Source organism: Copidosoma floridanum, unplaced genomic scaffold (genome assembly GCF_036245765.1).
Source record: "Copidosoma floridanum isolate Cflo_tuat_1 unplaced genomic scaffold, Cflo_Japanese_pri ptg000013l, whole genome shotgun sequence".
NCBI classification, from domain to species: Eukaryota; Metazoa; Arthropoda; class Insecta; order Hymenoptera; family Encyrtidae; genus Copidosoma; species Copidosoma floridanum.
In genome coordinates this window covers 24,457,017-24,520,436 of record NW_028321890.1, presented here as the reverse complement: position 1 = coordinate 24,520,436, position 63,420 = coordinate 24,457,017, and the positions used below count along the sequence as shown (strand labels likewise).

Below are 63,420 nucleotides of genomic sequence, written 5' to 3'. Positions count from 1 at the left end.
CGACTAGAGGACGAAGCGTCCGCCACACAGAGCGCCCACGCTGTCTCTCCCGAGAGTTTTCTCTCTTTCTGGCTTTGCAGGTAGACGTGTGCGTCGGCTCGCCGGTGTGGCTTTTATCGTGCGTCTCTTTCGAAACGCGATAGTTTTTCCCGCGACTGGCGCCTGTTTGACCGCGTGTCTTACAAAAACAGCTTTCGAGCTTGCGGCCGATCACCCGGTCCGCATGTGCATAAAAGGCGTAAAAAAAAAAGAGTTGACGCGTACACAATGTATTATAATAATTTCGAGGGAGGATCGGGAAAGGTGTGCGGAGACGGTCATCAGCTGGCGCAGCTGACGTGCATAATGGGGAAAAGAGAGAGCCGAGAAATTACGCAAAAGCACGTAGATCCTATATATACAGCCACACGACGACGTTGCGCTAGTCTTCCTTGCCCCAGAGGTCCACCTACACGTACAACAATCGTTCACATACATGTGGACCATCGGGTGTACGGACACGGAGCTCCTTCCTCCTGTTACCCACCTTTTATTTAGAAAGTAGGTATACGACGGACTGAGGCTACGCCCGCCTGCGTATACACGCGTATACTTATGCACACGTCTGACTCTCGATATGATTATTTTGAGCCACTTGGAAAGCTCACGGAGTAGTCTGTCATTATTTCGAGCTCGCGTTTCTATACGCTGAAGAAAAAAAAAAAAAAGTCAAGAGGAGGAAAAATTTATTGTGTATTACAACGGGTTGTGAATGTGTTGTCCACATTTGTATACGTCCCGGCGCTTGTCGGCCCATGAGAGTCGCGAATGCGCGGTTTCTCGTCTCTTCTCGTGTCTAGTCGAGTGGGAGTACTTTTATTAGAGTCATGATTCTCTCACGCCGGCCCTCCTCCTCCTCCTCCTCCTTCAACTCCATACTGGCGCGTCTTTTTCTTATTTTTTCTTTGAGACTTGAATTTATTTTACGAGGAAAAAAACAGCTTTTCTTATACTCACGGGGAATCGTAATTTATCCTATTTTTTATCGGTTCAATGGGTTTTTTTTACTTCTGCCGGTGTTGTGATCAAGTTTTTCTGTATTGAGATTACAATTATTGAAATGTCATGATGTGAGATGACAATTCAAAATGAGAAGCCAGTGCGCGGGTAAAACTATACCCGAGTACCGACAAGTATCGGTAGAGTAGAAATTACACAGCGAGTCGAATCCCTGTCGCTTATTGATTATCACCAGTAAATTCTACACTTTTCAATATTTATCACATGTTTTTGCGTATTGATGTTAATCCTTATACACTGTAAATCTAAGCGTTTTAAATTACACGTTCAAAGTATGCAGTTGCAATTTTTATTTTTTATAAAGCACATTGTGGTGGCGTATATAAAAATTTGAAGAGCAACTAAATCTATGGTGCACCAAGTGGTTACTTAACTAGTTCCATTAAATTTGACAATTTTTAATGAGAAAAATCAATGTAGGATAGCTGTGGAGTGAAAAAACTTGGCTGTCACAGATTTAATACGATCACAAGTGTGTAAAATCTGTGACAGAAATGTTTTACTCTCTACAGCCGTCTTATATCATAACCGTTAATGAAAAAAATGTTTTAATTTGATAGAATAGATGAAACAGCTTACGAAACATCGATTTGGTTGTTCTTAAAAAGATTATCAAGACTATTATAATACATTTTACAAAAACAGAAATTTCGATTACATACTTGGATTTTACAGTGTATCTGCGAAAATTCTTATAAACAATGAATGGCAAAGTTTATTTATTTATTAACTACACAAAAATCGGTAAAATTTGACAATTTATACCTCCAATGTTGGCAGTGTACAAACTGGCCCGCATGAAAGCGCGACTGTTGAAAATTGCACCTTACGTAAAATCACGTATTAAGGTGCATTACCACGAGTGTGACTTTAACTTTTTATTTTCTTTTCTTTTTCTTTTCGCGTGGAGACTTTCGAAACGCAAACAAAGATTTATAACGCAAAGTTGCACAAAAATGTTAAATTGTTCAGTGTTTAATAGATGATCGTATTATATGAATTACAAAATCAGCCGCGTACGTATCTGTGCTTATGACGACAACAATAACGGCCTTTCACGGTACAACATACATGTATAGCTGCCCCTCATGTGAACGATCGCATTTAAAGATTTCATTTTACATAAATTGAACTATGCGTTACGTAACACCACGTACTCTCTTGAATAAATATTAGAGGGGGGGGGGTAGAAATGTGAAAACAGTATGTTGGTACACACTGTGTGTATTATATACACTTGAGGCTTAAGGGGGAAAAAATTAAACCCAATTGCGTGTGTGTACCATGCATATAATACTGTTTATCTTAATACTACGGCAATTTGAGAGTTGAGCTAATGAAAATGTTTGAAAAAAAAAAAAAAAAAAAAAAAAAAGAACAACAACAGATAATACAATACAACAGTAAGTAAAAAGGTAAGCGAGGCAAATATTTAGTGGATATTCGCGTGCGTAAAAATATGCGCCGACGTATTGAAATTCAAGCGCAACAGGTGCTCCTGTCTTCCCCTCTTTTATCCTCTCTCTCTCTGTACCTACTAATGATCGCAAAATTATAAAAACCCGAGCGAGAAATCGACTGCTTGTTGCGCACTTTGCCGTGCCCCGATACTCGCTTCCACTACAAATAATAATTATGCTTTTCAGTACCGCACCAAAAGCCACTTTGAACGAGAGATTCCCCCAGCTCCATGTGTATGAGTTTTTACTGTGTTCTTTATTTTTGCGTCTGGAAAAATCGGATAAACGCGAATAGGTACCGTCTTATTTAAAGGGAAAAATCAAAACTTAATACATTATTAACCCACATATCGACCAGTAAATTAGCTTTTTGTTTATAATCCATTAGTAAACGCCTGAGCATTGAAATCATGAAAAAATATTTTTTTTTACCAAATTTCACGTGATTGCCTACGAATGTTTATTAAGATAATCGATAGTAATTTCACGTATAATTTTACGAATAACATGAAATTCTTTATACTCTTTACGAGCTGTGGATTTGTACTATCTGAGCCTCAGAAATCATACACTTTGCAAGTGATTCACACAACTTTCTGGATCTCGATTTCAAAGATAACTCCGTATATAGCATCACATTAGCCTAACCCATTGAAAAAAAAAAAAAAAAAAAAAAAAAAAAAAAACTCGATCAGGTGTAATCAATCAAAATTAATACGACGATTAAGGCAGCTCATCACCGAGGACACCCCATCCAGCTCATTTTTCTTTTGTGCCGAGGTATCGCATAGCACGTGGCAAACAAACGAGAGAATACTTTAATAGTCCTGTTCAAAAGGGAGTTTTCAACTGATGCGCGTTAACTCCCAGTTTCCATCCTCTCAACGACTTAACAACAGGTACTAACGTGACCACTATCTATTTTCCCTCCTCCTTTCTCTCTCTCTCTTTCTAGCACGGCGTGGTGACAAAGTGACGACCGAAAATTGGACGGACACCAGGTAAGATCGGAGGCACAAAAACAGGGGAGGTATGAGACTCTGCTACTTCACCGAAAACAATTATTAACACGTCGACGTGCAGTTACTGCTGGATACTGCACTCGAGGGCCCCCTGGTACAATACACCTCGTATAGTCGGGGCCCTTGACGACTCGGGCAATAAATGCGAGAGGGAAGAAAAGAAGGCCCATGACGAAGGAGAGGGCGAGCTGGCGGGTCCCCGTGGCCTTCCGCGCTGTTGAAAGTGTCAGCGTAAATATGCCTAATGGAATCCGAGGGCCTTTGTGCCGCTGCAACTGCACGACACGTCCCTCTCTCTCTCTCTCTCTCTCTCTTGTTGGTACACCTACTTTAAACCGAAACGCAACCATGAGTACCTGTATACGAAACGAGAGGTGGTCCAGGGGGTACGATATGTATCGACGGGTTTATATACAGCGTAAGCGAGCGAGAAGGGAAAGAAAAAAAAATATGAGGCTCCAAAAAGCCGGCATTTGTCGTCGCGCGTCTTTTCTGTGTATATATGTGTGGGCACACGTTTTGCTGTCGTTGTTGTGTTTGTGCGTGTGCCTCTACTCTCTCTCCCCCCTGGAGCGATGTTCTCGCTTCAGAGGTGGTCAAACAGATAAGTAACCAAGTCGGGGAGAGTAGAGAGAGAGAGAGAGAGAGATAGAACACGCGAAAGAAAGCTGCTGATGCTGGAAGGAATATTATATACTTATACACTCTGGCGGCCCAAGGAGTTTTCCCCGTTACAGAAATCGTTGCTCCGTCCGGCTCTATATTATGTACACGCGCGTGATCTATTGTACTAGTGTATGATAATGTTGTATGTACTGCCTGCTGGGATATTATATTGTTGGCAAGTGTGTGTATTATTACGCGCGTGTGAATATGATATAATGGAGCGTGATACGAGAATTTTATTGAATTATGTTTTTTCTTCTTCATTTTTGTGATAATGCTGTTTAGTTGATTTCTGAGGTATTTTTAGAGAATTTTTTTTTTTATTCATTCACTAAATCATTGCAATACGCGGGATTATGAAGTTCGGAGAATTAATTGATTTGTATGGATTTTCTGTATAAAATAAGCATTTAGCACCGAGTTTTGTAAGAATCCCGGCTCTTACATGATTGTCAACTATTTACACTAATGAACAGTAAGGTCAAACAGAAAAAAAAACTACGTCGAAATTCCAAAAAAATGTAAGTCTATCATGGGGATTTTCCGACCTAGTATTAATTACAGTAGCCCCTAGTAAAATTAAATTTACTCATAAATCGCTAGGTGCACAAAGTTGGAGGGTAGGGCTGGCGCTGGTTGTCACTTTAACCCACAGTTCGATGGGCTAGAGGGTAGAATCGCCAGTGACCCCCGTCTGAACTAATATTTTCCCACAAGATCTAACATGGGCTGTAAGAGATCGAATGAGGGCAGCACGTGACTAGCACCTGGTCAATAGATCCCTAACTTGACTACAGTCGTGCAGATTTCAGTTGAAACATAGCGTTCGCGCCAACACAAGTAGCACGCGAGAATCTTATTTGGGGAATCACCAATTCCTCTAAAAATAATATGGTACCAACTATAAGTTAGTTAAATATGACGACCTATTGTTGAATTGTACTGCCTTGAGCAATAAATTTCTAGTAAAAGAGTAATAAAACGTTGGTCCTTTCAAAGTAAAATGGTGAAATGCTCGTCATTGTTCTGTCTTGAAAAGTATTAGACGTTGTAAACTAACCCATTGCAAATGAAAAATTTAACTTTTAGTTGCCAATATATTTTTTCAAACCAAATTTTTGCGACAATTCATGCGTTGCTGTCCATTTATATCTTAAAATTCCATCTTGAATTTTGCAATTCTGAGTTCAGGTTCCTAATCAATGACCTTGAAAATTTTCGAGTCATCAATTTTGAGATTATTCAACGTTTTGAAATTTCGTCCAGGTTTTTTGTCTCAATTTAATGCCAACGTGAAATGTGGGAGTTGGTAGGCGCGAGCCTAAAAGAGCGTATAAGCTACACACGGATTGTACTTAATACTTACTTGACGAAAAAGAAAAATAGAGGCGTCATGCGTATGTATATATAACCTTTTGTAGCATGCACTAAATAGGGAGAGAGTGTACAACAGCAAAAGGGGGGGGGGGGTGAGAGCTTTAGACGTTGCAGTACGAGCCCAACAAAGGGGAAACGATTAAATTGTATAAGGGGGAAGGTTAAGGGGCCAATAGATGCTGTGTCTGTGTATTGATTTTGCTAGTGTAGCTTTTGTTGCTACCATCCGTCAAAGAATTATCCGGCCCCCATTGTCTGTCTATACGTGCGTTCTACATGTTTCTCTTTTGCTTTAAAGAGGCGCTCTTACTTTCATAATTTATATGCTTGCCCTGAAACATAAAACTTCCACGGCAAACGCACTTATGTCACCTCAATCTTCCTTGGTTTGTTTCTGCAAATTTGATTTCAAGCTACGACAAGTGGATCATGGAAAACAATGCCCACAGGACTCGCGCGTGAATTGTTTGCCACTTGTCCCTGCTCTTGTAATTTATTGTTTTCCCCTACGTGCCAACGTTAAAAGATTCTTCCTGGGGAAGTTTTGTTTGGACAAGTAATTTTTCCGCCAGCACTTGCGTTCGAATAGTACTTTGCGGACAAAGCGTCATCGATCATCGTTTAAAGGTATCTTTTCTTGTTTTTTTTGTTTCTGGGGATGAAAATTTAGGTGACGCAACGGATCGTAGTCCGGAGTCACCGGCAAAAAATACTTACCGTTTGTTTTCCACTCTTCGATTTTTACGGGGGCAGTTCACGAGCAGTCAATCAAAATCAATACTCTCGAAAATACGCCACATACACGGAGATTTCCGTGTCAATACTCGCAGAATAAAAAATTCGGGTATATCCCGGAGTTGCAAAACTTGTAAACGTAAATTGAAATTAAATTGTCATTAAGGACGCGCGCAGAATTAAATCGCGTATACATACATCCCGGCTCATTTCCCATGCCGAGTTCGTCCCGCGAAGAGATCACGCCAGATTTGCCCGCGAATCGCAAGGGGCTGGCACCACACAGCCGGGCTTATATCCTTTGATCTGGGTGAAAATTAAAAATGTACCCATCCAGCTTACGAAGGCTTACGCGTATACAAACTATACACCCGTCCCCTGTGCCTCACCAACTGGGTTTTCGATGCGAGCCCACAATGGGAACTTTGTAATCTCTGTACACACCAACACCACTCTCTTTCCATCTTTTTTTTCGAAAAAAAAAAAAAAAAAACATCCACGAAAGGGTGAAAAATCGATTTTTCCATTGATTTCGCCTTGAGGAACAAAAAAAAAAAAAAAATAAAATAAAGAAGTGCGTCCCCTTGCTCCAGCAGTTCTCTCTCTCTCTCTCTCTCTTTTATTCTCCAATCTCTTTCTCACACTCAACTAGTTGGTCGGTGTATCAGTGGACTCGTGGTCGATGGATCTTGGGAGGAAAAGGGAGAAACACTGAAAGACGAAGAAGAAGAAGAAGAAGAAGCAAAAGAATGTGTGAGCGCATATACACGCGCGCATCAGGTACGAGCATCTTGCAAGGAGAGCGAGGAGGACGTGTGTGTGTGGGTATACGAGGAGGGCGAGGGAGAAAATGCGAGGAAATAGCGTGAGAAAGGGAGACGCGAGGATGAGGCTCGTGAAAAGGGAAAGAAAGGGATACCTGCACCCAGCGTCCCGGGGGGGTATGAGGAGGAAGGAAGGGAGGGAGGGGACAGTTTGGAGCTGGCATCGTCAAATCACAGGCAAACACACGAGCACGAACAACGTGCACGAGAGAGCGAGAGAATCAGCGAACAAGTGAGAGAGGGAGGTCGCGAGAGAGAGAGAGAGAGAGGTAAATGGACTGTTGAACAACTTTTCCTCTTTCTTCTCCATCTCCTCCTTCTTCTGCAACTCTCTGCTGCTGCTCCTTCTTATTCGAGGCCAGAGAGCAGTTAGCAGTGGGCATCAGAAGGAGTGCGAGCGAGAGAAGAGTCGACGATCCAGTATAGGTAAAAGAAGAAGAGGAGGGTAGGTATATATATGTTTGAATACACGCGCCCAAAGAGAGCAAGAGAGAGAGGGAGGGAGTGTGGTTTTATTATCTGACTCGATGCTCGCCTACTCGGGGATGCTGCTGCTGGTACTGCGGCTTGATTTATCGCCCACCGTTGCCATGGAAACCTCAGCGTGACCGGCTTGCGCGACACCCTCATATCCCCGAGAGTAACTATCCCTCTCTTTCTCTGCTCTGCGTCCTCTTCTTCCGTCTCCCTCTCTCTCCCTTCATCCTGGAATTCCCTCTCTGTCTATCACATCCATTTCAACCCCCTCGACAATCCTACTCCCTCCCTCTTGTACTCAGGCTCGGAAATCGAGCGCCGCTCTCTCTCTCTTTCGCACAATCGCATTTCACCTACCCAATTTCTCAGTCCCTCTCTCGCACCGTATACTAATAGGAATGCTTCCTCTCTCTCTCCCTCCTTCTCACTCAACGATCGTGTCGTAGGTGTGTTACTACTCTCTTGCATACACAAATAATATATACATGTATGTATGTATGTATGTATACAAACATATCCTCCATGTCCCATCCGTTCTCTCTCTCTCTCTCAACTTCCGTCCTTCTCTCTCTCTCTCTCTCTCTTTCGCATGCCCCACCACAGCAGGATCGGGTACTCTTGTATACGCGTATAAATATGTAGCCTTCGCCCCTTCCTATACATCCTTTCCGTTCTCCTCGTCGTTTTTCCCCGCGGACTCTCTTTCCGAGCTTTCTCACTAGCTCTCCGCTGGCGCGAAGGATACGGCCTTTCGGGACTCTCTTTCTCAGACCGGAGACCAAAGTAGTCGCTAGTACACTGGTCTCTCTCTCTCTCTCTCTCTCTCTCTCATTCCATCTATCACACGGTTTCTCCCTTTTTTCCCCTCTCCTCCCCGACTTCTCTGCTTATGGGTTCTTGCCTTCGTTTCCTTCCCAGCGCTAAGCAGTTCCTGCCTGCGCCTCCACCATACTGCCACTGCTCCAAAATGGCCGCAACGGCGGGAGCACCGCCACCGACACCGCCACCAGACCACCATCTGGCTACTATCGAGAAATCCATGATTGCCGTATACGCGCGCACCGGCTTCCACGCGCTCCTCGCGTGTCTTTTATCTTCTGTCTCTCCCTCTCTATGTACGTATCTTTTTTTCGTGCTGTGTGTGTGTGTGTGTTGTTACGCGGGGGTGCACGCACGAGTGTGTATGAGACAATGTGTGCATATATAAATGCGTACGTGTGTATTTATGTTTCCATCGGTGCATGGTATACCTATATCCCGGATTGTTCGATTATTTCGGATGAGTTTTGGTGCGAGCTGTTCTATATCTCGCCTCCTCCCGTTCTCTTGGGCTCTTGTATCGATTACTCGGTGTGCTCATCAAACGCGTGGGCTTTGTTATGAATTTCCCGTGTACAAGTGTTACAAGTCGATTGTTCCTCTTTTTTGTCGCTCATAATGCATCGCTAACGAGCTACTTTCTGATGCCATGTATGGCAGATTCTTCCCAATTCAATTAGGAATCGTTTGAAGCGACGATCGCCGTACAACCCGTGCAATTAGTTGTTATACTTACATCTATGTACGAATGAACCCCGACGTCCTTATAATTTTGGGCGATCAAGTAATTACAATTGACAATCCGCGTTTTATTATTAAGCTTTTGGGGAGAAAATTATTTGATGCTATCGCTAATTTAATCACATTAAAATAATATTTACCTTCAAGAGCTAACGTGATGAATGGGGTTACCAGCACCACGGCTCATTTATTTTGCGCCGGCTGACAGCTGAAAAATTACAAGTGCTTTATAATTATTATGCACTTAAGCGCGTCAAGAGATCCATACGTGAGAAAATCGCCATAAATCAGTTGGTGCTAGTGATTTAAGTCCATGTTTTTTCAGGAATGCCAACAAACGAGATCTGTTTTACCCTGTGAGCTAGCTCGATCACCCCTTGAGAATGCCAATTATGCCTTAACGAGCTGAATCTCATACCACTATTATGAAAATGTACTATAGAAATGTTGTTTATTTTAATTCTTTTTTATTTGACATTATCCACCATGAATTGCATATCTCTACGCCTAAGTTATTATTGCTAGCAAAAGGTATATGCATGTAAAGTGCACATACGACAAATAGTGCTAAATAGGTCAGCTTCTGTTCCGTACCCGTTACGTAAAAGTTCAAATGAAATCCGAAGCGACACCGATCTCATGTACACGTGAAGCGCAGTTTGCTTGGTACCGCTAGATGGTCAGTGACGTTTATAAAATGTCTTTGCCATCCTGGTTGCACTTGGGATTTCTTGAGACGTATAATTTTTGTACGAGCTTGTAAATTAGTTGATGACTCTGATTAATCAACAAACTCTGTATTTACGTAAACTAATAGATGATATCAGTCCAAACAAAATAAATCTGTTAAGGCTGTATGTCCATATAAACACCTATGGTTGAATCAATGGTTCCCAAAAGCACAATGAGTTGCTCAAGTTAGGATAATTGTTTGTTTTAACTTATGTGTCCAACTTAATTCGTAGGAACGTTGATCAAAATGAGACTACCTCACAATAATCGTATTTTATTATAATAAAGCAGTTTAATTTACAAAACAATACATATACTCATTCAAAATTTACTTCAACTTATTCTCAATCAGAGTGACAGAAAAATGACTCGTTTCAAACTATAGGTGTACAAGTGTTATAAATTTTTATGTAACATAAGCTGATACTAAGTTTTTTCAGCGAATTCAATAAATACAAATGAAAATTATTCTTAGTAAGTTACTGTAATAAGTATAGTAGGTATAGTAAATGAAAATTATAAAGATAAAGATAATTAAAAAAGTAAAGATAATAAAGAAGTAAATAATCTTAAATTCAAACTAATTTACAGTTAATTGTTACTGATACAAAGAAACTTACTGACATAAATATAAAAGTCATAATAAAAGATAAGATTAGATAAAAATTCGATCGAAAGTAACAAATAACATTGATAAGGAACTTACAAGTTTAAAAATAGAAAGACTAATTAAGAGACGATTAAAAAGTAAATTAGAGATTTAGATAGAAAAACAGAGAGTAAATGATGCAAATGTAGGACAAAAATGTAAATAAAATCATTTTATCAGACAGTTAACAGTAAATCAACAAAATAAAGAGACAGATATAAAGACACATGTTGAAAGAGAATCAAAAAAATCTTGTATAAAAATAATAAATAACTAGTGTTTAGCCAGTAAAAGAAGTTTATACAAAAACACAGTGAGATACGAATCCACCTATAAATAAATATACGCGTAGTTAAAAAGACTTGTGATTAAAAAAAAAATAATATCACTAAGATACTATTAATTAAGGACTCATATATACTTCTATTGTTAACCAAATGACTCTTATCAGTTTAAACTCGATACAAAAAAAAGTCACAAATTTATCTATTCTACGTCAAAATCTTTTATTCTCTGAGTTGCGAGTCAGACTAGTAAACAATACGACAAACAAAACAAAATAGTACAAGATTCTGGGATGGATAGAAAATGAACTAGAAAAATACCTGTGAAAGATAATATTCTGTAACCAATTTGAACCTTTTGCATAGAAATTTCTAGGGGTTGATACCCATGCATTAAAATCTGTATGAAATGTATGTTTCTATGTAAATTTTTTAATTCATGTTCTTTGATATCAAATAATTATAATTATTTAATAAAAGTTCCAAATCAATAAATAACAATCATATCTCCTAGATTTTACTTTAACTTGAACTCAAGCCTACTAACTTCAAAACAATCAAACATAAGATTCTTGTCTGATCCCCGAAAACTTTCCTTGTAAAATATGAAAAGGGGGGAAAAAGTACAAAAAACACATTATTATACAGTATTAGTGAGACTAGACTAGAGACACACATACATAAATAGATATATTGACAAAATTATAGTCCGAGACACATGTAAAAATACACTAAAAAACATGTAAAGTAATGATGGACTTCTAAGAGCACAGAGGTAAAAAAAAAGAAAGCTGTAGAGCCAAGAATAATTTTATAGTATTTAGGTACTCCTCAAAGTCATTTTTTAAAGATTTGGTACAGGTTTGTATTTTAAACTTTTTATTGCAATAAATAAGAAGACAATGTTCAGTATTATTGTAATGTATGTTCAAGTTATATTAACAGACCCATATGAGGAGAATTTTCTTTTAGTGTACAATTACTGGAAAAAAGCTTAAAAATTAATTAACTTAATCTCTTCTCATAAATAATTAAGGTCAATGTAAAAAAACTCGTTTTGATTTAATCTTCAAATTCCTTTGAAAACTTCTACTAATCTAAGTGTACAGTAATCAGTCAGAATAACTAAATTGTAATTTGTATACAAAAGTGGAGTGTATGAACACAGTTGTAATATTAAGACGAAAACCAAATCAAATGCAACATGAAAGGACAGATTTTTTAAATTTCTACTTGCGTACATTTTTTATATTTTAAAAAAAGTCTTGCAAAAGACAACGCACGGAACATCTTGAGGTAGGTTTCCATGAATAATCATGTAAAAGTACACTTTCTTCAACATCTGCCATCAATATTAGGACAACGAGTGTGTGATTTAAATTTTTGTCGTTGCTAATGCACGTTTAATTTTGCAATAGAAGAAAGGAAATATTTGGCTCAAGTAGAGTTAGAGTTTTCTCCTACAGATCGTATTTCATCATTCAACTATCGACTTACATACGAGACCGTTTCAACATCAGTATGAATAAAATTGTTTGTGATTCCGTGTAACTTTTGATATTTCACAACACTACAATTTTATATGCAGCCACGCAAAACTTGTTGTTGATAGTGGAATTTGCAATTGTCTGCAAAGTTTGCACGAAATTATTTCATTTTTATTGCGTCATAAGATCTTATTTAGTCATCATACTTAAGCTTACTAGAAATTACAAAAAATATTTTTTTACTTTTGTGTAATATGCATTGGCTAATTTTACGATGATTAAGAGAAATTAATCTAACCTCTAGATATTTCATCAGAGCACAATAATTAATAGAGTCAACTTGCTTCCTAGGAAAAAATTTTTGTGTTTCTTGAATATTTTCCCCGATTCCTTGAATAAGTTATCTTGTTTTTCGATAAATTTTAAGATTCATTGATTGACATGTGAGTTTGAGAAGATTTGTGTTTGTACGCTGATAAAAAAAAATTAGGAACAATAAATTTATAAGGAAAAAAAATTTCTTATTAGATAATATCATAGAATTTGATATACTATTTCATGAAGTGTTGGTTTACTTAGTATAGTTAGACGTATACCAATGCTGTATTGATCCTAAGAAAATATTATCAATGCATTGTTATACTTTGAAGAGGCAACTAGGTGATAAAGAAAACGAACAACAAACCAGACAAAACAGAAAATATTTGAAAGCCAAACCGCTTAAGCTAGTTTCGGTGTCTCGAGTATCTTTTCAAAGTAAACTCTCTCGAGAATAAAGAAACAACAAACGCCCCGATAATCACGAGCTAGTGAACGTGAACTTCAATAACCTCTGCCGCACGTATTGTAATTAGATTAGCGAAAAACATGAGCAACGGCAGTTTCCTTTCCCGAAAGGAAAAAAAAAAAAAAAAAAAAAAAACTGGCATAATTAGACTCATAGGCGCACGCTTAAATAAACAAGCACGCGGTGTGCGTGACGGCAACCATTACGAGTATCGAGTTTTTCAAAGGTACACATGCGCTCGTACGTACACCAAAGAAGGAAAATAACAATAATTTTCACTGGGAATCGGGCGAGCTTGTAAGCACCCGGGGGCTTCGAAAAATTAACGATCGCGGTTAAGAATAAATCGTGATATCTCGCGATCAATCATTTTCCCCCGCCCTTCATCTCTCGCTCGCTCATCCCTTGTCATTCATTTTTTTTTCTCTCTCCATCACGCTTATTAAATCACTGTTTACTCGCGTAAGAACGGATTAAGGGTGTATATTCCAATGAGGTGCGAGCGAGCGAATTCCAAGCGAGTGACAAGCTACACTTGTCGCCGCCGAAATTAATCATCGATTCGGATTTCGAAGCTTCTTCGGGAGCGAGACGAGAAGTTTTCCTCGTGGAATATTTTAGTCGATGAGGTTGGGGGAGGGGGAAAGGGAGCATCGGACGTTGAAGCGCACACTTATTCGGGGCGCGTATTTTCTGTTTAATTTTAGGGTTAGAATATAAGCTTCGCGGAATCGATAAATGATTCAGGCTGGTGCACTGCTCCGGTTGTTGTTGCTGTGCTGCCTTGCGAGTCGTGGGCTGGATTATTTTACGAATTTCCTAAAGAGAAAGTACCATAGCCTCTATAGTTGGATACCGATCAGTTAATGTCTTGGATGATCTAACTACCAGTTTTTCTGTCGGCTGTAAAAATCTCTCCGATTCTTGCCTTTTGATTTCCGATGGAATTTTCCCAACGTTGCATTTTACCTTTACTGGGACAATAAAAAATGCATATGATCAAAAATTACGTATGTTAAAACAAAAAGGTTGAAAAATTTTGTTTGCTTATGTAAATACATGGTTAACTAAATCATAACGTGATGATCGAAGCTACGGCAAATCGGAACTATATTTTATCATTAACTGGCTGATTGCAATCTTTCACATTTGTTATCATAGAAACGACATTGCTCTCGTAAAATATTCTCATAATTTTCAATAAATAACATTCTCGTTGCGCGTAATTTTCCATATGCGCTCATTACCAGCACTTTAATTGGAGTACGGACACTTGAACCATAAAATATTTTCCTTACACCTCATAAGAGATCGAGCAAAACTGGTTTCTTTTTTTCTCTCGAACAAACATGGTGACGCGTTTAAATAAATGATTCGAAATTTTCTCCTCTTTCTAGCCACACGGTATGATTTATAAATCATAAATGCCGCAGTGCAGCCGAAAGATTAATCATTATTAAATTTTTCCATTATTACAACTAGCTCCCAACAGCATGACAAATGATTCCACAAAATTGATAGAGCAAAAAAAGAAAATCACAATCCTCGTCGTATCGGTTATTTAAAAAAAAAAAAAAAAAAAAAAAAAAAAAAAAAAAAAAAAAAAAAAAAAAACTCGAGCCATATACAGAGGCAACGCTCTCGTCAACAATTTCTATCATACGCGCATATACGTGTGGCCTGTCCATCCATATATTGGCGATCGGCGCTTATGTGCAAATGCATACAGGAGCAGCACTCGCGTTGCATTTTTACGCAATGCGTCCAATAGCTGCTGCTGCCGCACGAGCTGTTATACGTGTAGAGCCAAAGAGAGAGAAGAAGAGGAGGTGGAGGAATGTATTGATTTGGGATCGAGTGACTACACTACAGAGTGCACAAGGAGGAGGAGGAGGAGAGGGAGGATACGCAAGCCTGCCAGCCAGCGAGCAAACGTCCAGCAGGCAGGCACGTACAGCAGGTGATATTGTGTTCCGCATTCGGGATCAATGTTTTCACAGCTGTCCTGCGGCGCGCGCGCCAGCGCGAAAGCCGGTTATCACTGGCATTGGTGGTAATACTGCTGGTGTGTGTGTGTGTGTATGTGTGGGTATGTTGCGAGACAGTACGTAAATACGTATACATGTTGGGCACACAGTGACGGAGGACCTAAACTGCGGAAGAAGATCCTGCGACCGAGAGCGCCTTCTGTTGTCCGTCTCCAGGTGGAGGCTAATCTTGCGGGCGAAAGAATCCGGGGATTCACAGTAAACGAGAACGTATTATTGTCAGTCGGTATGGTAGAAAAGCCAAATTGGAATTTCATCGATTGCAGGTTGGAGAATGTTACTGATCGATGATTAGTCGCGATGGTGTCCTTCGGGTGATAATGTGGATCGTCAGTTTTCGAGAAACTCGTTGAAAATTGTTAATACATGGAGAAAGCTTCGACTTCTCGTTTGATTTACTTTGTAAGTTTCCAGATACTTTATTGAACGTATGAATTTATCAAATTTTGTCGTATTTTTCAATAATAACTCGATATTCTTGGTAAACGTGTAGGTGGTGTGTACACTAACATAATACAATCAATATTGCTAATTTACAAAATTATTAATGCCCACATTATTATTGTAAGTCTACAATGACGATCTACTTTGGTCTTGCCTTCTTTGCCGAACAAAAGAACACGCAAGTTTTAATGCAAGTTTGACCCAAATTTTCAATTGTCTTCGCAAAATCAGTATACAAATAATAACTTTACACGTCTAAAAACCAATAACGCCCAAAGTATCTCACATAACTCATACTTTCGTTAAACCGCAATAACGTAACGTAATCCTTGTAGATTTTTAGAATTGTTTCTTGCGCTCGGGTTACTATAACACGAGTTATAACTCACGTAAAGACAATAGCTCTCGATTTCGACTGTTTGCTCGCGTCTGTAGCGCAGTGTATTTTTTTCACTCTCAATGGTCACAATATCTTTACGACGCACTTCTTTGTACTCTGATAATGCGAATTTACCATAAACCGGCATTACTCAAACCCATAAGTGAGACAAGTGTTCCTTATCATCGTAGAAATGTGCGAACTTGCGTATACTTTGAAAATTTTACGCGAACCTTTATCTGAGACATAAAAATGAATGCCTTGTCCCACTTTTTCCATTGTATGAAAAATGCACGGGGTGCGCGTATAAAGAGCATCGCTCGAGCGTTGCACCAAATAGTCGCGAATCCAACAACCTAGCCGAGCAAAGACTTCCAGAAACGACCGCGATGACCTGCAAATTTCAATATAATAAGCGCAACGCGTATGGATTGGGTGTTTTCGTTGTCGTCTTTGTACTTTCCGGATGCGAGGTGAGAAAGAAATTAACAACCTTTGTTCAATGAAAAAGTCGTTAACAGTCTCAAGCAGCACCTCCTAAAACGATGTTTGTCCAATGGGTTACAGGCCGACAACCACGTAGACCGGGACGCGAGATTCTTCGACTTTTTTTCCGGGATGCAGATACTGTCGGAAAGGCATTGCAACAGCTTTTGCGGGCCATCCAAGTTCTTCATCCCACTGGCGGTGCAAAAGAAGTACTGCCAAGCAAAGTGCCCGAGCTCCACGCTGGCCAATCTCTCGTTGGACAAAAATCAGAGCACAACCACGGCCAAACCCGAGACGACCACCAATCAACCGGGCAGCTCGAGCACCAGTACAGCTGGTTCCCAGAGTTCCACGGCGACTACTCCTGCAGCCACCACCAATCAGCCGACAACTAGCTCGAACGTAGCCAGCATCCAAACTTCTACCACGCCTGTCCCCACAACTGAGAGCTCGACGAGTGGCGCGGCAGAAAGTAGTAGTCCCAGCGCCGAAACCAGCGAAACCACCGAGGCTGTGAGTACCAGGACTGTCGGCAAAAGGTCAGCCGTTCCTACTGTTGGTGGTGAGCAGATCTCGCGAAAAAGATCCCCAAGAGGAGGCTTGGCTTACACGAAATTCGGGCCCGTTATGGTCGAATCTGCCCAGTCTGGTGATAAAACTAGACCTCGTTACGTGGAAATTACGCTATCAAAAGAGGACGAATGATTCCCTTGAAACAAAGGTGTGACGTAGTCTTGCTACTCCTTAAAAATTTTTCCTGCTAAATCCCTCTTTTGTGCTTATGTTTTGTAAAAACGGTCATTAAATAATTAACACAACGCGCAGTATTGCTATCGTATAAAAATCTCAGGCTTATAACTATGGTATTACCCATTTTTCAATAAAATCATTTATTCATTAAGTATAAGCGAAAGTGGTTGATAAATCGTAGATATTTTGCCACTTGATTCAACGTTGGATGCATTACTGGATATAAACGCTCACGCTTACCAAACTTGCATAATTGGCGATCAATTCGCGTGCCAGCATTGATGCTTGCTTGAGAAGCGCTATTGTTATTTTTATCTTACGCTTGTACCAACACTCTGTACACACCCTACTATATCGAAATAAATAACAGTTGATTTTACACAGCTTCTTGTTATATATCTGATACTTTTACCATAAATTATGATCTAACAACTGTTTGTTGTAATTTAATCATACAACCATTGTTTTGCATCATTGAACTCGTTAAGCCGAAATCATTTACTTATAATAACGGTTACAATGAAATCTGCTCGTCAAACGAGCACTCATGAAAAAAAAAGGTTCGTACAGTTCGCATAATTGGCCACCACCTGTAATGAAAACACCATTAAAAAAAAACGTAGCTTCCTGTCTGGCTTTTCCAAAGCAATAGTTACCGATTCCCTAGGGTCTCTGTTACTAATAAAATACAATCAAACCAGTGCAAGGCATGAGAGTAGGCTTGGAGAAAAAAAAAAGAGTCGAAGGACCCCCAGAGGAAAAAAACCAGTAACTAGTGGGCGCGTGATCGCCAAGTCACCCGAGCGGGCATCCATCGGGCCATTAATTGACAAGCAACGAAGGAACGAGAAAAAAAGGTGGGAGAGACACATCTACTCTTTTCCTTAGTTTTCCCAACCAATGCAGCCAAACGACGATGCAATCCTGTATCTCACACCCGGTGTGTGTTCCTGTTGAAGTCATGCTTGAATTTAATCCATGCATTTTTCTCCACCGACACATTTTTGAACCCGTACAAGTTTGACCTATTCCGATGACCCGCGGGGCTTTCTTTCCATCTCTCTCAACAAAGTAATCCCGAGCTGTTACGCTGGTCCCTCGAAAAATCTGGGTCGACGCGTGTCCGACTCTTCTCGGATCCACAGTGCTCCTCCGACTCTGCTCTTTTCTTCTCCTCCGAGAGCGACAGCTCCGACTGTCTTTATTTCGAGAGCATCGGCGTCGTAAAGATAACTCCGTATACAACCGAGTGCGCACCTCCGATCGCGAGTGTATATGCGTGAGCGGAGGCGTTTGCAATTACATTACTTACCTATCGATTGGATACTCGAGGTCGTCGATCAACGTCAGACGTGAAGTTCCCCCCCCCCCCCGTCATCCAGGAGCCAGCTGATTTGGTGGAGTGTTTTTGGACTCGTAGAGTGTTTATTTCTTTTGTGAATCCACACGAGTGGCACTGCGTAGTAAAGAGGCGACGACTCGTTGGACCAGATGTGTTGAATCCATAATTACCGCCAAGCGAGAGAGCGAAATCCGATATTGTCGGTCTTTTATCGTCAACCGAGCGATTACGCTTAAAGTTTGGCCACTGCGCGAAAAAAAAAAAAAAAAAAAAAAAAACCCCGCAATTAACCCGAATAAAAAAGAAATCTAGATCCGCGAGTTGGACGCTTGAAAGGACCTGCTTGCGAGACTCGCCTGTAGAAAAATGCTTTCGCTACAATTGACGCTCGTCCAATTTGAATAGCGTTAATTGTACATCTCTTTTAGTCCATTAGCCGCATCAGCGTACGTCACTTGATCCTCATTTATAAAAGCTCTCTTTCCTGCGTTCGTAGTCATTTGTCGGCTTGAATTCTCGCCCTCTCCGTCATCCTTCCTGGGTGGGTCCGTACTACTCGAGTCACGTGCATCCTTTCTTTTCTCAATGCCTCTCCAGCTGTCACCCTCGTCCTTGCCAAACATCATGCGACTGGGCACAATTTATGTATTCTTTTTTTTCTCAGTCCTCATAAATATATGCGGCTGCTCGCGAAGGAGTCACGCGCCGCGCGACGTAGTTAACGCACTAGCCAAACTGGTTTCTTGCATCCGCCCGTGGCCACGCCGTATATCTGCGCTCGATCTCCGTTGTGTACCTGCGGACCAATTTTTCGCTTCCTACCCTCGGGGCTTTTGTGTTTTTGCCTAAGTCCCCGGCTCGGATTTTACGTGTGGACCGATCGATCGATCGATCGGTGGAAACTGTGTGTAGCGCGTGTATACGTACGTGCACACGTGAGAGAGTGAAAGTGTCGGGGTTTATACACAACTATTGCGCCTGCGATTTCAATAACGCGCGTCCTAAAGTCGGCGGACGGGCCTTTTTTGTCCCTCGGATTCTCGGGAGCCTTTTGAAACACATCGCCTCGTCTTGATGCTTTTGACGCGGCTTGTTTCTTTAAATGCCGATGCAATTTTTCTTTTTTTTTTTTTTTTCGTCGGCCACGCGCTTTAATTTTTTTCTTTTGCATGACAGCGGTTGACGAATCGCCGGACTTTTTTTTCGTCCTCCGGGTGAGTGATAGACGAATTGGGATCCAAAGATCGATAACTTCGACCGGGCGCTCGTGCATGTGACGCCTTAATTGTTCATTTTTTTTCGGCGCTGACATCGTGCTTACATTATCCTACTTTCACGCGAGATTTTACAGCACAGAGATCGTTTGCGATGTGGTAAAGCAGTTGTATCTATATGCTCATTTTGTCATCTCTGCAGGAGAAAATTCATTTTACAATCCATAAGCGTTGGATATCCTTTATTTACGAGTTACGTCTTACTGCACTCGTTTTGTACTACTTGCAAGTTTCGTCGCAGACTTCCTCGTGTTGCATAAATCTCGAGGAAGAGAGAGAGAGAGAGAGAGAGAAAAAATCTTCACGTGCCCCAAAAAGATCCTTTGCGACAAGATCTCTCGCGCGAATCTAATCTTATCTTCATTAATACTTGGTGCCCGAGAGTGAAAGCACAATTTCGTTCGTACCCATTCCCGCTCTGTGTACGTAAAGCTCTTGCGTAAAAATGTCATCTTCGCTCGAAAAATACCAGCTGACGGAATTCCCCGGTCCCACTGTGGATCGCCTCTTCACCGCGCACTCGCATACAGCTGTATAAAAAAAGAGGCTGTTCGGCTAATCGCTCTGTTAACGGGCAAATGCCTCATTTCGCGCTTGATCATCGGGTCACGAAAAGCATCTTTCCTAACGCGCGGTGATCCAAACACCCAAGGCTCACTCTTGACGCTCTAATTGTCCCTAATTAAACGCGAACGGGTCCAAAGACACACTCTCGTTTCGTCACACCCTGCGTGACCGAGGAGCTGCAGCTTCGTTTTCGCACAAATCCACGTACCGATTTTCTGTATTCCTAGCTGTGCACATTAAAATTTCCGAGTTTGTCTGCGCTGCAGTGCGTCATTTTTTCGTACACTTGTGTGAGTAGCTGCGCACCCTGGGAGATAGTGAAAAAACAATTACAGAGTTTTTTACAGTCATTGAGAGTCATTTGACTGCACGAAAAGACTTTAAAATGATCTATAAATATTAAAAATTTTTCATAACTTTGAAGTCTTTCGAAATTAGCAAGAGTCAATTAAAGTTACGTATAAAGTAATACCTCCTGAGTAATGTCAAAAGACTTTTCAAGTGATTGGAGTCTTTAAAAAACTTAAAAGTCAATTAGAAAAAGTTATAAGTGTGCATGAAGCCCCTTGTATTTATTTGCCTCTCTGTTTCTATCCTTTTATACGACTGGGTCATTTATAAGTATCCTCTATCCGTGAACATATCCGCTTGGATCTATTATGATTATATAAATTCGTTTCGATTTAGTTGGCATATGTAAATATCTTAAATGATAAAAGTCATGAATTCATGCGACTACCTTGAAAGTCTTTAAAATAGAATGGTTAGTTGAGCTGCGAATGTTGGTTTTTCAACATATTTTGATTCGTAATGGAGGAAAAGGAACGACACTGAGCGACCAATGTAAATCAAATCATCTCTTCAGTGGTTGATCAACAGTTTTTCCCCACGTGGGTAACTTGAAAATAAGTAGAAAACGTATAAAAATAGTCAGACTGATTTCCGGTTATTGGGTAAACATTATAATTGCCGTGGAGCGTACTTTTAATTGATTCATAATTTATATAATGATCGTAAACCCCAAATGTGAATTGCCATGCGTCCCGTTTGCGGTGATACTCTGGGGACAACATTCCAAGTGCAAAAAAAAAAAAAAAAATGAAAAAATCCAACAGCAGCATTATAAGCTCGTATCAGCAGCTCGTTACGGGCGATGTGCGCTAACCCGAGGACTTGGCCATTCCTGCCACGCGCTCGTTCTCTCGCGAGAGAGCAAATATCATTTTATGCGTCGTGAATTTTTCTCCCATTTTTGCGAATCGCCCATACTACATCCACCGAGTGTGCGAAAATCCTGTGCGTGAGGTCCACTAGTTGGAGGAGAGAAGGCAATTAGAGGCGAAGGAGTCGAGCCAAGCCCGGGGTTGGTTGGGCAACGGATAGGCCATGAGCATAAATAAAACCGCGCGTGCGTGAGTGCGCGGATACATCAAGAGTTGCATGAGTTACGGCCATTGTAAAGTGGCTGATGTCGATCGCCGGTGACGGATACTTTATATGTTTGCGCGAATTTTCGCGCGTGTGAAAAATGTGGAAAATCGAGGGTTGCAGTAAGTTGACGGATCGGTGAGAAGTACCTGAGCAGCTCACCTGTATCGTCAAATTTGAATTGGAAACCTAAATTGTACAATATAATTTGAATGCAATACATAGGGCTACTATAGGGTCGGTGAAAGGGGTATTATTGCTGGGGCACTTATTTGTTGGATTCAGTTGTTCGCTGATTGATTAAGTCAGCTTTTTTGAATTCGCAAATACTTTGTTTTCTAAATGAAATCAGGTCTACGTATTGTTTCCATTACAATTAAATTGATCAGTCGGAACTAAAAATTGTAACTATAAGTGGTTCAATTAGAAGACATTTTGGCTATTTAACTTGACTATATACTCATGCTGTTAAATTTTATATTACGCTAGTTAATGTTATCATAAATTAATACTTATGATCATTCATCAAGTTAAATACACGAACGAGATGGGTTATAGTATAAATTTCTTGTATAAAACATATAATTACCAGTTAAGTAATCAGTCAAATTTTTCTTTTTCACTTGAAGATGTCAATAACTGTAGTTAACAACAACAACAACAACAAGTATGATTTATTATTACAACTGAAAAATTCTTTTTTCAGAATATTTTGTTCTAAAAAAAACTAAAATAACATTTATGTTGATGAAACAAAAAAAATTCCAGTTGTGTTGTGGCAGCCAGCAACTTATCAGTTAGAAATCACTAAACTAAGATCATTCGTCACGTACAGACTCCAACAACGGGCGTTAATTAAAGCCAATCCATCTTTAATTCATATTTTCTCCTGTCTATTAGATAAAACACTTCAACGTAATTAGAACGTGATTTAAAAAAGTGTCTGGCTGCTTCAGACAGATGTCTTTCCACCTCGGCGTTGTTTTTTTTTTTCTTTTCGCTACGCCACGCGTAGTTGATTCTTGCAGCTCACGATCGATGAAAATATTTCTCAACATGCAGTTATAAAAAATGACGTAAATATGACTATACATAAAAGAAGAGCTATTAACAACTTTAAGTGTACGTGTAGTTTTGTTAGTGAAAAAATAGAGTCTTGCGAAATATAGTGGGGTTTTCAATTTTTATATTTATTTTAAATGAAAATTTTTAATAGGTTTTCCATAAATTTTAAGGTAACAAAATGTATGAAAATGTTTATGTCTTGAAACAAGGTAGAAAAACAATGAATAGAAGAACTTGTTACAGTCAAAATATTTTTCATCTGGTAAGTATCGACCTCTTACTGTTAAATGTGCATGTTCATGAAGATAATGAAAAAATCTTACATAACACATAATTTGTACAGAATCATAATTACTTTATTTAAAACACATAGTACAATTTTAGCGATAGGAGCAAACATAAACATAGGTAGACATATATTTTCTTTATCATATTCTGAGTATCTTATTTACCAAATGAAATAATGGATAAAATTGTCACAATTATATTTAGCAAGAGGTGGTACACTTGATTGATTTTTTGTACACATGGGTTGTGATTTTTTTACGTATCATACTGCATAGATATTTTTTGGCACATTGATGAGAAGTAGTAAATATGTCAAACCAACGCCAAAGTCCTAAGATGGTCTTTCGTAAGGTAACACAAAATCTCGTCAAAGACAATCGGGAAGGCCACAGAATCTATCGACATTAATTGACTCAATTTTTTCACAGCTTTCTGTTTAAGCCTCTGATCTTGGCGCAATTCAAAGAATCTTGTGACCAAAAGATCCTTGTAGATGGGAAACTGATCATCTGTCACTTGCTGTCGAAACGTCTCCAAAACACCGTTATACACGACCCATGACCTAGCACTTTCGTCACACAGAACATTTAGCAACGTGAAATTATAAATCGGTGTATTCTGCATTTTCTCCAGTTCGATTTGACATTTGCTATAGAAATTTAGCCACTTCTTTTTCAAGCGATCCTTGAAATTTATCGGTTTTGGGCCTGTCCAGCTCGGCATGTCGCACAATGCTGCGTGTCTCAATATAATATCGGCTATCACACGCTTTTTTACCATCATAAACTTCAGGAGTCCATGATCTAACTGAAACGTCGAGCCGTGCATCAATAAGAATCTCAAAATGCTTACGGTGTATACGTTTTTCGTGAGTGCAACCATCAGTGCCGATCGGTGGGGTTTGGGAGTATTCACATGAGCCCCGTGCTCTATCAGAAGTTCCGCGGAGCGCAATATGTTTCGTTTGCTCTGAAATTTTCCGAATCCACGCGAGAGACGTAAAGTATCGAAACAATAGCCAAGCGGATTAGACCCTAGGAAGTCGTACATGTTGACAGTTGCGCCTCTTTTGAGTAAAAATTGTATCATGTCAACGTTTGCTTGACTCGCGGCGAAGTGCAAACACGTCCGGCCGACCCCATCTACCGCGTTGACATCACTACCGGCATGCACCAACGCTTTTACGCGATTGAAGCCACCTAAAAAGTAAAAATTAAAAAAGAAACAACATTATGAATAAAACTACAGTGACAGTAAATCATTACATAGTGTACTAACTACAGTTTATGTGGGAAAAATATCATCCTAAAAAAAAACATTTTTACATACAATTTATTTTCTGTAGCCTATAATAAATACAGAATATACGAATTTCATAATGATCGATAAGTTGAGTAGTAGGTATACTTACACTGAGTGCATAAAGTCTACTTCGCGGTACGTGTTTTTCTTACTATAATAGAAACAGGACATAACAGAAAGATGATCTATTCAACGTGTGTAGTTTCACTATGGAACTAATTTTCTCTCTTTTCTCTCTCGTTTAATAGAAAAAATCTCGCAGTATCACGGAATAAAGTTTACCTTTTGATGCAATCATTGCAGCGACGTGCAGTGGTGCAAACTGTTGTCGACTCCGTCCCTCAAGATCACATCCAGCTTCAACTATTATCGACAACATGGAAGACGACGTCCCCACGGACATATGAAGTGGTCCATATCCATCTCTGTAATATTTATTGTCCATGACGGTACCGGCGACTATGAGTTTTTTCGCCATCCTCGTATTGCGTTCATATAACGCAGATGTGAGCGGAGGATCTCCAAGGCTATTTTTGTAGTTGACTGACCATCCCAGTTTTATCAGATAAGAGACGATCAGACTATAGTTTTTGCATACCAAGTAATGCATCACTGTGCAGTCCAGATGTTCGTACAACCTACACATGGAGTAGTCGTGCACTTTTTGTAGCAAACCGTCAATCTTCTTGCTATCCTGAGTAAGTATTGCCCTATTGAGGTCCTCAATCCACTGGAAAAAGTAAAGTTGAAGTATGTTAGATTGTGATTCTTGATTTTATGTATGATACGACTAATAATTTTCTATCAAAAAAACAACATTTTTAACATGATTGTTAAATGTTTACCATGGCAATCTCAAACACTTACCTTGAGCATAAAATCCACTGTTATGCGATGATCTTTGAAGGAGGTTTCCATCTCATTGTATGGAACTAACACCCCGCTAGATTTGCAGTTGTTAAACAGCGGATTCTCCATATTGTATATTTTAGCTATTGCACCTCGAAAATCAAGAACAGGAGTGAACTCTGTTGTTCTAACGACTCGTTTTAAAATGATGAATTGGTGGGACTTATTACTTGAAAATGCAGTATATGACAATTAATGGATGAGTATTTCATGGGTCTTATACTCAAGTGAGTAATATCTCCGCATAAGTACGTGCTTAACGACAACATTTGATGTCCTATTGTATGAATCATCGTCACCGAAGTACCAAAACTTTCATACCTTAATGATTACTGTAGGTGATTTGGAGACTGAATATTCCAAAATTCAGAGAAAGCATGAACATGATAAATATTTCATCAAATTACTTCAGCGATCATTTAATGCGTAAATGTTATAGTAGTATTGAAAATACCTATTTCCAATAACGAATTCATAGCTGTGTCCGATGCAGGAAACTTGTACCGTGTGCGATCACATCTGTACGGTAAATGTCTTTTTAACACTGTTTATGCTACAGTTATTAATACGACTAAAAATAAAATAAAAAATTAACAAAGAGATTTTATCAGATTTCAGTTGCAATAAAATGACTCTGAAGGACTAACTCAAGGCTTCGGAAAGACGTTTAGGTGAAGATCCTCAACGATGTATTTGATCAGATAAATTCACAATCTACGACTTTTTATTAATTTGTTTCTTGATCGAGACAAGTAGGGATAAAGAACTAGTATATACACAATAAGACATTTGTCTTTACTTACAAATAGTATACGAAAGTTGTTGAAAATTAAAAAATTAAAAACTATTAAATGTTGTTGAGCGGCTTTGAAAGTCTTTGAAAATCTTTCGAATTGAATCATCACAAACAAATCATTCCTAAGTAATCACTGATATGACATATCATATATAGTATGTCTCATTATCTTGAGTGTGGTCTCGACTGTTGACGATTATCGATAAAAATCCAGATACCAGCTTAACAGTCCTTTCTATACTTAACTATTGTTGAAAAAGCCAATGCCTTATGGTTAAATTGAAGGCTTTCAAAATTGTGTAATTCCCGGTTATTCACACCTATGTAACTACAAAACGATGCAATAGAGCTTTGCTATTGTTAAACATTTTTTGTTTCTTTTCACCTTCTGGTGTGAAAGTAAATAGCTCTCAGTGATGATTAAAGAACATAATATACCCTTCATGATTCGCAAGTCGAACGAGTTCGTAGTAGGTACGACTCGCAAAAAACATGAAGGCTCGCTGGCGCCAAACAACTGCAAGATAAACTATCATATCGAGAAAAAGGAGTATTGAATTTCCCCTCACGTAAACTCGAGACGTAATGCACTATCGCTGTTTACGAGACTCCTCGGTACTCACCCCTCGCACACTTGGACGCGATTTTCCAAAAATATCTTCGAAGCGGCACGTGCACCATTGCACGATATTTTCATCGGAACGATTACAAGCTCTTCCCAATGCTTTCGTTTACAAGTACATGGGAACGCTTGTTCTTCGTGTATACGTACCTGTATTAACACGTGCAAATCCCACCACTGCAGCCCCGCATACATACATATATATCCTCAAACAGTTGCGCAAAGCTAACGCGACGTACCTACTAGCCGAGAGGCGAAAGTTTTAAGCGTGGCAGAGTACAACATCAGGGTCGGCTCTCTCTTTCTGCGCCTCTATACGTGTACGCGAGGTCCTCGTCATATGCCTCTCGGACACCCATTTACACATCTCGGAGCAGCCAGCCCGCAGGAGGAATCATTACGTTACGGACGCGCGCGCTCCGCTTAGGGGAGGCGAAATTACATCACTAGCTGCAGCCGCTTGAAAATCACGACGCGTGCCCCGATACACGTACACTTGTGTACATACTATGTGTATATGTACACATACACACAAACTGCCGGAGGTGAGCGATAATTGCAGCCACGTGCTTTTGGGTTACGCCGACGATAAGGGAAGGGTATATGGATTTCTGATGCATACATTCGACTTTACGGAGATGTGTCTGTAGGTCCGATTGTTTATTGTGCTCGTCTGTCGCGATACGACGCCTGTAGGTATATGGCTAGTTTTTTAACTCGAGGGTGTCGCTCGACGTGGGATCAGGTTTTCAGTTGGTTGGTGCTGTTGCAGCTGTGTTCGGCCTCTTTTTTTCTCTCTCTCTCTCTCTAATGGGATCGTGAAGGCATGCGATTGCTCTTGTTTTTGCGCGCGAAATCCATATACTTACCAAATCGCCGAACATTGTTGCGAGGGTCGGCTTGATGGAATCGGATTACCTTGCACATGTACGAAAGAGCGAGAGGGGGCTTATGAAAAAAAAATTTTTTTTCTAAATAAACATGTCTTTTTAATCGATAATTTGGATAGTAAATGATTGAGAATTTTAGACTAAAAAAGTTTCAAGTGTGTCCGGTTTACAAATACACTGCACTTGCCGTGATTTTTGGAAAATCTCAAGGAAAATCGTATAAAGTCCAATGATACATTCATGAATGAAAGACGTCTCACTTTCGATAAATCGTTAAGTTTCATGTCCTTAGTCATGAAAAACGAGTACTTGATTCAAATAAAATGACTGCCGTTGCAAATAGAGTTTTCAGCGTATATTAATGTGGTCAATCAGCGCTGAATCCGATACCCATCTCGGCTGATCTAATAATCGTGTCCCGAGTCCGCTTTGAATTTCGAAAAAAGAAAAAAGAAAGAAAAGGAATCGATTTCACAAATGGCACACACGGAGGGGCAGCACCGTTCAATTAAGAGAGTTGTTTTCTTAACGAATCGAAAGTCGGCGGCTCCGTGTGTGACGGCTCTCGGCGCATTTGGAGCCATTAAAGACCTCAAGGCCTACCGTGGTCTCATGAAAACACGAGCGCGCACTTGTGCCCGTACAATGTTCGACGTCCCGTTATAATTGGACCCTTATTGATCTAGCGAGCTATCCGCGTTAAATTTTACATTTTTCGCTGCACCTGCGCCGTGTTTTCGTCACTACCACAAGCACGAGCGAAAAGCTCGTCCAGGCGAAAATGGCCGGATTCAATTAGCCGCTCTCTAGTATGGCTGTGCCATTAAATGCGGCGTGTTTTTTATTTATTTTTTTATTTTTTTATTTTTATTAAAAATAAGTGTAGAAGAAAGCTAAGCCAGAAGCAAGATGATGAAATTGCGCGTGTACTTTGTGAAAAAGCGAAAATCGGTAAATATTCCAGATATCTCTGATGGTTTTGCACATTTTTTAGTCACTCTAAAGCCATTCCTAGCTCCAAAAGAAGAGGCTCTGAAAAAACTATACTTCACAGCTTGAAATCACGCTCCATGACATTTTTACAGACTTGTAAGAGATCGGTAAACTCACATGATAATACGATGGATCAAACGTTACCGCATTTCATTGCTTTGCAACAGTTTTATCGCCTCCTATTGCGCATAACACCCACGTAACTTGCCGATCTCGCGAAGATACCGATCGCCGATTTTAAATTGAAAACTATATGGCAAACGTGTAGACACGTTCGCCGGATCTAAGTTTGATTATTTTTTTCTTTTTCGCCGTGTGTGCGCGGATCAATAGCACACACTGCTAGCGATTCTCGCTCTCCCTGGCGTTGAAATCTCCCGCGCGATCGGCCCGTTTAATCGCTCGTAAAGAGCTGCAAGGGAGCATTGTCTGTGCTGTATCCATCCCATTCATTGTGCCGCGTGTGCGAGAGAAATTGAAAAGAAAAAAAAAATCTGGGCCACGCCAGTGGGCGAGAATATTCAGGATCTTTGTTACGTATGTCACGTATGGGTGTTTTAGATTTTTTTAAGTATATGTATGCTTTCTCCGATCGTCTTTAAAAAACCCACTTGGAAACGAGTGCTCTGATTTCGGAGTCGATTTTTTATACAATTGTGCAAATGTGACCAGTTGTACGACCGATCGAATTAATAACAGGTTCGGCGCCATTGAGAAACCTAATTTTCTGATAGCACGTGTCACAAAAACCTGTCATTTCTATGTTTGTCGAAGCAACAAAAATAAAAAAAACAAAAAAAAAAACATAACACATTTTATTACGTGATTCGACAAATCGACATTTTCCTTATACATACACACGCGTACTTCTTTGCATCCAACAACAAATTATCTGCAGCATTTCGGTCAGCTCGTCGATACCTGTTATGTGTAAGAAGTTTACTAGTCGTGCGATCGTAAAGAACAATCGATTAGCCGTCCAGACCCCCCGGGCTAATCAAGCCGAAAGATTTTAAGCCTTGTAGATTCTTTTTTTTCAGGACAGTGCAAACAAATCGAGCAAAATAGTATGGCAACCCTGACAAGTCATGCGAGCTTTTGTCCCGCGATTATGCGTGACTTTGAACAAAACTACACTCATGCATGAAAAATCACGTAATTCCGTGAGAAGTTGATTGTAGGTGATTAAAACAAAAGTCGATTTTCGAAAGTCCCCGGTGAAAGGGAGAGCCACTCAATGCACGGCAGAGCCTCGGGAACCAAAAGCACCTTGACCACGTGTCACCGCGATCTCTCGTACATTACAACCAGGGCGTTGTAACGAATGAGGTAAAAGCGAGCGCCCAAATATATAAAACAGCTCTCCCTAGGTCCTGACGGGCTTCGTCCTCGAGATACCCCTCGCAACCTTTCTCACCCCCCCCCCTTTCGTCCTCCCGTCCACTCGGAGTGACTTTTACTCTTGACTTTTCGGAAGTCCTCTCTCTCGCGCCCCCTCGCAGCTCTCCACCGCTACCACCGTCGCCACAGCGTACCCAACCCCGCGCGAGCAAGGGGACGACGCGTTGGGCCAGACAGGAACTGTCGCAGTTAAGTTCTGACGCTTGGCGCGAGTAGAGAGCCACCGGAGCTGCTCCCATACACACGTGGACGGCCCGCGATCGCCGGCTCAGGGGGTTCATTTGGATACCGATTCTCGCGAAGCACCTCGATACACAGTGTATTTTACCGATACGGTATAGCCGCGAGTGCGTACTTTCGGCGGGAGGAGGTGGCTTTTTTCCAGCCTTGCACAGACAGAGCCGGTGAAATGAGGAACAGGTATGTCCACCTGTTGACCTATACATCGCGAGATCGTTAAAAGTATCCGCAACGAGTGTCAAGTTCAACTTTTTGAGTTAACAATGTGCCTTGTAAAAATCTATAAATCTGTTTACGCTTTTTTGACCGAAATAACCATCACCTCCATTGCTTGTGCAATAATTATTATTATTATTATTTTTTTTTACGGAGGCTAAAATATATACTTAAAGCAGTTTCGTAGAAAACGTTTGTGCCTTTTCGTGCACACCGCTCATGGAGTCAAACGATACGCGTTTGCATACGAATGCATGTAAATTTGGCCCCAAAGAAGAGCGAGTGTAAATCACGGCGTCGGGAGTTTAAAGATTCATGAACCACTTGCATCTGGCAAAGTGCAGCAGCATATAGACACGTATCGTGCGAGAGTAGATTGATGTGCCTTCGCGATACCGAGGTTTTCGAACGACGGGAGCGAGCCCATTTTCTTCGCAATCATGAATGAAAAATGTTCGAAATGTCCCCTATCGGACCGATATTTTGGCTCTCGCGTTCCGTGAAGCCTCGAGGAGTGCGGGTCGCGTTGGAAAATGCAAATTCCATAATTTTACCTCGAACCACGGGGATGGGGAAAAACCATCGCGACGTTTCACAATTTTCTCTTGGTCCGGAATACATTGGAATTACGGTCTTATTTGACAGTGCGTGGTAACTTATATTATTTCACCGATGAAAATCCTACACGTGCGTTTAAGTTGGCCTGTGCTCAATTACAGGTTTCTTTGCAATACCCCGCCTGCATTCTGATGTTATTCATTTATATCAAATTATACACTGTTTATTGCTGAGATCGTACTTACGTCCGATTTTGTGTTATATTGTAGAATGCACATTATGAATAATATACACGAATGAGTTTACAACAATTACCTTGCAATCATTTGTAAGTCCATCAATACATCTATTGAAAATCAGAGATGAATCGTAATTAACCTTTCCGTATGGAAATCCGTAAATTGGCGCCGTTACATGTAATGAGAGCAAAGAAAATTAATTTCTCAACAGCTCAATCGTTTATCGTAAAAAAACAGGTAGTACTTAATCATCGTGTGAAAAATAACTTTTGACCAAATTGTTAACTGTACCTGCAAATTATACTTTATAGCGATGCATCGCTGAAGTTTAGAGAAAAAATTGTCAAACGCTACGACGAAAGTTATTTTTCATGCACACGTAACAACCATGTCCTTCGACTTCCGTTTTCGCAAAGCTTCCGCCTCATCGCGATCAAGACGTCGTTGAGCAAATGGCAAAAATAGTCTTTGCAATTTCACGCACCGCAATTGACTTCATGAGCATTTAATAAAGTCAAAAGGAGCAATCAGCAATGGCTCACTTAGCGGTGCTTACCGAGGCTGCACGGATTGCAGTTTTGCATTGGCTCGGCCGTCGTCGCCTCCCCGTCAGGTTTGAGTAATCACGGTGTCCCCCCGCGGGACTCTTTGGTCCGCTTTCCATTTCATCGAACGTTTTTTTTCTCGCCGTTACCTTTGCGCTGGATTTATTTATTTTTGCGTTGTACTATTTTTTTCCAACTCCATGTTTCGTAGCAGATTCGGCGTTGAGAAACGCTGAGGTGCAAAACGCGTTTCTTTTTATGGTACGCAGAGAGAAATTTATATACGACTCCAAATTGTACACAATCTATGTAAAAATAGTTGGAATTTCTTTTTCCTAAATTTTTTTTTTGCATAATTAAATTCGCAGATGCATTGTGATTCTTAAATTTTATTATAATTAAAACAATCAATTAGTACACGCTATCTTTAATAATTTACAGTTATTTGAGATCCGTCGAATTTGTTCTACTTTCAGTAACCTTAAAAGTTGAAAAATAAAAATGCACGAGTCCCAATTCAAGTACTTGATTTACGTTACGTCATAAAAATAAGTGTAACGGCGCGGTCACACAACCAGATTTTTACGTACTTGATTTTTTACACTTCCTTTTAAAATTTTTGCGCTGAAAGTAATACTTTCCAGAAGCATGTACACTCGTACGTAATTACCCATGAACTTTTCGATACAATCACGTTTTTGATATTTTTATACAGCAATGCAAAAATACACCACAATACACTGTTTATACTTATTTATAATTGGACTACGCTTGACTGTGCGGTGTTGCATTCCTCCAAACCAAAGGCTTATTTTTCATAATATCGTGTGAATTTATAAACAGAGAACTTCGATAGATTCGTTTTATAAGATTTAGTTCCTTAATTATTGTTATTTTGTTACTACAATAGGTGCACTAATTAGTTACATTTTTAAGGAGAAATTTTAATGATATTTTGTTAAAAATAAAATCATCTCTTAACATAATTAAACGTATACCGGCACACTCACTCCTTAATTGTATTACATGAAAAAAAAAAAAAAAAAATCACAAGTCTCCGGAGAAAATGATCAGTTGCTAGTCACTCGATCTCTTGGAAAATGTAATTACACACCAGCCATTTTTACCCATGGTAACTTGAAAAATAATCAGACCTAGTATACATATCAAAGATTGCGAGAGTAAGACATCAGAGAAAAATGTAAAAGAGAACAAAAAAAATGGTATAATGTATAGTATAGCTAACAAGGGTCCCCCGTATGCGATAATAAGTAGAATGAGTCCGACGTGGTAAGACCAGAGGAACAATCAAGTGAACTCCCCGTGCTCCCTAATCCCACAATATCGCATGAATCCATTATCCACGAGCTAATTTTTATTTTTCAACCAACAACACTCCACGAACTCCCACTCCCCCCTCTCCTCAAGAAACAAAATCCCCTGTACGCCGATCTATTATCTCCCATGGACCCACTTAACAGTTCCATCCACACGTAATCCCTCGCGACTACGATATCCTTGCCCGGAGCCCCTCGCGATCTCCTTTCTCTCCCTCGGCTCTTTCTCTCGACCTTCTCGGGCACTTTTTTCGTCGTCTGCTTCCCTCATCCGCTTCGCACGCACGCACGCACGCACATAAGTAGCCTATATACCTACACGCGCGAGAAAGTGAAAGGACAATAAGATCCCAGCGGCACACGCCCCGCGGATCTATACTCTCCGAGAAAGTGTCCGAGCCAATTTTTTTTCCGTGCTCCTTCTCCCGAAAACAGCCGGCTCCTCCCCTGCACTCGTGTGCTCCTAAAAAAAATTTTAAAAAATTGTAAAAAAAAAAACGCCTAAAAAACCAAAAGAGAGCGGCTTGCCCACGTGTGAGTGTTACGTCACGGGTATCTCGGAACATTTATGTGTACGTATGTTTGTACACGTAACGAAAGTGCGAGCAGACCACGGGCTTGTCGGCGCATGTATGTGTGTATCGGCGCGGACAATCTCTAGCCCCGACGTACGTGTATTCAATTGTAAGCTGCCCTCGACCTACCTTCGACACGAAATTTCTTCATCCGCCCGTGAACGATTATTGTACCGCGCGAGTTCTGATGTTTGCTCGAATTTTTTTTTGTTACGAGATCGATAATAACAAGTGCGTCTCGCGTTTATCACGAGGGTGGACAAAAAAGGGGCCTAAACAACCCCAACTGAGAAAAAAATTCGTAACAAGCCTACCCGTTGTTTTACATAGGAGATGAAGAATATCGAGTCCTCTCCACTGTCCTACGTTATGTTGGGGATACGGGATCTACGGGATTTTACTTCCCAATGAGGTTTCGTTATCTATTCTTACGTACACAATGTTTCAGAGGGACTCTCGTTTGGAACCCTTACTTTCCTGATGGATTTGATTCAATTTATACAATTTTTATTGGAGTAATTAATAACTGCTATTTTTACGAATTTTAATTTGATTTTTTTTTTTTTCTTTCGATCTTTATCCCGGAAATGGTTGGAATGCTTGTTATGATGAAATAGTAGCGTTCGTTATAAATGCTGCTTTTGGGCGAGGTATCTGGAGAGCAATTTATTTTCTCACACCTTTTTAAGAGATCTCGATTCGAGGTATCGTTACACGTGCTGTCAAATTTAAATCGTTCAACTAAAAAGTTGAATCTAATGGCTGAAACAGGTATGTGTATTTTACACGCTTTCGAGGTAAATCGTGTCGTTAATTAAAATACTGTGGACACGTTTTTTGTAGGCTAAGAAATTTTAAGTAGTTACGATGTGCAAATTTACTTACATTCAGATAAATCGAGCTAATTATTATTTTATTACGAATATGTGTGTGCTGATTGTTCTTTCGCTATACTTTCTTTCTATTGATATAAAAAGAAGGATTTGTTGGAATAAATTATTAATTAAAAGAGTGGCAAGTGCAGTGGATAACCATTGCATGTTATTACTCACTACGTACGTGATGTATGATTGAAAATCATCATAATTAAAATAATTTTTAATTGCATACCACTTTTGTATGTAATGTAATTTTTTTTTTTTGTGAATAAACTGAGACTTTTTTAAATTACAAATTACGAAAGCTATTCTTTACCATTTTTTTATTCCACAATTAGACATTGGAAGGGTAGTAATAATATGTAATAAATGAGCAATGAGATAATAAAAATTTCATGCTTATAATTTTCTATACAATAGAATATTCATTGAGTGAACAGTAAGAAACTACGATCATGTTCAGAGTCGTTAAATGATCGTGAAAACATGAATGTTTTACAGATAACAATGGTTGTAGGTATATTGCATATAAACTCAAAAAATCACTTCTTTTGATGAAATTAATTAATCTGTTAATATATTGTAAACGCTTGCCAAGATTTAACGTACCCAATAATGTTCATATTAAATAATTAACGCACTAATGCGTAATTAACGTCCTACTTTTATTATTCAAGATTTCACGATGAAGGAGAGCTCGAAAAAACACCATTATTATTATCAAAACAACAGAGTCCCATGAATGATCCAACGCGAAACCCGAAAGAAAGATAGCCATCCATCGACAATCCCCTATAAATCGCTACCCCATCTCACCTGTAATTATCACCTGTTTTCGGCGTATAAAAATACATTAACACACCCGTGTAAATGTACAAATCGCACGTGTTTCACAGAAGCTCGAGCACCTTGGGTTCGCTCGCGCTCCTCTTGTCGCTCCTGAGCTGTCCCAGCAGCCATGCCATCCAGCTGGAGCCGATCGGCATCTACAACAACCTCGCCAACGCCGGTGCCGCTGTGGGGAGCGAGGAGTGCGCTCTGATCCTCGACGGAGCTGGACGGAGCAGCCTCTACGACTACGCCTACAATCTCCTCCGCGGCGGTGCCTAGTACGTACACCCTCTTCGTCCATTAAATTTACCAGTTTTCCACAATTTATTTCTATGTGTGTCCACGCTATCTCGCGTTTTCTCCGTTGCTGTTACATTTGTGTACTTACCGGAGTCTCGTGTGTGTACGCGTACGTTAACCACAAGGGCACGGGAGTTCGTTGCTACCACGGCTTCTGTTGTACTTATTTGTTGGGCATTTTTTCGGCTCCGTCCTATGCTACCACGGCTTCTGTTGTACTTATTTGTTGGGCATTTTTTCGGCTCCGTCCTATTGTACAAACAAGGATGTGATTCACCGCCTATATCAGGTCATCGTTAAATGAGAGCCTCGCGTGTGGATATACGTGTATGTATAGATTGCGAAAAAGTGTTGATAAAATAATATACCCTCCGTGAATGGGCGGCCGAAGGGAGAATTGTTAAATGGATTTCAGCGTTGCGTCGATAACGCCTGCGATAAATCATATACGAACGATTGGTGGAGGCTGAAATCGTGCTCGAGCCATATTATACATCCGTCGAAAGTATAGTACCTCCGTTCGCTGAAAATGTAGGCCAACGACTAAATTACGCGTGTTTACTTGATCTTGGGCTTATTAAGGTATTAAAAATTGCAAAGAAAACAACGAAAGGAAACAAAAAAAAAATTAAAATTACGACGCCATTATACGTGCAACGGTATACACACGTATGCGTACGAGTTATGTAAAAAGCGCAGTCGCTGTTCTGCAAAGCTTTATCCCCCTGTACCGTTTTATCCTTTTCTTTTTGAAGTTTGAGGTATTTTTTGCGAGTCGTGTACTTACACTTTTTACGGTTCGATAAAAAAAAAAAAAAAAAAAAAAAGAACGCAAGAAAAACGCTGCGTACGCGCTTCGAAAGGGGGTCAACTGTAAACAATTGCGATTATCGGGCCGAAAAATGAATAATCGTTCGTTTTTCCCGCACGAGCAGCCCAACGAGCGTCGGCGGCCAGACTTGCATCACCTACGACGCCGTCAATCGAGCTTTCGTCGAAGCCTCCAAGCGAGTCCGTAAGTATCATTTGCTTCTGATCCACGCGTCCCATCAATTATCTCCCTCCCCGTCCACATCCCACACATACCTCTCCGTATGGTCTCTGACTTTCTTCTCCCACGAATCTAACCGCGGTACGCATCCCCCCCTCATCAAAATGCACGCGTTTGAATTTTCTCCCTTTTTTTTCGTTTTCGTTTCACCCGCGCAGACGTGACCAAGCCAAAAAACGAGCAATGGAAGCCCGAGTACCTCGCCAGCGTCGGCGAGCTGCTCCTCGACATTTCCACGACCCTCGCGCATACGTGAGTATTGGGCATCGGAAGATCCAAGATTTTGCAGGCCGAGAGACGAGGTGATGACGGGGATTGTTCCAGGTACGGTTTGACGGTGGAGCAGGTGGAGAAGAGCTTGCCGCTGCTCGACACCTCGAAGACGCTCGTGCGCGACGTGTGCCCGGCTTTCATGAGCAACGTCGAGTGCCGGCCCGGCAAGTACCGGCGCTTCGACGGCCTCTGCACCAACTTGGAAAATCCAAACTGGGGCGCGAGCATGTCGCCCTTTGTCAGGTGGGTGTATAGTATGTTTCGCGTCGCGTGGGCTCATCTCAACGTTGCTGGGGCTGTTGCGCACCTTTGCCGGTTAACGTTATACTGATGTCTTCGACCAACATGATTTAAACTTCAAGTCTTTGCATGTATATGGCTTCGAAAGATTTTATGGACATTGAATTGTAAGCAAATGGCGCGCGTGATTCATGAAATCAGTTCAATTCTGTCTCTATACTGCAGGCGTTACGATTGGCGCCGTTAAATTATGAAAATTCTTTTTTTCCATCCGAACGCACTTTAGAAAGTACACTTGGCTTGCTGTCCAATTTTTACCATGTGGCGCCTTTTTTTCCGAAAACGTATCAAGTTAACCCGCACTTGTTACGCGTGAAGTGACGGTATCATATTCCGTTGGGCAAGTCTAATCGAAAATCCCCCACGTATATAACACACACTCGAGCCGGTTGAGAAAGTTTTGGACAGCAACACAATACAGCGCCAACAAAAATCGTGCCAAAAAGCAAAAAATCCGCCGAGTTGCGACAGAGTGGAAAAAAAAAAAAAAAAAAAAAAAAAAGAAAACTACACCCCCCCGAAACCAGCTGCCGGCGTTTGCAAATATCAAGACGCGAAACTCGAAGAACTCGTTGCGTCAGCTCAAAGAAAAGGGACAACAGAACAACTGTACATTATGCACTGTACTCTCGAATCGGTGCGGCACACGTGCCTGTCCGAACTTTTCGTTCTCAGGCTGCTTTAGCCCATTACGCAGAAGCAGCCCCTCCCTGGGAAGCTGCGCGTATGCGCGTGCATGTAATCCACCAGGTATCGATTACGCATAACTTTCTCCGATGCACGTATTATCATTTTCCTCTAGTTAGACCTTCGGGCGGCTCTTTCGTGGCGAACTATGGGTAATCCGCTCTGATCTCTAGTGGCGCGCCCCACCATCAATCTATTATCTCTGCTTTGGTTCTCCTTGCGGCGACGATGACCACTAGGGTTCTCACCCACGCCTACAGGTGTATCGGTACAACTTTGGTAAAACACTTTTGCTCTCTCTCTCTCTCTCTCTCTCTATTGTTTTTTTTTTTTTTTTTATAATTTACACGCAACCCAAATACCCGAAATTCCAAGGTTGCACGCAAAGTTCTCACTTTCATCGTCGATTGGGTTATTTTATACATGCCGCGCTGATGTATGCCCGTCGCTGTCGTTTCACTTTTCACACGAATATGTTTGAGTGACGTTTGGATCGGCTTACGGTTGCTCGTTCGATGATTACTCTATTTGCTTGTCTACCTACTTACATAAAGTACATACAGTATTTCATGTCGCGTTCGCGCGCCTCGTCAAAAATTAATTTGTCGTACGGGAGGAAATTTAATGGATACAAATTGTCTGGGTGGTTTTTTTTTTTTTTTTTCTTTGGTCTCGATCAATGTTTGATAATCAGTCACACTGTAGTCTCCAAGAGAAACTTGAACATGTAGTTTCGCAAGGCCATTGGAATAGTAAGCATCACTTTATGTTACATGTACTTTAGGCAGGAAAATACGAGAAACAAGTGCAACCGATGTGCCAAAAGTGTTGCATAACAAAAATCTATACTTATTGGGTACATAGTTACATTGTTGAAAATAATCATAATAATATCCCAAATCTCGCGGGGGTGTAGGTTGATGACTCCCCGCTTCTCGGACGGCATGAACGCACCGAGGGTAAGCGTGACCGGCCGAGACTTGCCGCTCTCGCGCGTCGTCTCGCGCACCATACATCCTGACGAAGGCTTCCACGACCACGCGGGCACGATCATGGTGATCGCCTGGGGCCAGTTCATGGATCACGATTACACGCTGACCGCGACACCTCTTGGTAAGCGTGGAACATCTTTTTTCGTTTTTTTTTAGTCTTACATGTACGCGTGATCTAAAAACTGCAGATTAATTGGTTTACGAGCACAATACGTGGGTATATTATAGAGGTAGCAAAACAAAAGATGCAGCAACTGAGCGCACCAACGTGAAGTTTTTCGCAACGTCTAGAGTATTCTTAGCACTCGACGCCTGACGATCCATTATATACTAATATGTAATGTAATAATGTGCCCTTTCGTGTTCCCAGCGTGACGAGACGACAATGACATTGCTCAAAAAGCCGCTCATTCGACTAGCTGCATCCATGTACCATTGGGCAACGAATTCGCGTGTGCTTTTACACTGCTACACAAAAAAACAAAAAAAAAAAAAAAAAAAAAAAAAGTACGAGAAAATAAACAAGACACATGCACGTACATACGAACAAAGAGGGACTCGTCTCGGGTTTTCCATATACGTTTGCGCGATCGCGAAATTCATCAAAGTAATGACTCGTTTCTCTTTGCTTGCCGGGGATATCATGTACAGTATACGTACGTATCTGCAGGTATAATGTAATGTGTATATAGGAGTCAAAGTTGCGACAGTACATCGTCACGCGCTCCATACCGATACACTTTATTTTTTAACACCGATGTTGTTCATCCTTTGGACTACATAAAACTCGTGTATACCGCTCACTTTCACTCGACGTTGTTCTCGCGATGGACTGGTGTACCAATCTATTTTTACGGACTACAATACGACAGGCTTTAATGAGATTTTGGGAGATGAAAGTACTTTTTGGAAAGTTCAAGTAAAGACTTTGTTCAAAAGGGGGAAAATAAATCATCGAGTTGCACCCCCGTTTGAAAAAAAAAAAAAAAAAAAAAAAAAAAAAATGACTGTCCAAATCACTCCACCACAGACCCAATGAATCGCAACGACCCGGAAGAGTGCTGCAACCGTCCCCCGGAGCACAAGAACCCCTACTGCAACGAGATCCTCATCCCCGAAGACGACTACTTCTACCGACTCTTCAAAGTGCGCTGCATGGACTTTGTGCGCGCCTTCCCCGCGGTCAGGCCGGGCTGCCGTCTCGGTAGCCGCGTGCCCTTCAACCTCCTCACCGGCGTCCTCGACGGCAACACCATCTACGGGATCAGCGACGAGTTTGCCAGGTCTGCTGCTTTTTCCCCTCCATCTGATTGTATACATGTACAGCGATTTCTCAAAACCCCCAATTTGTCTCTCGTGAATATCAGCAAACTGCGAACCGGTTACGCCGGGCTGCTGCGCATGAATCCCGTGTTCGAGGAGTACGGCCTGAAGGACCTGCTCCCCCTGAAGCTCGACATACCCGACGAGGGCTGCACCCGGCCCAACCGCTCCATGTACTGTTTCGAGGCTGGTGAGCATCCAATCATCTCATACATCAACTACCCTCAACCGTACACCTTCCCCATGAAAATTCGTTCAAAGGTGAGATCAGAGTGAACGAGCAGCTGGTGCTCACGTGCATGCACACCCTGATGGCGCGGGAGCACAACAGGGTCGCCAAGGGCCTCGCTGAGGTCAATCCCCACTGGGACGACGAGACGCTCTTCCAGGAGGCCAGGCGCATCGTCATCGCCGAGATCCAGCACGTCACCTACAACGAGTTCCTACCCATGCTCCTCGGCAAGAGCACCATGGAGAAGTTTGGCCTCGTTTTGGAGAAGGAAGTGAGTGGTCCCCTCCTCCCCTGCCCCCCCTTTTTTTATCATTGGTATACATGCGTGTACGAAAATATACGTGTTTGGGGTTCAGGGCTACTGGGATGGCTACGACTCGAACGTGAACCCCGGGGTGATAGACGCCTTCGCGTCGGCGGCCTTCAGGTTCGGCCACTCGCTGCTGCCGACGGCCATCGAGCGCTGGAGCAAAGCTCACAAGTTTATCGGTATAACTCAGTGAACGACAAATTAATGGTTTTTTTTTTTTTTTTCGTCCATAAAACTCCACGGTGATGAAAACACAACCGATTGTCTTGCTCTCGTTTCAGCTGCGAAGCGATTGTCCGACCTGATCAGGCGGCCGTTCGACTTGTACAGAGCCGGTGTGTTCGACGAGTACTTCATGGGCCTGATGAACCAAGTTGCCCAAGCTATGGACGACTCGATCACGCAAGAGGTAAACCGATCCGCTCTCCCACCCCTCTCCTGCTCTATTGCGAAATTATACGTATATACGCTTATACGAGTGCACTGCACGGGCACGCTCTGCTGATCTTGTTCCTGTAAAGTTTTTATCACTCGTACTTGGGGTTGCTCAACAGATGATGCGTAAGTTTGATTGGTTATCAGTTCAATGCACATCCATGTACATATTGGCATCAATGAGAAAAAATTACTTTGATTGGATCAAACTCGGCAAAGTGTGCGCGTATACACGCGAGAGCAGCCGAGCTTATAGGTAACAACAACAACAACAACAACAACACACAATTAAATTCGGTCTGATTTGGGCCCGCAGGTGACCAATCACCTTTTCAAGAAAGTGGGCGCCAAGTTCGGTATGGATCTGGTCTCGTTCAATATGCAGCGGGGCCGCGAGTTCGGCATTCCCGGATACATGGAATTCAGGTTCGTTTGGGCCGAGGCCGAGTCGTCGACGCCCGCTACGCGACTTTCCACGTCCATGCCGACGCTCGACGCGTTTCGACATTTTCCTCCGGCCTTCCACGGACCGTTTTGTGGATACACGATATTGCATGCTCTTTTTTGCCCACCGACCCTCTCTTTCTCTTCTTTTTACGCGGTGTTTTCGTGTCTACGTGTATATAATATACGTGCATATGTGCGATCTCTGTTTTGTCCATTTCAGGAAATTTTGCGGACTACCCTGGGCCGACACCTTCGAGGAGCTCTTGGGCTCCATGCCCAACGAAACTGTGCGCCGGTACTCCACTATTTTTGAGTGAGTGGAACATTTCTACTACCTTTTTTTCATCAGGTTTTCCAATCTCCTCTTTTTTTCTCTCTTACCTGAAAATTGTTTAATTTGCCCGTCGTACTTGTGCTATACGTGATGACAATTAAATTGCAGACACCCAGCTGACGTGGATCTGTGGTCGGGCGGAGTTTCCGAGAGACCCTTGCCGGACAGCATGCTCGGGCCAACCTTTGCCTGCATCATCGCCACCCAGTTTAGCAATTCCAGGCGAGGCGATCGATTCTGGTACGAACTTCCCAACCAGCCGTCGTCGTTCACTCCTGGTTAGTTTTTACAGCGTAGAATCGTACGGATGGGTTTTTCTTCTCTGCTTTTTGCCAATACTTATCCCCCGAAAATGTTGTTTTCGTTGCAGAACAATTGCGAGAGTTGAAAAAAGCCAGATTGGCCAGAATCATCTGCGACAACACCGATTTGATCGACTCGTTGCAGCTATATCCCATGGTTTTGCCCGATTACGAAGTGTGAGTACAGCTTTTTTGTTTTTCTTAACACGCGTCCAAAAACATCTATTTTCGTGAAAGGAAAAATATTGCTGTATATTGGTTGGGTGTGCATTGGAGCGCGTCTAATGTGTCAATCTGATTACAGCAATCCACGAGTGCCATGTAAAGCTGGGATCCTCCCGAGAATAGATTTCAGTAAATGGGCGGAGTTTCCCGAGGCGGCTTACGCGCAACAATACGTGAACGACTTTGTGGGGCAGTATGGTCAATTCGTGAAATGAAATTAAACATATTAGCTGTAATATTACATGACGAAAGTTTTTTTTTCTATCGAGTCAATGTTTCCGCGATGCAGACCAGTAACTTGGAAAAAAAATTTTTTTTTTGAATTCTTTATGATTTGATTATCGCTGAAGATTAAAGCATTTATTGTACGTTACGACAATTGTGCCAACAGCACATAAGACTATAGTGAAATGTAATGATGAAATGATAGTTTCTCGCAATAATTTCAAGAGAAACATTGCAACTTGGACATGTCGATTTGTATGTGTGTTTCATATTTTTTTAACATTTGCAGTTTTGATTAGTTTGCGGCATAATTATAAATATTTTTTTACACATATGTTTAAAAATTTTCGGCATGTTTTCAGAGTGAATAACAAAAAACTAACAAGTACGAAAAATTATCTTTAAATAATAATACTCGATAAATTTTACTATAAGAAAATTAATACAAAAAAAATATTTGACGTTCTTAAATTGAATACGTGAATGAAGAATAGTTTCTATTTAAGTTTAAGTCTTTTTTCTTATATATATAAAAAAATGAAAAAAAAGTAATTATATTTTGACAGTTTGATGGGGTTTGAAAGTACTTATCATAATAAAACGTGTCACTGTCATAGTTAATCTACTCTTGTACATTTAATAGCTTTGTAATTTATACATTTTATATGGTTTTTCCGATGCAACTTGTAAATAATTTTTTGTATTTTTGTAATTAAAACATTACAAAAACAAAAACACACAATTAAAATGTCTTTGTAGTAAAAAAAAAAAAAAAATAAATAAACAACAATAAATAAAAATACAAAGAATAACAACCATTAATTTTTGTTCTTTTAGTTATAGACCTCCAAAATCCTATGCATGATAATTTCCGATCAACATTGTTTCATTTACCACCTATGGAGTACAGAAGAATACGGCTCGCACAAGTAATTCAATTTTTTTGAAATTCTCTTTTTTTTTTTCCCCCTCACGTAGAGTACAAATAAGTCAATAAAATTATCGGAGAAAGGTTCGCTGTTGGGAACTATACGAAAAAAATCATTTCCTTGAGGAAAACCTACTATATAAACCACATCAGGACCGAGAGTATCATCATTTTCAGTTGAAAAAGCCTTGCTGCTTGTTGTGTTTCAGTTTCACCAAACTAACGCTTCTTAGCCTCAGTAAGTTCAAAGTATTGCCGGATTATTCAAATAGTTTTTTTTTCCAACGCGCAAGTGGTATAGTTTTTTAAATAAAAGTTAACAAATTCAATTCACCGTTTGTGCTTCAGCCATGATCTCCACGAAGCGTTTGTTTCTCATTTTGCTCCTAACTTGCGTGGTTTTCATCGCAGTTTCAACGGCACATCCTTCTGTTGGTAAGTTAACGTTAAAATAAATCGACATAGTCAGCTTTTCAAGACCCTGATTCAATCGATTTTCCCTAGGCACGTGTTTTCGCAATTGCTCGCAGTGCAAAAAGTTCCTGGGGATATACTTTGACGTGCAGCTTTGCGACGAGTTTTGCGTCAAATTCAAGGGAAAAATGACACCCGACGTCGAAGACGCCGACAGTTTGGCTCCCTTCATTACGAATTTAAACGAAGTTCAGTAGCTTATAGACCAAATGAGTGCAGATTTAGTTAATTATAGGATTATGTTGCGCGTGTTTTTTTTTTAATTTTTTTTTCAAAATCGCTTGACAAATGTTTGTTGAGAAACATGGATGTACTAATGATAGTCATAAACGATTTATTTTTACATGAAACACCTAAAGTATTATTTGTATTAAAACTACTGTAAGCTACATTTATACATACAAGTATGCTCATTTGTACAAAAAATGCTAGTCACACCCGTGATAGTGAAAAAATACCGTGCATCTGATTGTAGGAAAATATTTGTCTTCATGTATTGGCTAGTGACGCTCCGCCCTCGGGTATTGCGGAAAGCGTTTGCTTGAATTCTAACTGTTGTATCTGCAAACAATGTAAGACCAAAGAGTTAATTTTGCCCATTCGTAAGCTACCGTTTGATTATAAATTGTTTTATTTGTATCAAAAAAAAAGCTATTAGAAATAAAGAAAAAAAAAAAAAAAAAAAAAAGATGAAATCAACGTTACACTTGTTATGGCATTACTTAAAACTAAAAACGTAAAAACTCACTCGCTGCCTCAGCGCCTTCTCGTTGGCGGTCGCCTTGGCCAGCAGGTCCTTGACCCTCAGCAAAAGCTCAGACTTGCGTCCCAGCTGCTCCCTGAGCAGAGCCACCTCCGAGACGTCCTCCCCGGACTTCCCTGCGCTCTCGGACAAGAGGGCGACTCTCCTCTGGGCGAGCTCCAACTCGGTCTCGAGAAAGGCCACGCGCATCTTGGCCTGCTCGCACTCCTCGCGCAAGTAGGCGCAGTCGCATCTCGACTCGAGATCGCTCTGGACGACGGAACTGCGGAGCCGCTTGTTCTCCTGCTGGAGTTTCTCGACGAGGCTCTTGAGGGCGACCACTGTCCTCTCGAGCTCGGCTTTCGTGCGCTGCGGTCCCTCCCGGCGCGGCAGGCCCTCCACACCCTTTTCGGTCTTCAACAGCTCCACGTACTTCTCCAGGTGCTGGATCTTCTCCTCGCACCTCGGCAGGTTCACGTTCGCGCGCTCCAGCTCCAGCCGCAGCTCAAAGTTCTCCGCCTCCAGTCGCAGGTTCTCCTTCTCCAGCAGCTCGTGCAGCTCCCGCGATCTTCTCGCTTCGGCGCTCCCGTACTCGTCGTCCTAAAAAAACTTGGTGGTTCTTTCGTTGCACTTGTCTATATCCAACGAAGCAAAAAAAAAGACACACCTCAAAGGCGATGGTTGCCGGTCTCTTGCGCTCGTCGCGCATGGCGATCTCGCTGTCCCTCTGGCAGAGCCGTGCGAGCAGCTCCTTGACGCGGGCCCTCAGCTCACGGCACTCGGCGCGCAGATCCTCCACGAGGGCCTCGTCGTGATTGACCACAATGACGTCAGGGGTCGGGGGTGTCTGGGGAGCCTCGCGACTCGTCGCAGCAGCGGCGTACTTGCGCTGCTCGCGCAAATAGAGCTTCTCGCGTTCCATGCAGGAGACGAGGTTGCGGAGCTTCTCGTAGTTGGCCTGTAGGCGCTGGCACTCCTCGCTCTTGTCCTTCAGCCTCTCTTTGAGCCGCTCGGCCGTCTGTTGCCACTTTTTGAGCTTCTCCCACAAGCCGAGGTCCTCCGCCGTCTGTTGTCAAAGGGGACGACATTTTTTTCACATTTATCTGGGAGGAAGAAAGGAATCGTACCTTGGCTCGTTTTGCCCGTTGCGCCATAAAGTGCCGGTCGAGCATCTCCTTGGCCTCGTGGAGCTCCTCCTCCAGTTCCCTGGTCTTCCGTTCGAGCAGCATCTCGCGCCTCGAGGCCTTTTTCTCCTGGACCTTGACGGCCATGTGTCTGTAGCGTGGGTCGAGAGAAAAAAAATAGAGGATACGCATAGCAATACAGAGGAATCACAGGGGGGCAACCTCACCTTCGGCTGAGCTGCTGTTTCAGCTCGGAGATCTCGCTCCTCAGGGACCTCTCCCGCTCCATCGAGGCTTGCAACTGTCTGCGCAAGTTGTCCAGCTGCGACTGCGACTGCTCGATGTCCTCGACCGTGTACGTTGTGGATAGCTGTTGCGGCTGCTCTTGTTGCTGCTTTTCTAGCTCGCTCTGTTTTTTTTTTAGATATACATTTACTGTATTATCCATGCAGTGCCTAAGGAAGAGCGCTCACCTCGATCTCGTCGGCCAGTCGGTTGTCCTTGATCTGCAGCGTCTTCATGAACGACAGCACCTCGGTCTTTGTGGCTGGCGCCCGGCGGCTCTCCGACACCTGCTGGCGCAACTCGTCCGTCTCGCTCTGCCGTTTAACCAGTTCTTGGCGGTAGCTCTCGATCTCTTCTCTGTGCTGTCTCTCTAATCTGTGGATTTTACGTCGATTCATTACGAGCGAGGAGGCAATGATAAAAAAAAAAAAAAAAAAACAATTGTATAAAATTTCGTGTTCTATATTGGACACCGATGACTTTGAAGTACGAGCATCAGTATAGGTTGAAAAAAAAAAAAAAAAAAAAAAAAAAAGGCGCACCTCTTCCTCATGCTGTCCATGTGCCTCAACCTGTCCTCGGCCAGTCTATGCCACCTTTCAGCCAGTTCGGCGCCGATGCCGAGCTCCGTCTCGAGCCTGGAGATCTTTTCCCTCAGGAACGACGTCTCCTCCAAGCCTTCGTTCTCTCCGGCTGGGGAATCCCTCTCCGGGCGCTCGGACCTACGGATGGAGAACAAGGCCAGAAGTAACTTTTGCTCGACAGCAGGATACATTAAATCTGATATCTCGATTTGCACGTGAAACCCAAGCGTGGAGTAACGACTCAGGTGTAGAAAGTTTTTTTTCGGCAAGTCCACCTGCGCGCGATCATATCGGGAAAAAAAAGGAAGGTGGGTGGATAACGAGTGTAATCACTCAAAACAACAGTGAAGATAAGACTAACACATGAGGGTCGCGACCACCTTGGCCGTTAGTCTCGGCCAGGCGTTTCTTGAGTCCTCTGATTTCCTCCTGGAGCCTCGCGGCGGCCTCGCTGTGCTTGTCCCGGTCCTCCTTGAGTAGGTTCTGGTAGCGCGCGATGGTGCCCTCCTTCTGAGCGACGATCATTTCCAACGCCTTGATGGTCGACTGCAGAGCTTCGTGGCTCGTCGCCGCGCATGGCTGGCCCGTGCCGTCCTTCTGCAGCTCGAAGGCCGTCTCTACGTGGATCGTCGACGGCAACGGCTGGCGCTCGTCGAGGAGCTTCGTCAGCCCGGCGACTTTGGCCCGCAGCTCCACCAGGTGGTTCTCCGACCTCGAGAGGGCCACCGCGCGCTCCGAGGCCAGATTTAACGCCTGGCTCAGCTGCTCTTGGAATACGGCTGCGTTGGCTCCTGCTACGAGCACTTTCAGTTAAAACAGAGCGTCTATCTTTTTCATTACACGTAGCGTCAAATAAAAAAATGTATAAAATGTACTTACCCTTATCTTCCGACTCGTCCGCGCTGTCGTTATCCTTCTCGCCATCGGTATCCGTTTTGGAGTAAATGGCACACTGAGTCTCGGCCTCGACTGCCTTCACCTCGGTCTGGACGGATCTTCCCACTGTCTCTACAGCCTTCGCGGTCTCGGTCTCGGTCACCTTGTCGGCGGTAATGGCTCTCCTCGCGCTCGACTTTTTCACCAGCCAGGCCTTTTGCGCCCCGGCCAACTCGCGCTCCATCGCCGCAACTCTGGCCTCGCTCTCCGCCAGGCTGGCTTTCGCGTCTCGCGACTCCTCCTCCAGCTGGCTTATCTGCATCTTGTACTTTGATTCCTTCGCAAGAAAACACCAATGTCTCAACGATAAGCGTATAAACGGCACGCAAAATACGGCAAAAAACATACGGCCAAAACTTTCTTGCTCTCGTCCGTGAACCTCCTCATGATGTCCTGCACCTCGCTACTGCCGATCTGCTGTTCCAGCATGTCCTTCAGTTGCTCGACGATCTGCAGCCTACCCGTGAGCGTCTCCTGCTGCACCTTGAGACCCTCGCTCTGGTCCCTGATCCTCGCCACCAGCTCCCTCACCTCGTTCCTGTCGCCGTTCAGTTTGCTCAAGCCCACCTCGTACCTCTCGTACGCGCTCAGCGAGGTCGAGCCGGCGTATTGGTGTTGCAAAAAATCAATCACCTCGACGTACTCCCTACGCCCAGCCATCACGTTTTGAAATACAACAACACCCTAGGACAAAGAAACCACTCACCCATCCTCCAACGGTTGCCCACCGTTGCTGTTCCTCCCGTTCTTCCTCGGGACCCCCAGCTCCTCCCTCGCGCGCGCCAAGTCTCGTTCGAGGGTCTTCTTTTGCTCCCTGAGCTCCGTCTCCACTACCTTGCAGTTGGCGAGCTCGAGCGCAAGCCTCGCCGTTTCCCCGACGTCCCTGTCCCCGCTGTCCGCCTCGAGCCTCATCACGCGCCGCCTCAGCTCGTTGAACTCGGCCAGGACCGCCGAGTCTATGGCCCGGTGCGTCTGCGCCTCGTCGCGCGCTATCTCGGCGCTCCTCCGCAGCCTCTCGTTCTCCAGTCCCAGCTCAACGGCGCGCGCCTCCAGCTCGCCCAGGCGCCTCGAACTAGCGCCTTCCCTCGCACCAGCCAGCCGCGAGAGTTGCACGTGCAAGCCCACGAGCTCGTCCCTGAGCTCCTGGACAACTCGCTCCCTGGCCCCCTCGTCCGTGGTCACTTTGTCCTCGAACGCGGCCCTGAGCCGCATACTCGACTCCAGGTACCTCTGCCGCAGTTCCGCGTGGACCTCGGGCGCCACGGAGCCAGCCAGGCTCTTGCGCAGTGCCACCACCCGGGCTTCCAGCTCCTTCTGGCGTTTCTCGGCCGAGTTGAGGGCCTCCTTGAAATCGCTCTCCTGGGCGGCGATCTCCTTGGCCATGGCGTAGATCTCCTCGGACCTTTTGCCGAAGACGTCGTCGTGGGCGTCGTTCATGGGGGTGTCGCCCGGCGAGTCCGAGGCCACGTGATGGAGACCGTCCTCGGGGGTCTCCGTTTGGAGGAGGTCGTCGCTCTCGGCTGCCTTGCCCGACGCCCGGCCCGAGTCCGCGTTCGGCGAGTGCGCGCTTCGCAGGGACTTGGGCGTCACCGGTAGCTCGGACGTGGTTTTCACGTCGGGGGTGAGGTTTTGCGAGGAGCTGCCCGTTTGGCGGCACTCGCCCTCCTCGACGCTGCTCGAACGTTGCAGCAGCTCTGCCTCGTAGCGCAACTGGTTTTGCCTGTAAGGAGGGTGAGGGGATGAATTCCGAGGAATTGGGATTTACTTGTAACAATAAAGTGGATTACGTCGCAAAGGGTATATACTCAATTGTACCTTATTTGCTGGAGCTGAGCGCGCAACTCGGCGTTGCTTCCTTGAAGATAGTTGACCCGTCCCTGCAACCGCATGGCCGGGTGGTACCATCCGGCCAAGTGCCTGGCGTCCAGGGCTTCGAGCAGATTCTCCAGAGTTTGAGACTGGATGGTGACTATGCTCTTACCTGCGAGAAAACGGTCAATCTATCGTTTCTTTTTGATCTTTCACACGTGGGTGCACGATACTTGCCATCTTGATTGTGAATGGAATCCAGTATCTCGTGCATACCCTGTCTCAGGGCTTCGTTTTCCTCGATGATCCATTTGACGTTCTCTTTCATCCGGCCCAGCTCCAGCTGGTCCTTTTCCGACCGATGGCTCAGCTCGTCCACATGCTCGCCGTCGCTCGCCACGTCATTGGTTTTGTTTAATTTGTTTCTCAACGACTCTTTGAGCGCTGTTTTTAACTTTCTTATCTGCGATGAGTTCGAAATAAATGGCCCAAGTGTGGTAATATTGTCGTGTCGAACGCGTATAACTTACCTGGAATTTCAAGTCGACGTTTTCGCTGGACAGTTGGTCGTAGTTCCTCTGTACCTGGTCGTCCTTCTCTTCCTGCGTCTTTTGCCGATGGAGAATCAAATTGTCCAAAGAAAACTCCTCACCCTCCAGGTCCTCCAGTTTGTCCCTGTGGACCCAACTTGTTACTGCCGATCGTCAAACACACGCGAGAACCAACGAGCCAAATACCTCAACACTATGATGGCCTCCTCGTAGCGCGAGTTCTCCTCTTCGAGCCTGTTGACGACGTCGACGAGGTCCTCGATGTGCTTGTTCTTCTTTTCCACTTGGCAGCTTAGTTCTTTTATTTCCTCTAGTGCCTCCGCCAAGCTCGAGTCTTCGTCCTCGTACTTGTTCAAAATGGCCAGGGCCTCGCACAACTGGAGCCCTCGGCTCGTTAAACCTCTCGTTCCAAACCACGTTACATTTTTTTATGATTACCTGCTCGCTCTTCACTTTGGCATCCTTTTCCGCCCTGTCCAGCAAACTCTCCAGTGCGCTTATCCGCTTACTCGCCTCCTCGGCTTTTTTGTTCGCGTCTCGCTGTTCTTTTACACCTCTCTTTGAAGTTGCCCGCCTAAAAGTCACCATTTTCAAAATTTATACGTGAATAAAAGAGCCTAAGGGTGTGTTATCCCCCCCAATAGGTTCCAAGCATTCGAACGACCAAAAAATAGCGTACAGCGTTAAAAAGCATCATCGCGTGGTTAATTGCTACGAGAGATGGGCAAGCATGTTTAGAAAAAAAAGTTTAGTTTCTCCTGCTGGCAAAGTGCTTGATTCGCATCACGACAATAAGACAATTAAAAATGGGCAAGAAAGTTTTTTTTTTTTTTTTTTTTTTTTTGTAAATAAAGAGCAAGACCATAAATTAACAATGGGCCCATCCCCGCGGCCCTTCTGATCGGTATAACCTAACCGGCGCCGAAAATTCTCACGTCACGTATAATCCGAGCCTCGTTCTCGTGCACGTCTCGGTAAAGCCAGAAGCAGCGGACGAGGAAGGCGACGGCAGTCGTATCTGTACTAACGGTCGGCCATCCGATTTGAACCTCTCGATGAGCAAGCTGCTCTCGTTTATCTCGACCACCGCCTCGGACAGCTTCGCCTGGAGCTCGGCAATTATCTCGTCTCGCCGGTCAATGTCGCGGACCAACCGCTCGACCTCGGCGCCCCTCCCAACACCCGGTGACCCGTCCGCTCCTCCCCGATCGCTTGCCGCGCTCATCAGGTTCTCCTTCAGCTTAGCGATCGTCCGGTCCTTTTCGTCCAGGATCTCCTGGAACACCATCATTTCCACCGAGTGAAATTACTCCCTCCTAATTGGATGTGTGCTCTCGTACCTTCCACTCGACGATCCTCGCCTCGACTGCCGTGCTGAACTCCTCGATGACGGCGTCCCTCTCCGCTCTTTCGCTGGCCATTTCTTCGATTTGAGAAACGAGCAGAGCGTTTTCCTCCTCCACCTCGGCCAATCGGTCTTTTTTTGAGACGCGGTCAAGTACGTGAATAAGTGCATTACCAAGCATTTGATACAATTTATCGGAAAAAAATAAACAAATGATACCTTTTAGCAAAATATTTTCATTCTTTATCGAATTCATCTCCGCGCTCGTTGAGTTCATCCTCTCGACGGCGTCTCTCATCTCGATCGTTAGCACTTTCAGTTTTCCCTTCAGCTGAGCATTGACGTGCTCCAGGTTCTAAAAATGGTACACACAGATTGTTACATTACCAAAGGAAACAATAGGTTAAACAAATTTCATCATTGGTTGCTCGCTTCGATTTTTACTCACGTTCAACTCGGGAACCGATCGGCCTTTCTTGGCTTCCTTGACTCTCCTTATTGGGCTGTCCATCTTGACAGTTGATTTAATTTTTCATTTACACTACTCGCGGGCGAGGAAACTCTCAGTTTCGGCCGGACGTTCGTAAATCACGAAACCACGATTTGGTGCATCGTGTTTTTTTTTTTTTTTTTTTTTTTTCACCTAATTCTACATTATTGTCGACAAAATCACACGTGGTGGTTGTTTTTTAAAAGACAGTGGTGAAAAAGTTAGCCCTTGTACAAGTGTTGAATCGGTGATATCGAGTGACATTTTGAACGCAACGTCCTCCTTTTTGAATACCTTATGGTGACGTGTGTTTGTTAATACTGTTTTCTTTCCGTTTTGGCATTTGCTTATACTTAACAAAGCGATCACACGTAAAGTGCTATCGAAGTGGTTTTTCCTTTGTGGCACATAACTTGGTCGAAAGTTGAACTCGTACAGTTAATTTTTGGTCGTCATAAAACACCGTAAGTCATGAATTTTCTGGATGAAATAAAAAAATAATAACAATAATGTTTTTTTTTCCCTCCGTCTCTTTTTTTCCCGCTGTACGAATAAAATTAATCTTACCCCTAGATCCGAGGGGAGTTGTTGACCCACGCGATTCCTCGAATACACACACGGTATATACAATCAACCGACACACTTTTACAAGCGTTTAAATAATAAATGGAGCTCGTGCTTTACTGCACCACAAGACAAAAGGTGCAATCGATAGAGAATAAATGATTTCCATCTCCTATTTAGGCGACATGCCTGTGTACGTGAATTTAAAAAATTACTCACACTCGTATAATTATATTAGCGGCCACTATTTTACGTATTTATGTGGATCCACCAAGTACCCGATGGTATTGCAAAACCCTCGCTTGATGCTATGTAAATAAAAAATGAATGAACACAATCGTTTCAAGCAACAAAAGTAATTAAATTGTATAACTAAAAGGTCTAATGATATTGCACCGTGTAAAATGATCGACAAGTGCGAGAAAACAAAAGAATAAGAAGCGCCAGTCGCGTCGGTCGCTAATGTTATGCTCTTATTTCATCCCTAGCGACGTGTCGGAGCGAAGAATAAACATTGGTAGCGACAGGGAGGGGGTGGGAGGCCAAGTCGAGCTTAATGCATTTGGTATAGGGTAGCGTTAGACCGTATAAATGTTATCCATGTAAAGGCTACCTGAGTAGGTGTGAAAATATAAAGAAAAGCTGCAATTTTTAGTTTTCCTCGAGCTGGTGAAATTAACGATAACAATACGATAGTTCATTTGTTGGATTGTTTCGTGTGACGCTTAATCGCTGAATAACACAATTTTTCATTCTTCGATACTCTGATAATATGTACATCCCAAGAACGTCGCGAATCTCAAATTGAGTAGAAAAAACTTCCCGACTACCATGAGACCGATTTTTCATCAAAAAATTTTTATTTTCTTTGTTTATCGTAAATAACAATCAATTTGACTGGGCTAAATAAAAATAAATAAGTTATTTCCCGAGTGGAAGTTAAAAAGAGGCGAAGCTGCCAGTTGGTATTTTGCATAAATTTTGCCAATATTTTTAACAATTTCTTCGTTCATAATACTTGGCATAAATACCATACAAAAGTTTCGTATTTATTGAAATTTATACGCAGTGGATGTGTTCAGTTTACGATCAACGCCATCTCGCGTTGCTAATTTTGAGTTAAAAAGTACCCCTAAAATTCTCCAGGAAATTGTCCGCCAGAGCGCACTAGTAGCGTTTTCTCAAAATTTTTGTCGGCTGCTGCTGAGACGTGCCGAGCTGTCCAGACGTCCAAACATTGCTTGTATTTATTATTGTGTACATAAGATCGATTTTAGGATTAGTAAGTTTTATTTATGATTGCAAATACTTTGCAATACAGCTGTTGAATTGTCACGCTATTTTGGCTTTCTTGTCCTACCTTTGATGCATACATCGTGATAACTGATCCATTATTCAAATTTTTACATTACTTTTTTTAGATTTACTTTACAAAGCACTTATAAACTGTCATCTGTCAACGGTTCCACTATGTAAATGTTAGGGTACTATTTGTACAATATTGAACAATAACGGTATGGTCATATCTTTCTTGAACTCTACTCAATGTGATATGTTGATTATTTGAAACGATTGCTTATTATAATTTTCTAACTAACCTTGTTGAAAATACTTTTTCCAGGGTAATAGTTTCAGGGTAATTTTGCAAAGAAACATGGACGGAAAAAAGATTGATTTAACAGTATCAGGGTCAGAAATTTTTGTGTGGAAAGCAGACGGTGAGTAATTCTATCTTTGACAGCGAGTGGATATTGCTTTTTCAAGTTTTCAAGTGAACATTTTTCTTCAGATTGGCTAATATTGAGGCAAACCCACAGAATATTGGGGGACTGTATTGGATGCATTGCAAAAAAACCAAGACAAGAAAATGTAAGTGGACTGCCACTGCTTTTACTTCCAGAAGAGGCCAAATTACTGGTAGAAAAGGATATCGGTCGCCTAGTTCAGAAACCAATGTTGAAAGAGATACCTACTGAATCTTTGAAAAAAAAATTTGAGGAGTACAGGAACAAATTGTTTTTAGATCAACAAGATATTTTGATCGAAAAAAGAAAGTTGCAAGTACTGTTTTTCTTGCAGTATATTTTTACGATTATATTGCGAGAATTTGATAATATTCATTGAATTATTCCGTAGCTTTCAAGTGTTATGGATCGAATTGTAGAAGGTAAAAAGAGGAAACTTTTAGGACTGGACACAAGTAAAAAAAAAATTAAAAAACCTTTAGATGATGAGACAAGAAAAGCATTGGATGAGATTGAAATTGACAAAGAAGCTCTTATGGAGGAAGAAGTTGCCAAGTTACCTAAAATTAAAAAAAGTGATGCATTTGTTCAGATACATACAGGTAAATAAATAGACGTTTTAATGGTGATGAAAAAACCATTTACAAAAATTTAAACTAATTTTTTTTTATTGATGCAGCCTATCCATGGAACACAGGTGATATTAAAATAGAAATGTCGATCTTTCCAAGTACAGATGAAGAAGTACTTAAATACAAAGTGTTCAAGGATATGTGGGAAAAAGGCTACTACATAACAAGTGGTCAAAAGTTTGGTTGCGATTATTTAGCATACCCAGGTAAAAATTTTTCATCACAAACTTTGTAGCCAATGTGTTTTGAAGACACTAAATTTTGCTGATTTTTAGGTGATCCAATAATGTTTCACTCTCAGCTATTAATCCATTGTAAGAACAGAAACGATGAAATATCCATACCAGAACTCATTGCTGAAAGTCGCATAGGTAGCCATGTAAGAAAGACTTTGGTTTTTGCAACTCTATCAAATGATGGAGAAAGTATAGAGTACTTTTCCTCAAGATGGGCAGATTCTTCTATGGGATATTTATGAACGCATTTCAATAGACTAAATTTTTTTATTTTTTTGTACATTTGAATAAAATTTTACAAATACACTTCATATTTTATCAACTAATTTAAAGCGGTTGTGTGCAGGTTCAGGGATAACATTAAAGTATTTTTTGTAAATAGTCTGGTCTTGCCTTTCTCCATAATTAAGTCTGATCCAACTGTGATCCCACTTGGGATTGGTCTTTTCACATGTTACCACAACTTTGCCTGGACAGTAGGCAAACAAAGTTCCATTTCTACCAAATCCAACCTGCAAACGTTACCAGATTTAATTATTAACATTAATATTGTAAAAAACCAAGATGAACAAGAACTAAGAGTTATCTTACATTAAGACCAGGGTGAAAACGAGTTCTATTCTGAGTGACTAATATATTTCCTCTATGCACTTTATGGCCATCCTGAACCTTCCATCCTCTGTGTTTTGCTTTGGAATTTCCAGCGTTCTGTGTTGTTGTACCAGTTTTGTGTGATGCATTACGACAACATACTAAAAGTAATATAAATATATAAGTTACACATTTAATTCTGATTTTAAAAAAACATTTTTATCACTCGTATTTCCAAATTATTTGATACCACAAATTTGTGGTCCACTTTTTTAAGTAAATAATAAAAATATTAACAAAACTATTGCTATAAAACAAAAAGTAACCTAAATTTCGAAGATATATCTTTTAACAAACTCACCGACAAAACTGGTGTTTGGTTTTACTAGATATTGTCTGGCATGGTGTAAGTATTTATTAGCCAAACTTGTTAAGAATGGCATTTCCAAAATATCCTTTAGTTGTTATGAACAATTACAAACATTAAAACCACTTTGTTTTCGAATGGGGTGTTTTCTTAGCATTAGATGATATCCATTGGGATTTTGGAATCGGAACGAGTGAGTTTTAGGGTTTAGTCTAGGTTGACGCTAGCGCTGCCTGACCATATGCGACGTTACCACGACCTACGTAAACTTAACTGCTGGGAGAGGCAGCATTTAGTAGTGATTACTACAAGTACTACTATTTTACTATAACTACTGTTAATGATTTTTGTTTCTACAAGGGTGCCTTATGTAGGGGGGGGGGGGCAAGGATCAAGATGACAATTGCAATCCACACACGTTCAATTGATTGACAAGAGATATCTTACGTTGTATTTAACCTGTTCTTATTATCTATAAGTAACGTGTTTGAATGAAGCAAATATAATATTAGTATAATGGTTTTGCGTAGCTCTGTGAAAAATAATGTTGATGGGTATCCCTGAGGTACCACACCAATTAATGTACTGTAAAAGAATGCAATGAAATTATATTAATAAAATTCAAAAACGTTTTTTTTCCGAAAAGTTAATGATTTCAAGTAGTATATCTTAAGGCAGTTACTAAGTTTTACTCGTATAAATGTGTGTCGAGGGCAATTACTGTTACTTAAGAAGCTATATATTTACTATAATTATTGAATTATCTTCCGTCATTAGTAAGAATTACGTATACGACATGTACATGGGTACATTTGTTACCAAAAAAAAAAAAAAAAACTACAAGAAACTTGTACAAGCTTTGGATCATCATCCATCAATATGTTTTCTTTGATTTTTTCTAGAATATGAGAAATCGTGCGTGTTATCATCGGGTATATTTAACTTCAATGAGTTGAACTTTTTCTCTTATATTAATTCATGCAAATATACTAACGATTACAAGGCTCTACTGTAATTATTATAATTTACAGTAGAGCCATTTAGTCAATTATAAACCAGCCGCAACAAATTGCTTAGGTATCAAATAAAAAGTTTACGTTGTCAATGCTATTTGCGGCAAGTTTACAATCTATCTTTTACCTAAAATCTACTTCAAAAAGTATAAATATACAGATGAATTTTAAAGTAAAAAAGATAATGTAAACTTGCCGCAAATAGCACTCATCACGTAAACTTTTTACTTTCTATGTTTAAAATAAGTTGCGGCTGGTTTATAATTGATTAAATAGCTATACTATAAGTAATAGTAATAATTATTTGGATCAGCGCCATCTAGCGGTATTTTTTTTTTCGCCAAAAGTGGCCTCTAAAATTCTGAAACCGAGCATTAGCGCTTAGAGCCATTTAGCCAACTATAAACCAGCCGCAACTTATTTCGTAGCTACAAAATAGAAAAATAACAGTACGTGTGTTTTTGGCGGCAAGTTAACAATCTATTTTATATCAAAAAATCGACCTCCTATGTATTTATACTTTTAAAGATCAGTTTTCGAGTAGAAGATAAATTGTTAACTTGCCGCCAAAAACACATGTACTGTTATTTTTTTATTTTGTAGCTACAAGATAAGTTGCGGCTGGTTTATAACTGATTAAGTGGCTCTATAGGGCTAAACTGCCTAAAGCTCTCCTTCAGAATTTCAGAAGCAATTTTTGGCCAAAAAAATCACAACCGCTAGATGGCGCTGATCCAAATAATTATTACTAATACTTATAGTAGAGCCATTTAGTCAATTACAAACCAGCCGCAATTGATCGCATAGACACAAAATATAAAACAAACGTTGTCTGTGCTATTTGCGGCAAGTTTACAACTTATTTTTTACTTGAAAATTGACCTTTTAAAGTATAAATATTCTACTCATCTCATATGGCTTATAAAATCAACCATTTTTACAAAATCACAACACTTTAGACCTTTTATCATTAACTCATTGAAGCACAGCCCTTTAACTTAATAGTTCCAATAAACAGTAAACTTATATAACATGTCCATAGCAAAATTTGTGTTACAGAAATCTTGAATAACGATCAAACAAATACGTAAATTAATTAGTCTAGAAGAGACAACTGAAAAAATAGGCCTAAGTATGAAAGAAGTACAGTCACACTATGAGTCTCCTAAGAATGGGGCATTGGATCTTACTTAATTAGATAAAGTTGGGTTTTTTGTTTATTTACAATACTTACAATTTACTTCTCTGTAATAAATGTATTTTTTATTTAGTGAGATCCAATGCTCCATTCTTAGGAGACTCTTCGTGTTACTGTGCTCCTTCCATACTTAGGCCTTTTTTTTTTTAGTTGTCTCTTTTAGACTCTAAAATCAAATCTTAGGAGACTCATAGTGTGACTGTACTTCTTTCATACTTAGGCCTATTTTTTCAGTTGTCTCTTTTAGACTAATTAATTTACGTATTTGTTTGATTGTTATTCAAGATTTCTGTAACACAAATTTTGCTATGGACATGTTATATAAGTTTACTGTTTATTGAAACTATTAAGTTAAAGGGCTGTGCTTCAATGAGTTAATGATAAAAGGTCTAAAGTGTTGTGATTTTGTAAAAATGGTTGATTTTATAAGCCATATGAGATGAGTAGAATATTTATACTTTAACAGGTCAATTTTTAAGTAAAAAATAAGTTGTAAACTTGCCGCAAATAGCACAGACAACGTTTGTTTTATATTTTGTGTCTATGCGATTAGTTGCGGCTGGTTTGTAATTGACTAAATGGCTCTACTATAAGTATTAGTAATAATTATTTGGATCAGCGCCATCTAGCGGTTGTGATTTTTTTGGCCAAAAATTGCTTCTGAAATTCTGAAGGAGAGCTTTAGGCAGTTTAGCCCTATAGAGCCACTTAATCAGTTATAAACCAGCCGCAACTTATCTTGTAGCTATAAAATAAAAAAATAACAATACATGTGTTTTTGGCGGCAAGTTAACAATCTATTTTCTACCAAAAATTGGCTTCCTATGTATTTCTATTTTTGAAGATAAATTTTCGTGCAAAAGATAGATTGTTAACTTGCCGCCAAAAACACACGTACTGTTATTTTTCTATTTTATAGCTACAAGATGAGTTGCGGCTGGTTTATAGTTGGCTAAAGGGCTTTAAGCGCTAATGCTGCGGGTCAAAAGTTTAAGGCCACTTTTTAGTTCAAAAATCTCTAACGCTAGATGGCGCTGATCCAAATAATTATTTGAATTTACAGTAGAGTCATGTTATCAATTATAAACCAGCCGCAACTAATCATCGAGATACAAAACAAAATGTTCACGTTGTTTGTGCTATTTGCGGCAAGTTTACTATCTATCTTTTACAAATCAACTTCCTATAAGTATATTATTTTATACTTTTTTAAATACTCCTTGAATATTAGCCTTTAGCTCTATTCTCACCTTAGAGCTTACTCGTATTGGGTTCGAAACGATTTTTTTTTTTAATGGTGTCCTTTGCAGCATTCAATCACGAACTCGTATCAGGGGCTTTTGGTTATTTTGTTAAAATTTGATTGAAAAGCTCATAGTCAGATTTATACATTTTGTATGTTTGTATGTTGTACATCCATTTACCATTGTGTTATTGTTAGTGGTAAAAACTATTTTACGCTTTTTTAAAAAATTTTACTCAAATTTGAAATTATAATGGTTGGATTATTCGATGATCAAAATACTCGGATGAAAACTGTTACCGTTGCGCTTTACAGTTTTAAATAAACAACAATTTGCAATGCAACTTAAACTAAAAATAAAAAAAAAAAATGAAAAAACCATTTACTAAATACGTATGTACTTATGTACCAAATTTTTCTCTTATATTATACACGGTAACGTGTAATATAATAAGATAGCATTTCAGTATATTATATTATATTAGTCCTATACTGCATTACTTTTATACGTGTGCTTGCATGCATGATTAAGTTGTTGGTTCAGAGGATGATACAATCTGACGGTAAAGTTTCGACGGACCTAATTGGAGGTAAGTAAATACCTCGCAGTATTTAAATTACTGCACTTTACGGAAAAAAGTACCCACCGTCAACGATTAATTAACACGTAGTAGGTACATCTTCAAACTAAACTTGTTTTCAAGTCATAATTTTAATATCAAATACTCATTTCGATTTCATGGCTGTACACAACTATTCAGTACATTGTAGAGCAGCACTGGACGCCCGCTAGAATAGCGATTGTTGAAAAATGATTAATTGAGAAGGCTGTTAACTGTGTATGATACCAGATGTCAAAGATTTGCTGAAAATTGATATTTTCCACTCCGATATTTTACTTACCTAAATATACCAAGCGTGTGATTATAATTTGCAATATCGCCAAACATAGATTTATTTGGTACGAGGTATTGCACGCGTATAAACTATTTATCACTCAGTGATGCCTGCGTGACGCACACCGATCGAGGTTTATTTACGGAAATCAGCAATAATCAACATGTATGCATCAAGTCGTTTATTTTAATGCTTGAAATTAATAAAAAAAAAAAAAAAAAAAAAAAAAAGATTGATCAGTAAAAAACTTTCGCCAATCCTCAAATCACGCAAAATGCCCTTGGGACATAATATATTAATACCCTGTGATGTGTTTGACTTGTATCTTCATACTCTGGATTTGTATGATGTTACAGGCTACATGATTGTACCCACCTCGAATCGTCGCAAGTCTTGAACTCGAATCGCAAAAACGCGGCCCTTCAACCATAGCCTACCAATGACCAAAACTCACCCCCAAAAGCTCGCCCGGGTAAAATAAGATCCTATTGATAAAAGCACCGCACACTCGCATACAAAAAAAAAAAAAAAAAAAATCAGTGTGCACATGTAGCATCGAGGAAGCCCCCCTTTTATGTTAACAGTATACGTGCATGTTACACCGAGAGAGATGATTCCGTAGGGGCCCTATATACTTATATATAAATGTCTCGCTCTCTTTATCGGCGTACAGATATAATATACTTACAAACCGCGGCCGTGCATGCAAAATAAGCTACATGTGGACGGAGAAGGATTTTGATCGGCGGGGCTTGAAAGGCTACGAGCGCGGGCGAAGGGGAAACTCGAAAATGATGATGATACGAGAGGCCGTGATATAGGGTGTCGGTGGTGTGTGCGCGTACAAACACACCATCGGTCCCTTTTTCTCTCTGTCTTTCGTTTCGTATACGCGTATGCACGTACGCATTATATACATCACGCGTATGTATCGCAATTCGCGCCAGAGTGTATACGTGTACACACGCAGATGGGCTATTATACTCGAGGCCCTCCCCCATGTGTACCGCGTATCGGAGAGGAAGAAAATCTCCCGATGCCACATAGCGCGCGTAGCCTTTGGCCGCTCTGTCGTGCGCGCGTATGTTGTAAGGTAAAGGACATCTCGTACGGTGTTTTCGTGAGAGACGATGCAAATGAAACTATAATATTATGTTTAAGGAGTTTGAGGTATATTATACCCTGTGCGCGCAACCAGAGCCAGAGAGAGAGAGAGGGACGGAGTGCAGGATATATTGTTACGGGGAATAAAGAGCTGCTGAGGTGCAGGAAGAAGACGATACGTCGCTGCTGTTGGCGGTGCGTGTATATAATAGCTGATGTGCGCGCTACGGAGAAAGAGCTCGGGATGATGTATTTTTTGTGAATAATCGGTTTTGCATTTTCAGAGGTGGTGTACCGATTGTCGGATGCGTCTGTTATACAGTGCTCCGTGGCGATGGAAAAAGTGTGACGAAAAAAAAAATCGTTCGATTTCACGTTGACGCGGGTGCGCGGAAAAACGAGAGTAATTTCGCGTGGAAATTGCATGTTCGCGCGAGCAAAGCTAGATTTGATTTTTTTTCTTTTCTTCTTTTCGTAATAGTGTATGCCCTCTGATCGAAAAAAAAAAAAAAAAAAAAAAAAAATAGTTGGATCAGCGATTGTGAGCCATGACGTTTAAATCGTGCGTGTACAGGGTAAGGAAATGACAAGGTTTTGTGCACTTTTTACGTGCCACTGTGATGCAGAAGTGCCAGTCGAACGAAGAACGCGAATGGGGCCTCAGTAATGACGTCCGTTGGTAGAACGAAACTACTGGATTTTTTTACATATAGCATATATTCACCGTGTGTAATGAGTTTTGATTTCAAGTGCGACAAAATAATGGCATGCCGTAATAAATCTATGTAGACGCCCAAAGAGGATAGGGGAACAGAGAAAAGGAGAGATCGGGTGCAGTTTTAACAGTGAGGTGAGTGCATGTTCTAGAAAGTAAAAAAAAAAAATTAGATCCCCGATATTTTGGGCACTCAATCAATGGAGATCGGTAAGGCGTCGGACTATTTTTTTTTCTTTACGTACCTATTGGGCCGTAAAATCGTTTGAAGGTTGCCTGTATTTAAATATATCGTTTGTTCAGTGTAACCTGAAAATAATAACAATGAAGAAAGAAATCGGTATCGCGTCGAAATAAGGAAAGAGAAAACTAGCCGATCCAATGGAAAAATAAAAAAGAACATCCTCGAAATTGACTTGAACGCGTTAGCTCACCCGCTGAAAATCGTATGAAGGTGATGACCGTGTCTTCGCAGGGCCAACCGCGAAGCAGAGCACATGGGCGCGGAAACTCGATTTTCGTAAAATCGAATAAGGGGCACTTCGCACATACATACATATGTATGTACGAACGAAGGGTGGAAAAGAAAAAGGACGGCTAAGACCTAAATACATGTACTCGTATTTAGTACGTGGCGAGCATGTATGTATGCATGCACGTAGGCGAGGATGACCGGATGTCGATCGGTGCTGTGATGCGATTGATTCGCTGAAGAGGCCGTACAGCCGGCGCGCTAGCTTCGACTTCCGAGTGGTCCAGCCTGCGCCCTCGGGGTAACACACGAGAATATATTATACACATGGATATCGGTACGCCGATGCGCGGAGAGGGAAAATTATTAGCCGCGAGCACGGCAGCTCTTCCGAGTATAGTTTCTCTCTTTCTC

The 63,420-nt window shown here is 41.4% G+C and overlaps 5 protein-coding genes across 5 annotated transcripts; 3 read left to right on the top strand and 2 right to left on the bottom strand.

The window, feature by feature from the left end:
• Window positions 1–35,564: 35,564 nt before the first annotated feature.
• cysu (peroxidase homolog) lies at window positions 35,565–42,979 on the top strand. Its single transcript, XM_014363564.2, has 15 exons — window positions 35,565–35,803; window positions 36,761–36,840; window positions 37,035–37,128; window positions 37,201–37,392; window positions 39,053–39,249; window positions 40,159–40,411; window positions 40,496–40,641; window positions 40,713–40,954; window positions 41,040–41,172; window positions 41,275–41,402; window positions 41,745–41,854; window positions 42,096–42,188; window positions 42,318–42,487; window positions 42,580–42,688; window positions 42,816–42,979. The coding sequence occupies exons 1-15, from the start codon at window positions 35,565–35,567 to the stop codon at window positions 42,949–42,951; spliced, it is 2,322 nt and encodes a 773-aa protein (XP_014219050.2). The 3' UTR covers window positions 42,952–42,979.
• Window positions 42,980–44,074: 1,095 nt separating this feature from the next.
• On the top strand, window positions 44,075–44,614 carry Eh (Eclosion hormone). The gene is made up of 2 exons (XM_014363719.2): window positions 44,075–44,324; window positions 44,394–44,614. Exons 1-2 carry the CDS (start codon window positions 44,240–44,242, stop codon window positions 44,558–44,560), a joined length of 252 nt encoding a protein of 83 aa, XP_014219205.1. The 5' UTR covers window positions 44,075–44,239; the 3' UTR covers window positions 44,561–44,614.
• A 168-nt stretch (window positions 44,615–44,782) lies between these two features.
• On the bottom strand, window positions 44,783–52,250 carry Cep290 (Centrosomal protein 290kDa). The gene is made up of 20 exons (XM_089590758.1): window positions 52,188–52,250; window positions 51,959–52,094; window positions 51,735–51,871; window positions 51,423–51,670; window positions 50,833–50,968; window positions 50,581–50,771; window positions 50,374–50,518; window positions 50,081–50,306; window positions 49,850–50,015; window positions 48,739–49,754; window positions 48,383–48,684; window positions 47,978–48,311; window positions 47,442–47,901; window positions 47,057–47,236; window positions 46,703–46,889; window positions 46,457–46,638; window positions 46,233–46,380; window positions 45,773–46,171; window positions 45,112–45,705; window positions 44,783–44,924 (listed from the first exon to the last, which is right to left on the bottom strand). Exons 1-20 carry the CDS (start codon window positions 52,248–52,250, stop codon window positions 44,853–44,855), a joined length of 5,322 nt encoding a protein of 1,773 aa, XP_089446884.1. The 3' UTR covers window positions 44,783–44,852.
• A 1,758-nt stretch (window positions 52,251–54,008) lies between these two features.
• Window positions 54,009–55,717, top strand: Tsen34 (tRNA splicing endonuclease subunit 34). Its single transcript, XM_014363679.3, has 7 exons — window positions 54,009–54,075; window positions 54,215–54,307; window positions 54,415–54,511; window positions 54,583–54,854; window positions 54,930–55,140; window positions 55,218–55,376; window positions 55,446–55,717. The coding sequence occupies exons 3-7, from the start codon at window positions 54,448–54,450 to the stop codon at window positions 55,646–55,648; spliced, it is 909 nt and encodes a 302-aa protein (XP_014219165.2). The 5' UTR covers window positions 54,009–54,075; window positions 54,215–54,307; window positions 54,415–54,447; the 3' UTR covers window positions 55,649–55,717.
• Window positions 55,660–56,661, bottom strand: mRpL27 (mitochondrial ribosomal protein L27). The gene is made up of 3 exons (XM_014363678.2): window positions 56,359–56,661; window positions 55,998–56,158; window positions 55,660–55,918 (listed from the first exon to the last, which is right to left on the bottom strand). The coding sequence occupies exons 1-3, from the start codon at window positions 56,438–56,440 to the stop codon at window positions 55,715–55,717; spliced, it is 447 nt and encodes a 148-aa protein (XP_014219164.2). The 5' UTR covers window positions 56,441–56,661; the 3' UTR covers window positions 55,660–55,714.
• Window positions 56,662–63,420: the final 6,759 nt, after the last annotated feature.

Coding starts and splice junctions, on each gene's coding strand:
- cysu (XM_014363564.2), top strand. CDS start 35,565: ATGTACAAATCGCACGTGTTTCACAGAAGCTCGAGCACCTTGGGTTCG. Junction 41,173..41,274: donor CAAAGCTCACAAGTTTATCG/GTATAACTCAGT, acceptor CTCTCGTTTCAG/CTGCGAAGCGATTGTCCGAC. Junction 42,689..42,815: donor GTTTTGCCCGATTACGAAGT/GTGAGTACAGCT, acceptor ATCTGATTACAG/CAATCCACGAGTGCCATGTA.
- Eh (XM_014363719.2), top strand. CDS start 44,240: ATGATCTCCACGAAGCGTTTGTTTCTCATTTTGCTCCTAACTTGCGTG. Junction 44,325..44,393: donor AACGGCACATCCTTCTGTTG/GTAAGTTAACGT, acceptor GATTTTCCCTAG/GCACGTGTTTTCGCAATTGC.
- Cep290 (XM_089590758.1), bottom strand. CDS start 52,250: ATGGACAGCCCAATAAGGAGAGTCAAGGAAGCCAAGAAAGGCCGATCG. Junction 47,237..47,441: donor GTGTTAGTCTTATCTTCACT/GTTGTTTTGAGT, acceptor CTCCATCCGTAG/GTCCGAGCGCCCGGAGAGGG. Junction 46,639..46,702: donor GACTGGCCGACGAGATCGAG/GTGAGCGCTCTT, acceptor AAAAAAAAACAG/AGCGAGCTAGAAAAGCAGCA.
- Tsen34 (XM_014363679.3), top strand. CDS start 54,448: ATGGACGGAAAAAAGATTGATTTAACAGTATCAGGGTCAGAAATTTTT. Junction 54,855..54,929: donor TCGAAAAAAGAAAGTTGCAA/GTACTGTTTTTC, acceptor ATTATTCCGTAG/CTTTCAAGTGTTATGGATCG. Junction 55,377..55,445: donor CGATTATTTAGCATACCCAG/GTAAAAATTTTT, acceptor GCTGATTTTTAG/GTGATCCAATAATGTTTCAC.
- mRpL27 (XM_014363678.2), bottom strand. CDS start 56,440: ATGCCATTCTTAACAAGTTTGGCTAATAAATACTTACACCATGCCAGA. Junction 56,159..56,358: donor ACCAAACACCAGTTTTGTCG/GTGAGTTTGTTA, acceptor TATTACTTTTAG/TATGTTGTCGTAATGCATCA. Junction 55,919..55,997: donor GTTTTCACCCTGGTCTTAAT/GTAAGATAACTC, acceptor TAACGTTTGCAG/GTTGGATTTGGTAGAAATGG.